General features: G+C 38.4%; 2 protein-coding genes across 3 annotated transcripts in view; one reads left to right on the forward strand and one right to left on the reverse strand.

Annotated features, from left to right (window-relative positions):
- Positions 1-2057: 2057 nt before the first annotated feature.
- Positions 2058-58102, reverse strand: ntn1b (netrin 1b). Of its 2 annotated transcripts, XM_028455897.1 has the most exons (6): positions 57074-58102; positions 29561-29749; positions 21674-21823; positions 19458-19511; positions 11347-11421; positions 2058-2913 (listed from the first exon to the last, which is right to left on the reverse strand). In XM_028455897.1, exons 1-6 carry the CDS (start codon positions 58083-58085, stop codon positions 2594-2596), a joined length of 1800 nt encoding a protein of 599 aa, XP_028311698.1. In that variant the 5' UTR covers positions 58086-58102; the 3' UTR covers positions 2058-2593. The 2 variants fall into 2 exon arrangements, with proteins under 2 accessions (XP_028311698.1, XP_028311699.1); XM_028455898.1 differs by lacking the exon at positions 29561-29749.
- Positions 58103-59848: 1746 nt separating this feature from the next.
- The window catches only part of LOC114468806 (phosphoinositide 3-kinase regulatory subunit 5-like), a 15627-nt gene continuing 3386 nt past the window's right edge, over positions 59849-72089 (forward strand). Inside the window, exons 1-17 of the mRNA XM_028455896.1 lie at positions 59849-59968; positions 61601-61715; positions 62884-62984; positions 63064-63132; positions 63212-63350; positions 63604-63673; positions 63756-63933; positions 64018-64168; positions 64889-64957; positions 65031-65857; positions 67629-67754; positions 69807-69932; positions 70042-70135; positions 71342-71418; positions 71500-71590; positions 71693-71775; positions 71856-71971. Coding sequence (XP_028311697.1) covers positions 61604-61715; positions 62884-62984; positions 63064-63132; positions 63212-63350; positions 63604-63673; positions 63756-63933; positions 64018-64168; positions 64889-64957; positions 65031-65857; positions 67629-67754; positions 69807-69932; positions 70042-70135; positions 71342-71418; positions 71500-71590; positions 71693-71775; positions 71856-71971 — 2429 coding nt within the window. The 5' untranslated portion in view covers positions 59849-59968; positions 61601-61603. The remainder of the gene's footprint in view (positions 59969-61600; positions 61716-62883; positions 62985-63063; positions 63133-63211; positions 63351-63603; positions 63674-63755; positions 63934-64017; positions 64169-64888; positions 64958-65030; positions 65858-67628; positions 67755-69806; positions 69933-70041; positions 70136-71341; positions 71419-71499; positions 71591-71692; positions 71776-71855; positions 71972-72089) is intronic.

The raw sequence follows: 72089 nt of genomic DNA on the forward strand, positions 1-72089 counted from the left end.
TAATTTGTTTTAGCCAATCACACGGCAGAGCTACAACAACAACAAGGCTCCGCTGGTGAAAAACATACGTCTTTACCGTCCAAGAATGCACAAAGCATCTCTCGCTGTTGATCTTTCAAAAAGGAAATGCTGGATTATTCTAAAACTGAGTTTATAGCATCTTCCACACGTTCATCCTCCTGCGTCGACATCGTCAAATCCGGATATCCCGCCCTAAACCACAACACTGCCTCATGATTGGTTTGAACTGGTTCGGTTCGCTTCTGAAGGGTAAGGGCTGGAGCAGCACAAGATGAATTCTGGTGTTTGTGAACACCAGGAGAATCCATCTTGCAGGCAAGGTTAGCATAGAAGTATTTTTACTTCATTTTTACTGTCATTTCTTGTGTTTCTTCACCAGAAGAGGACAGTGGTTCGCTTGACACCATTTTTGTTCTGGTTTGTTCCCAGTATTCCCTATATAATCACCTCAGTCCGTGACATATTCAATTACAATTCCGCCCAGAAATTGAGCATTGCGTCAGTTGAGGCAGGCATGGAAGTCAAGCTAGCCAGCCCCATCAGCTGTCAGTAGCCATCCACTAATTCAGTTAATCATCCAACTGGCAATGTTCATTGCTTCCCATTGGTTAGAGTTAGTCATGACGCTGTATTTAAACCACTGCAACACACCTACTTCCGCATGCTTCATTCGCAAAGGCCTCGCAACCCACCCCCACCCTTGCTCCTCCTCTTCTGTCTATTTAACTGACCGCTCTCTCTGCTTATGCCTTTCCATGTAGTTAATGGAAGAGCGAGGGGGCGCTCCCTTCACTTCGGGCTTTCCATGCAGCTGCTGGAATGGCAGAGAGGTCCCAGAACAGAGCCTTATCACCAAATCTAAACTGCATGCTGATAAACAATTTTACTAAAGTCATCCTGACTGAATTAGATATTTCTGTGTTACCCCAAAAATATACATCTGCCATTGTTTTGCTCCAACATGCTGGAAAGTCACATTGGCAGAGTTTTGCGGGGGCAATCACAATGACAATGAACTAAAAACACTTCTATGCGTTGGTCTACAGGACTTTACATCCCACAATGCAATGCGCAAAACATTCTCGACAACGTCAAAAAGACAGTGTTCACATTGAAGGTCAAAACAAACTTTTGAGCGACAATTTCAAACTTTCACATCTTTTTTCAAGCAAATTATCCTTAATTTATTGATTTACGAAGCCTGAACCTTTTCTGTATCTGATTTAAAAAAACACTTAGCGTCTCCATAAACTTTAAGTGATGACAATGAAAAAAAAAGCAACAACAATCTCTGAGAATAAAGTGTTTCATCCAATCAGTACGGCAGACAAATAAACCCTATATTTCAGTCAGTTCTGCACAGGGATATCATAGGGTTTCTGATAGTTAATGAGACTATACGTGCTAAATATTTTTCACATAAACAATGTTTGTCAACATATCTCATATGTTTCATCAAAATGTCTGACCAGGAGAAAATAAGTGCATGGTTGACAAGTCTACTATTCTCGATGCTACAGCATCATCTATTAAAGAACTATGCACATATGGTTACATCACATTGCAGAGGTCACATCCACAACATACATAGAAATGAATAAAGTTTGGCTGTAATGGGATTGTTAGACTGAGGAGAAGATAATGACGTAACTCCAAGGCAGGATCTGGGAGCAGATTTATTTAAAAATAAATCTCCAAAGGTGTCAGCAGGTTGCAAAGAACAACTTGTCTTATGTGTGTAGAATCCCTCAATGCCATGCAGTAACTCAGGGGCCAAACATACTGCTGTTTGATCTCTAGTGGGCCACAGATTTTAATTGGCAAAACGAGTAATTTCAACATTATTGTGTCCTAGTTTATGCTTCTACGTTTACATAAAATACAAAATATGTAAAAAAAAAAAAAAAAAAACAAAACCTGGCAATATTCAAGCAATAAGTGACAGATATCTTCACTTTACGTTTTCTATATTTTGTGACCAATTTCTATGTAATTAAGGGACATATGTCATAATTTGAGAAAAATGTAAGGTTTGGTAAGAATTTTGAGTTTTTTCAACAGTTTAAGATTAAAAATGACTTAAGTCATGCAATATATGCACTGGAGTGGGTCCCTCCAAATATTGTTGAGTTTAACTTACACAATGATTCCTGTTTTCTCTGTGGGCCGAACTGGATGCTCCAAAAGGCCGCATTTGGCCACCGGGCCACGAGTTTGACAAGTGTGCACTAAGTGATGAATGAATTGATGTGTAATGAATGATTTTTTTTTAACACATACTATAATGGGAACTTGTTTGAATGAGACCTACTGGATCGGTAGCATTAGGTGCAAACTCTGCAATTATACAACAATATAAACCTGGAACAAAACACAGAACAAATGCAGAATGAGCTCCTTCACAAAAGTTCCTAAATCACTAAAATCTCTTCGCTCCAGCACAGAGCAGCAGCACTCAAGTCATTCCCATCATCCTCCTACTTTTCATTGTTGTCTCTCTATGTGTTCTTCTCTTCCTGAAACCATTCTACCAGAGGTGGTACAACCTCCCTTTCACCCTCTGCGGCTGTTTTTAGCACTTTCCTCTCTTGTCACGCTGCTGGAACTTCCTCAGCCGGCGGCCCCACAGGTCCTTCCACGGGATGAGCAGACTTCCCTTGTCGGCGACGACGCCGCTCTGTCCGGGGGAATCGTCGTCTGTGCCCAGGAGCAGGTACTTCCTCCCAGGCTTGATCTTGGGGCACTTGCAGGCCACATCCTTGGCGCGCACCCACAACAGCTGATCCCCACGGCGGATGCGGTTCTCGCCTTGTTTGTAGACAGAGATGATGTTGACGGTGAACTTCCACCATTCGCCCGCTTTGTCGCCCTTGAGAACGTGGGCTTGGACAGCTGATGGAAAAGGAAAAGCAGAGGGTAAAGAGCAGTCAGAGAGCGCAATCCTCCACCACGAGATACAGACAGTTATCTGGATCAATGATCCTGATCATGGTGTAATGATCATTCACACTTTAAAGGTGTGTAAGAAATGTCTATTCCCTTAATAACAACATAGTGGATCCATGTATGGACACCAGAGGTGAAAGTAATGGATTACATGTACTCATGTTACTGTAATTAATTGGTGTAAATTAATAATAATCTGCCATTTGTTGTTAGCACTATGTAGTTTAATGACTTTTTATAGGCAAATTCCATTCCTTTACAAACATTTTCTAGTACAGTATATACGGTAGTTATCAGAGGTGAAAGTAATGGATTACAAGTTCTCACGATAATGTAATTGAGTTGCTTATATGGGTACTTTCTTGAGTATATTTATGAATCAGTATTTTTTCTTGTACTTAAGTACGTTTTAAAAGAAGTAAAGTCATTCATTACATTTCTATACCCAACATTTACTGAGTAAATTATTGTTTTTTTGTTTTAAAATGATCAACGGACATTGTGAAACTACAAAAAATGAAATGACCAGACAACAATCAAATGCATCACATCATAGACGACCAATCAGATTAAAAGTAATGCACGGTGTCAAAACAGCATTGAATGCTGTTGATTTTCTCAGTTTTAGAGTTCATAAATGTAGGTATATTGAGAAATTTTTTTTTTATTTTGAATTGAATTCATTGGTGTTATTTTATTTAAAAAAAGATTAGTACATTTTGACAAACCTTTTGTTTTATCCAGATGCCTTTGTGGAAAATAAATGAAGTTCAAATTGTGCACGATTTGGTCTCTTCCTTTTTAAATGTATACATGAGATGTTTACTGTATGCAAAGGAACCGTATCACTTTGAGTACTATTTAATTGAGCTACTTTTTACTTGTACTTGAGTATTTTATGGATGACTTACTTGTACTTGAGTATAATTTCCTTCATGATGCAGTACTTCTACTTGAGTAGGATACTGTATATCAGTACTCTTTACACCTTTGAGGGGACCCTCATTTATCTTTGAAAAATCACAATGAAATGCACAATCTGGATCCAATCCAGATGAAACTTAGTGGGGTAATAAAAAAATAAACATAGAGTCAGATTTCATTAAGAATCGTCAATTATGAACCAATATATGAATTTTTGAACTTTCCAATGATGAGAAATAGGGATTTCTACAATTTCTTAAGCTGATCCCAGATAAGTATATTGATCTGGACCCTCTACAAAATTTATTAGAACCTTCAATGGCATGTGGTACATTTTTAGTCACAATTTGGTCAAAACCTGTTATGTACTTTTGACATAATCCTGCTAACAGACAAAGAAAGAAAGAAACATCGGTGAAAATATGAATAAACTCCATCACATACCAACACCAGGGTATCCCCCAGAATGAACTGCATGTAATCAATGATTTTAGAGGCTGTCTAAAAAAAAATAAATAATTACAGATCAGGACTTTCAGGGGACAGCAAAACTGCACACGCACACAAACACACATTGGACACAGAATATAAGTAGAAAAATATTGTAGAAATGCTTGACTTCAGTTTCTGAAAAGACATCTTCATAAGAAAAGAGAGTGGGGGTTGATTTGTTCTTTATATCCAAAAGAAAATCCTTGATAGAAAATGTGCACATCTGCTACCAATACATGTTTCCCTAGAGGTCCGTCAGGTATTAAGGTGACACATGAACAACTTAACCGACACCTCGCCCCCCCGAGCTAAATGGAGCTGGACCTGGTAGCCATTGGGACAACACTTGTGGCAAATATTTTCACACCAGGAAATGAGGAAAGCTTCCCTGGCAGGAGCTCTCCTGCAACCGATTCTATGTCTAGTTAAGCAGCCATTACTTCACCAGTACGATTACAACAAGAGGCAAACAGCTCGACTGCGTCAAAGCTAATCTGTGCTTCAAGTGAAGTGCTTCACTGTGTGTGTGTGTGTGTGTTAGCCAGGAATGTGCTATTCCAGTTTAAGTGTGCACAGTGGAGGGGGGGTTCATTTAGAAATGTGAGAATCTAACCTATCAGACAAACTAATCTGTAAGGATTAGTCAGTGGGACACACACCCTATGTCACACCCACATATACACATAAATACACAATGTAAAAACACATTCTCTATCTTTGAAACCAAAACATTAACCTTCAAAAACATATTATAAAAACATGTTACAAAAAATAAGTGTAGTGGTCAGGGTTTGGGTCAATTACATTTTTCAATTACAATTAAGTCCTCAATCACCAATTAACAGATTACAGCATTTTTTCCAATTACAATTAAAAAGAATTGAAAAATAAAATAAAAGAATTGTTTCCCCCTGAAAGACAATTACAATTATGCTCTCAATTACTAATGTTCAATTATAAATAATCACTGGAATAAATAATCCCCAGAAGTGCATCCTTCCTTGTGTTAGCTTTCTGTTAGCATCGCTTATGATAACGGGTCAGTTTTGACCCATGTCTTAAATCATCTGTAAAATACACTAAAAAATATGAACTATCATCAAATTTGTTTCTAATCTCTTGGTTAGACTTCCTAATCAATTAAAAATATTGATATTAATATTCTTGGTGTGGGTGTCTGAGACTGTTTTTTGTTAGTATACCCCTAGATTACAATATCTTTTAAATGATAAAATGATCCTGAAGAGAAATGACAGGTAGTGGGAAAAGTTGATATGAAACATATTTTAATAATTGTTACCTACGTATGTGTAAGCCATAGAACTGTAACATGGTTCAACAGGATTGCATTTAATTAAATCGTAATGAACAATTTTTGTAGAATTTTTGTGAAATTCCATAGAATTACAATTACAAAGTCAATTATAATAACACCATAAGTGTAATTAATTTTCAATTATGCAATTACAATTATAATTGACCCCAACCCTGGTAGTGGCAATAATATCAAACATGACAATCCAGCTAGGAGGACAGCAGCAGTTTATTCTCCCAGTTCATTGTAATCCTTTGGAGATAAAAAAAAAAAAAAATATTTAGAGAAATAAAAACTCTTCGACTTAATTTTAATATGTATTACATGAAACGCTATCTAGTTTTAGTGCGGTCAGCAAACTATAAAAGCTAACAAACCAGTCCCTCAGTGAGACTTTTCATAAGTTTTAGCCGTAGCACCATCACCACCAGGGGTGGAATGGCCATCTAGCATACCGGGCAACAGTCCAGTGGGCCAGTCAGGTCTGCTACGTTTTTAATTTTTTTGACGAGCGAGTGGAGGCAGACATGGTAACAGGTGGCCAAAAATGGTCCAAAAGTGGCAAAAACGTGGCAAGAAAACAGTGTAAAGTGTCTAAAATGGGCCAAAAGCAGTCAAGAGTGGACAAAAAATGGGTAAATAAAGAGGAACCAGGTGGTATGTAATGGCAAAAGGTAGCTTAAATGGGCAAAATGTTGGGTAAAAAGGAAAGAAGTCGTATTTATTGGGCAAATGTTATCTTATTTAGATGAAAAGTGGCCCAAAAAAATGGATGAAAATGGGATAAAAGTGTCAAAAAAAAACCTTGCAAAAATGTGTCAAAACTTTTCGAAAAGGAAGGAAGTTGCAACATGGCCAAAGGAAATAGGTAAACAGGGGTTAAAGATTTCCCCCATTTTAAGGTTTTCTGGTGGAATAATAATTCAAATTAAGGCATAAAAAGCCACATGTTGAGAGTCACTGACTTAATAACAGCTTCTACATAGTGTCCTCTGATAATGTAGTGGGCTGGTCTGAACAGAAAATGCCAGGGCTGAATATTTGTCTCAGTCCACCCCTGGTCATTACTGATGTTCATCCGTCGTCCCTCTCGCAGTCAAAGCCAAACAGGGAAGTCGGGGTGTTGAAGTATGTGTGTCAGTGCATGGTGTGAGCAAATTGCACACAATTTCAGAAGAAAGGGGGTTTGTTGAGCTGAGTGGGGCGAGCTCTCACAGCCCTGCCATTCATCGCAGCCCTCTCCTTCATCCACACACATAAAGGGTGTGTGAGGAGGGAGCGAGGGGTTGCTATTCGCCTTCACAGCCGCCAGTTAAAAAAAAGGTTTCAGGAGAGTCGGGATGTGTTTCCGACCTTCTGAACGGTCCTGGTCTGGCTCCCAGAGGCCGGTCCAACTCCACAGCGTGAGAATCCAGCAGGAGATAGCGTTCGCCTCCTCCTCCCCGGGAGTCGCCATGAGCTCAGCGGTGGAGGAGACTGGGTTACTCTCTGTCAGCGTCGGCCACTCTTTCTTTCTGCCTCAAGTATGTTTTCATGTGGTGTATTTAAACACCCACACCTCTGCGCAATCCGTCCAAGCCAAGCTGGACACCGGAAAGCGAATCAGTGCACGGTCAAGCAATCTATTAGAACAGTGGTTCCCAAACAGGGGTTCATGTACCCTTAGCGGTATAGGAGCACATTGCAGGGGGTACTCGGAAAGATTTAATAAATTAATCTAAAAATAATTGGGAAATGTTCCTAGTTACTTTTTAGGCTATTTTTTGGACAAATTCACCACAAACTAACATTACGATTGCTCAATAAAATACTATATTTTCTTGAAATTTACTCAAACGGGATTAATTTATGCTGTAGAGGCCATTTCATCACACTTCTGACAATAACAGACAATAATTAGGTATATATTACAAAGGAGAATGTATTTACTTACTATTCAAGTAATCATATAAAGTTGCATGGTATTTTTTTTTCTAAATAAATAAATTCCACTTTAAATTTCACTTATTGTTTTGAATTTGTAGATTAGGCCTTAGAGAATCAATGTTGTGAACCAATGAGACACATTTAGGGGTTTAGGAGAGCCCGCTGTTCCACAAATGAAAAAGCATATGAAACTATGGAGAAGGGGTACACATGATTTGACCAAAATGCAAAGGGGGTAGATGGGACAAAAATTGGGAAATAGAAAATATTATTATAGTATTAGAAAATAGCGCACACTGGCCATGTTTACATGAGAGCTTTAATTCCCCTTTGATTCAGAATGAAAGTTTAAATCCTCTTTAAATTGATCGTGTAAACACTAAATACCGAATTAAACTTAAATCCGAAATACAATGGCTGGTTTATTCCAATTTTAATTCTGATTTAAATGCATCCTCGATCTTGTAAACGGTTAATTCCGCTTTAAGTTAATTACGGTCATTCTGCCCATTCTCGTCCTGTCGCAATGACACGGTGGTTACAACATAATCCAAGATGGCCTCCCGGACTCATGTCAAGACTATTTTTTTTAATAAGAGCCTTAGAAGACATGGATATAATGAAAAGACGGAAGCATAAACATGTGGACATTCACACGGAAACAGACTTATTACACTCAGACATCGGCAAACGGAACAGACTACATCGGGGGACAAGCCTTGCACCAGACCCACTGAGCTTTACTAATGACGCGCGGATCATTATAGTTCTCCTTTCACTCATTGTCCTGCAGATGGAGTTAGAGCAGCTGCTGAATTAACCGCTGGCTTTGATTGACCTAATAAGGGTCGTCTGCCTTCCTTCTCTACGACTCTATCTCCTTCTCCTGCTCAGCTGACCAAAGTGAAACCGTGTGTTTTTGTAGAGCTGCTGCTTCAAAACCACAATCAAAATAAAAGTGAAAACAGTTCTTATTATGTAGTCTTCTATGCTGTAGCCGAAATGAAAAAGTTTGTTCTGTGTATTCGCCACCTGTCCAATCAGAACCCTTCCCCACCCCCGGACCTAAAGCGGAATTGAATAAAGCCAAATAAACCTGTTTTCCATGTAAACCTCAATTTGGAATTATTATTTTCATGTAAACACAAAGCAGAACACTTTATTTCAGAATATTTTATTCTGAATTCATAATTCTGAATGACCAATGTTTGATAAATGTGTAAAAGTGTGAAGTCTTTTATAGGCAGTGAAACCAAAACATCCTCTCATCCAAAGTTCTTCTTCTACCACCATTTGACACTGTGTGGCAGAAACAGGCAAAGCCTAATGAAATTAAGGTTGATTTAATTATCTAGTTGAGGCCTCTGCCCCCTCTTGTCATGTGATAAGTGAGTGATCAGGGCGATGGGTTACCCTTGGGTGAGCCCAAAGAGGTGAAGGAGGATGGCTGGGCTGCGGTGGCTTTGAGCACGATGCTGGAGCGTCAGTAAATACGCGGCCCTTTGATTCATTGTCCCCCTTTGGTTGGGGGCGAGGGAGGGTACGTGTATGTAAAGGAGGGTGTCAGACGAGAATATAATCCCTTTGTGTCCGCCGTCTCCGTAGCTACGGCCGTGATGAAAAACAAAAATTGAATAAACAAAACATATTTCTTTCTCTCCGGGGTGGCAATCCGTCACCGTCGGCTTAATTTACCACCTGTTTGCGCCCAGAGGAATGCTCAGTGCCGGCGGAGCACACCAACTGTGTTTAAACAGAGGGGCCCCTTCCCGTGACCCCAGGGGGCCTGCACCTCCACCCTGCACACGGGGTGTTGTGTTCCCCCAAAAGAACAGAGAAGAGACCACAAAAGCTCTGCAGACACGCCTGAGAAATGAATCCGACTTGGGCAAAGGAAATGCACGCTAAGCACAGACTGACAGGCTGCTGCAGTTGGACACAATCTTGGTTTTTATATGTTTTTGTTTATTTATCATTCTTCTTGATCAGGGTCACTGCATGGAGCCGATCCTTTTAACAGGTGGAGGACGCAAGAGTCTGCACATGTACACAGAGGGAGTGCAAGAACAAAAAGGCTTATCTTTCTATTTCCTGCAGGTGTTGATCTTTGGTTTCTGTAGGAGCGATTACCATTACTACGCTGCATCATTGATGATCAAAATCATTCATTTGCCTCTTTGTCCATGTTATTGCATCGTGGGACACAGCTGTGTTTGCCGTACACTGTGGGTACCAAACGTATCAGGGCTCTGTGATGTGATATTTAACTACCTGGCACTACAAAGGCAGAGGTAGATGTGCCTCAGCTGCTTCATGAGGGATAACAGGCTGACTGCGTGCTGTGCTTTCTGTTTGATTTGGCTTCTTTTAGCCTTAAATTTGAGAAGATTTGCTCTGTCACAGCCGGAATATTTCCCCACAGCATCGTCGGCTTAATGTGTGGAGACAAACCCAATGCTAATCATTAGCAGCTCCAACAGGACGGCGGTTAGCATTAAAATGCAGACAATACCGGTGCATATGCAGGAGAACAAGTTAGCAGTATACTTTAGCCCAGGGGTTACCCACCTTTCTGAAACTGTGCGCTACTTCATAGGTGCGTGTTGTCCTCTCACCATGGAGCAGACAGGGACAGAACTGAGACAGGCTTAAAGCATCCACTGTTGAATCAATCCTTATTCTGCACTAGAACATTAAATCCAATGTCTCATGTACGCACTGCACCTGTGTGATTGTTTCCCCGTGCGCTGACCTGATGTTGACATTAACAGTTTATCAGGCTTACCACTAAAACAAGCATAAATATGTCATTTTTATGAGGAAAAAAATAGGTTTTGACCGTCGGTTTTGGGTCGGGCATGGATGTAAATACCTAATGTCTGTCGGACCTGTTGGTTTCGGTTTTGCTCTGGCGGGTTCGGGTCAAAGCTTGAAGGTTCATATCATAAATGGTCTGTGTTTAAAAGCACGAAAAGCCAAAAAAATATTATTTAGCTGTCTTTTTCTTTCTCCTTGTCCTCCTCCACCTGCTCATTCATTCTCCGGCTCCACAAATACGACAATGCGCACGTGGTTCAGATTGGATCTGCATACCGTTCACACTAGAGTCTGATACAGGTCACATTTTGAATAGTAACAAGAACAGACAAACAAAAAATTGGATCTAAGCAAAAACACGGAATTGAGCATTAAGGCTTGCAGTGTGAAGGTAGCAACCATACTATGGAGATCAAAACAAATTTTGGAGCGGAAATTTCAGCCTTTTACATCTTTCTTAAAGTAAATATTCTCCGATTTATTAAGTATGATCATCCCGACCAGCTTTGAATGAAATCCAAAGATCCTTTCATTTTAGCTCATCCTTCTGGAAGATCATTTATTCACTGGATAAGATTCAAGACGAGCGATCTGACTGATTCCACTTCAGCTTCAATGGTTTGTGCACGAGTGAGATTATTGACAGGACATGGGAGACTAAAGGAGATCATTAATATGTTTAAAGAAAACTATCACATACTAAGCTTGAAGTTAAAATTATACAGTGGTCATTTGAACGCTGTGTGATATTTGTGTTCAACAAGACTTTTCGATCCGTGTTTTTGAACTTCCCTGAAAATCAAAAGTTAAATCTGATAGGTTACAGTAGGTGAGACCTCTGAGGCAGTACAAAATAAAAAGTCAGATTAAGAAGTTTGACTTCATTTCTCTTGAGTGGGACTCACCGTAGTCTTTTTTGCAGTACTTCTTCATGGTGATCTTCATCTTCCCCTTTGAGGCTTTACAGTAAGATTCACAATCTGAAAGTTTAAAAAGGTGTAAAGAAGTAAGAAACTTTTATTTTACAATGAACACAAAAAAGGGTCTCAGTATCAGCTTAGTGCACGTTATATTTGACCTCTTACGTCACACTTTTCTGACCCCCGGGGCCCTAAAGTTGCTACTTTGAAAGTGATTAAAGCTTCTACACATACTCCTATGTCTGACTGCACACTCCTAATATACGCCTGTCAGTGTTTTCCATCCTAGCCTGCTCCCTCGTCAGTGTCCTGGCATGCATTGTGCGTGTTCTGAGGGCTGCACGAGGTCAGTCCTGCACAAAAGAGGGTCACGGGGGGAAAATTAGTCGGAGACCAACGCAAAATTAGCCTGAACTCAGCTCCCACTATATGAATACTACAGCTCCAGTAAAGACCCAGGCCTACAACACACATGCTTTTTGAAAAAGTCACATTTCAATCACTAATAATAAAGACAAAGAAGAGCATGTGCTCGGTTCAAAATAATATAAACAACATTGTAAGTTATGTACACTTTTTTTTTTGCCTGGAAACTATACAAGTCTTCTTGTAATAATATATAAGCTTTCTTTTTTTCTTCACAATATCCTAATGACTCCATATCCATTGCTTGTACTGTTCTACTCAATTTTAGTGGTTTATTAAATAATAAAATAAAAAAAATATAAAGCAAACGTGTACAAAGAAGGTATATCACAAGTGTATTAACATGCATGAAAACAACCAATTGATCACTATGGGCTTGAAAATGTTGCTAATGGATCCTATACTTTTACTGTGCGGCTAGTAAAAGTATATTAATCATATTGCTAATTTTATCTGGTTAATAAAAGGTAAATATTAGAAAAATAAGAATCATGGGTACACTCTGGCCACCTACTTAAGTAGGTGGCAAGAGTGCAAAAGGAACATTCCAGCATTAAAATGCGCGAGTGTGCATGTAATTAATATGATATAGTGCAAAACTGTGCTTAACAGCTTATCACAAAGGGCCCTTTTTATTCCAACATAAATAATCTAAAACTGTTTAAAATGCATTTTCGTACATATATATAAAACAGACTTCTGAAGGCCCTCCCACCTTGGGTCCTGGGTACTGAGTACCCTTTACCCCCCCCAGTCCGACGCCCATGCAAAACATTTGGAGGAGGAGATGCAAATAAATGTAATTTATCAAACCCTGGACTAAATATTCATGAACTTGTGCAGTTATTTAGCATGTTTGACAAGCAGGGGATGAACTTTTACTGCTTTATGCACTAATAACTGCAGTTATTGTTTTAAGGACAAGACGTAAGTAAAATTAACGGATGGAACAGATCTTTTCTGTTCAATCAACACTTTTCTTATTATCTTTACTTGACTTCATCTGCTGTATTTCTTGTTTTCCCCACAGCATTCCCATTCCCACAGATATCCAACCATATTGTGCCTATACTCACACATAAGAATATGTTTAGTGGTCTTTTACACTAACACCTCCAATATTTCATTCTGCGCTTGCGGCCACTTTGCTCTCCCACATCAAGGTCTGCGAGTGGAAAATGCAGCAACACTTTACTTGAAGTGTTATACATAAGGCTGACATTATCTGTCACTAGCATTAATGAGGTGTCATGAAGGCTGACATTAAGTGTTGTTTGCTAAATTATGACACCTTTGGAGCTATGTTGGCATTTTCTGGGTTAGGTGGAGGGTTCTAGTGTGGTTAAGTAGGGTTAGTAGGGGCGTAATATCAGCCCTTATGTATAAAAGGACTATTCAAGTAAAGGGTTACCCAAAACACTCATTTAAATAGGTTGTCTCCCCCACTTTTTTTGCATATTGTCATCTGCGTGTACAATCATGGTAGATCACAACTTAATACTTGCATTTACACCCAATTTAGTGCCACACACGAAAGCTTCTTGTTGGTTCAAATGGCTGTATACATTAAAGATATAGAGAACATGAACATTTTTTATGTTTTGGGAGCTCTCGCAGCTTATTCTCACCACATCATCACAGAGTAACTTTGCTCTGCAGCAGTACAGTATGAGCTGTGTGTTCTTTTTACAGCCCACAGCTCCTGGGCAGAGGAAGATCAATATACTGTGAGGCTGACGTCCAAGAATACAATGGTTACAATACATCTCATCGTGGATCTTCTATATTTGTTGGGCGAGAAGCATCCCTACATTTGGTCTTATGATTCCACTGGTGGTGCAATTATATTTATTGATAAATGTGATACATTGCACCTGGTGTAAATTAATAATCAATTGCCCTTTGTTGTTAGCACTATGTAGTTGAATGACTTTTTGTAGTACTCTTGTTACTGTAATTGAGTTGCTTTTATGGGTACTTGTACTTTTTAAGTATATTTCTAAATCAGTAACTTTACTTGTGCTTAAGTACATTTTAAAAAAGGTAATTTGTTACATTTCTACATCCAACAGTTACTGAGTAAATTGTAGTTTTTTGTTTTAAAATGATCAACGGACATTGTAAAACTAAGACAACACTCAAATGATCACATCATAGCCGACCAATCAGATTAAACGTAATGCATGGCACAAAAACATTTAGCTACACTTAGAGCATAAACATATTTTTAAAATTTTAAAATTTATTTCATCTGTATTATTTTTTTTTAATTGTAAAATTTGACAAACCTTTTATTTGTTCTAATTGTGCAAGATTTGGTCTTTTATAAGTTTATACATGAGATGTTTACTGTATGTAAGGGAAACGTGGCAAGATTTATTACCAAAAATCTACGTTAGGGGTTGAAATTAACTAGTAACTTTTACTCTATGTATTAATTGAGCTACTTTTTACTTGTACTTGAGTACAATTTAAATCAAGTAACAGTACTTCTACTTCAGTAGGATATATCAGTACTCTTCACACATCTGCATACTGTATACTACTGTAATCACCAGTGGTACTGTTAAACCTAATGTGAATTAAGAATGAGGGATTATACCTAGAGATGGGCAATGTTATTCATTATCGGCCAATATTGGCCATAAAATGTGATATTGAATGACAACAGTACCTGTTTTTCCACTGATATTGAAAAAACAATATGTGCTGTTATTTGAGACATGTTAAAAACAATTATGGCCCTTTTTTCTACAAATGAATTGAATAAGGAGGTTGTATTTTGCACGGATAATGTGTATTTGTGGGATACATCAAGTGACGCATCACAATAAAAGTAGGCTGAACCTATTATTTCCATTGAAATATGTATTCTGTGAGGTTGGTGGGGCTTATGATGGATGATCCATCAGAACTTTATCGATGGCCGCTCAGTCCTGCTGCCATGGCTCCAGCTACCCTTTAGAATGAGGAAGAGGATGTTGATACCAGGGGCCAAACTGAAAATTGAAATCATTTGTTCCCTCCACTTTCCACTGACTGGCACAAAGTAGAGCCAGACTATCTCCAAGTGTACCCCCCACAATCCGCCCCCTCGTCAGCCTCTCCTAAAGCAATAAGCCTTGTGCTTTTTTCTGAGGTGGGGGTGGGAAAACTAGGCTGGGCAGTCTGAAAAGAAAGGAGGGGGCAGTTGAGAGTAAGGGGACCTTTCAGCTTGCCTGAATATGGACAAACTTCATTATTTCTTCCAGCCCTCTGTCCAGTCTTCCCTTTTCTTCCCTATTATACTCCATGTGAATGAGGTTGCCCGGGTAATGATGGAGAAAGAAAAAAACGCCCCTCTCCTCCCTCTCTAGAAAGAGAGAGAGGGGGGGGGAAAGAGAGGTTTAGTACATTGGTTGAGGATCGAATTCATGTATGTAGAGAAAACATCGGTGCTGGAATGCCTGGCTGCTTTTCTGCAATGGCGGGAAAAGTAAGAAAAGAGGAAATCCGAAAGTAAATGAATTTGATGCGTTCATATCGAGCGCGGCTGATTTCCATGTAAATGAAGTGGTGACGGCAGGAGGCCTTTTTATCTCCTGCTGCTCCCAGGAGCCTTTTTCATACCTTCCTTTGATAGCTGGCGTTACCAATTAGCCCTTTAGCCCAAACGCTGCAGCGGGGCCATTACACCCGCGGCTCTCATTAAGGTCCAATCTCCCGCTGCGAGGACAAACGCCGCCTTTATGCATCTCTGCGGCAGCGGCGCGTTCACTCTGCGGAGGTCTCCGGGGTCCACACAGCTCTTAATTTGGAGGGTGGTGTCTATTAGGAGTTTCTGACATGAATCCAAACTCTGCTCTGAATCTGAATTGGCAGTCACCGGGACAGGAAGCATGAAAAAAAAAAAAAACCTGAGTGAAATCAGCGGCGCCGCTTTGGCCTGACGCTGACTGATTATTGGACGAGTCCCTATACTCACAAAAACCTGTATCATGGTAGAAAAGACTCAAGGTAAAGTTATCAAATACACTAGTGAGGTAATGTTCTCTTCTCTCATCTCTAAAATATGCTATATTTATATTTAGGTATAAGTTAATGAGTCACTTTTGCACTCTTTTAAATGTACATACACTTGTACACCTTGTGTACACAAATGGCCTGTCTCACTACTTCAGACCTATCCATAGATATAACATTTATTATCATTTTCACATTTTGTGTTGACTTTTTATCATGAGAACCTCCTTCTTTTTTTTTAGCACGAAAAACACAATATATGCAGTATTTTAAAAAATGAAATTTTTTTGTTGAAAATTTTACAGCCTAGACCGTGTCATTATTTGACAGTGAAATTAAATTTAATGCATTATTTTTGGCACAAGGACATTTTATATTTTGCAAGATTAAGAAATCCAGGCCTTTACAGAAAAGTACCAATACTTAATGCAAATGTCTCTGGTTGGTAGTCATTACAGTGTCAAATATGTTTCAGGTGTAATGATTACACCTAAAACATATTTTCCTTTTATTTTGAAGGTAGAGGCTTTGATCTATTAGGTATTAATTGAAAAAACATTATGATATGTCATGATTTCACTCTATGAAAAATATGTGGTTACAATGGGAGTCAATGGGGCAAATGTGGTCACAAGGTTACTTAGTGTCAGTATAATGCATATCTCCTTTTCTATACATTTTCAATTCACAGGAATTAAGCAAATAAACATGAAAAAAACAAGAGTGGCAAATTTTTGTGCAGCTAACCTTAAAAATGACTGGAATATTAAGAGGAAAACAAACAAAAACACCTAAAATGTCACTTTTGGTTACAAAGATGCTTCAAGGGTTAATAACAAAATAAAAAAAATTGTTAAAATTCCTTTGAGATAAATAACGACGCACTGTAAACCCGAACATTCAAAGTAAGTAAATAGATTAACTAGTTTATAATCAAAATTATAGAAAAAGTTCTCTTAATTATGTCAAGTTGGTGTTCTTCCTTTTTTTAAACTAATAACTTATGTAAGCATAACTTAAAAACACAACTTAATAGAATTAAAATTACATGCAAAGAATGACAAAGTCCTGTTGTTTCAAATTCATACAACACTTTGATTCAACTGTTATCAAAAAATTATTAAAATTTTGAATTTTAAGTTAATAAATTTCTGGTACTTTATTCAGGTTTACAGTGTGCAAGTTAGACTATATTATGTGGGTTTTATATTTCTTGAATATAGAAGTGTTACTGTGATTTGGACAAACATTTTTCAGGAATAGTTTCTGATGTTTTCTCTTATCTTAGTACGAGTGCTCTCGATAACCAGAATATTTGGGCAGTAATAGTGGTTAAGGAGGCGGGCTTGTAATCGGAGGGTCACTGGTTCGATTCTCACCCGGGCCATCACTGTGGGATGTTGAACAAGCCCTTTAACCCTAACTGTTCCCCAGGCGCTACACTGTGGCTGCTCACTGCTCCTCGTGAATGACTGACGGCTCAAATGCAGAGAACACATTTTGTGTATGTACCTGTACATACTGTATATGACGAAAAAGCTTTATTAGTTATTTATTATTATTATTTTATTTAAGAGAACTCGTAAGATAAGAAAATATTGGTGAATCCTACAAATTAACAGCAACTAATCTGATTTTTTTGTCTTATTTTCATTCTACTGACTTGTTGCTACTGTCATAGGGGGGTACATGAATAAAAAATAAAAATTGGAAACTAGAATATAAATGAGCAGAAGTCAGGAGCCTCCATGCATTGCCACAAATTACACAGTAGCCGCTGTGTAACCCACGGTTACAGATTATTATTCTTGTTTTTTTAATAATATTATAAATTGCTCCTCAACAGGATATGGTAAAATTCAGAAACACATTTCACTGTAGGGCTACATTGTATGTGACCTTACATCAGTGGTTCCCAACTTTTTTGGTGACCCCATTTTTTTAATATCACAAATTTTTGGCATCTCCAGACTTTTTTTCTTTCTTTCTGGAATTAGCTTTTGATAATGTTTGTTGTTTCCAGGATTAGTGCACAAAGTGACAAGATATTTGTATACTGCGTTTTATTTGAACTAGATTTATATTTGAGAAAGTGAAAGGATAGAATGTATGGAAGCCCAAAAGAGTCAGAATTAAATAAATAAAAACAAAGGCCATTGTGGAAAACGACACTATGAATGTAGAAATAGATATTTAAGAATAATAAAACATATTTCATAATAATATTACCTTATTTAACAAATGAATGGCCATATTATATATTTGTCTGTTATTTATCAAAATAGTATTTATTTTAAAATGTTGTTTTTACTTATTTAATTCTACTTATTTAATAACTCTTTTGGGCTTCCATAATAATGTGGTTGTTAAAGATGGTTTTAAAAACACATTTTTAATCAGTATCTTTTTTTTAATTAATATAATAACTTATTAGACATCTCAGGGGAATTTGAATTCCAGGTGACCACACATGGGGTCACAATACCAAGGTTGAAAAACAATGCATTACATTATTATGCTATGTATAAGTGTGCAGCGGTAGGGGGTACATGGCTTCAGGTTAAATGTCTGAAGGGGTACGGGACTGTAAAAAGTTTGGGAACCACTGTTCTAATATTTATCTGATCTTTTTTTTTTTTTTTTAATATAATTCTGTCTGGGAACTTGTTTTAGCGTAAATCACAAGCCAAACAATGGGTGGGCTCCACGTGCACGTTTCTGTACTATTCTGTGTGAAGTAGCAGCAGCTGATATCAGTGGCTGACCTGGACACAGGAATAATGTGTTCAGGCAAAGCTTCACTGCTGGCACGGTCAGCCTTGATTGAAATACAAACTGGTGCAAATGAAGCATGTAATCAGATTAGAGGTGAAACCCTGGGGAGGCTGCTGGGCAGGCTGGGAATATGGGCAACGAGGCCACTGGGAGCACTGGCAACATATCTGGAGTTCACATCAGCACCACTGTGACGTGGTGTGTGGGGCGTGGAAAAACACGCCCCACAATAAATCTTTATTTAACAAAGAAAAGCAAACATCTGTCCTGGAAACTTACATGTAACAACAAATAACAGTAAATTGGACCCGCTAACATATATTTTCACTTATTTTTCCCATGTGACTTCAAAATATATTCATATTTGGAAAATTAAAGGAAATGAAGATTCATGTCAGGCAATTAGAGTAAGTGGATGTCAATTACATTGACATGCACTGTTTCCTTGATTTATTTTATCAATTAAATTAGATTTTCTGTTTTTTTCTTGTATTTTCTGTTTTTTTCTTGTATTTTACTGTATTATGTTCTTCTTAGTATTTTTTCATGTATTCCTGCTTTTGTTTTGTAGATTTTTCTGTCATTTTGTACATTTACTTTGGGGGCCGCATAACATTACACAGAGGGCCGCATGTGGAATATGTCTGCTTTATAACAATACATGTGAATAAATAAGAATTTACAAGTACAATAGCAGCTTAATGTGCTTTGGTTAGATTGTGATTGAGTTTCTAAATACAATGTTTATCTATTACAAAAGTTATGAACTTTTTTTCCCCAAATGTATATGGATAGCATTGGTTTGTAATAAAATACAAACAATAACCTAAACTCATTACTGAATGAGGGTGCACAAAAAAAACCCAATGTAAAATGTAATCTGCGTTACACACCTGATGGCTCCTCGTAGGTGTTGTAGCTTGTAGTTGGTGATGCGACAGGGATCTCTGCAACACAGACACAAACAGATCAATGCATTACATTGCATTGGATACGAAATAAAACCCAGACCGGTCCACTGTCCGAGGTGTACCGTGCCTCGTCCTTTAACATCAGTAGGAATGGGCTACAGCGCATCATGTCCGAGAAAAGGATCAGTGGATTACGAATATTTGCGTATGACGTAAAGGTGACAATTCATACTTTTTCCTTGTTAGTAAGCCCCAAACATTTACTGGTTTTAATGAATGCAACAGAAAAAAAAAACGTGTGTTACTGTAAATAAAAATAGGGCTGTCACTTTAAAGGGTTAATTACAGGAAAAAATAACGCAGTTGAGTTAATCGTTTGTTTTTTTTTGCACCCCAAACCTCGCAGAACCTTTTTCATTTCAAGAGTTCCTGGTATACCCATATTTCTGATGCACAGACTACAAAACAACAAGGGAGTTTCTCAGCTTCGTTTGTGTTCATTTTGGCTTATAAAAACACCGGATGGTTGTGTGCAAATTGTGCAAGAAAAAGTTTGTGGATCACTGGAGCTTTTGCAGCCTCAGCTAGCACCTCAATGCTAAACAGGTAGCAGCTAGCACGGACAGCTAGCACGGATGAAATGATTCAGAACCAAAATGAACAAGTCCATAATGAACAAAGTCAGTGAATAAATATTATTATCTGAAGGACAGAAAAAGCAATAAATTCAGTGTTCAATAACTGTATTGCTCAGAAAAGTGTTCTCACTGTTTAATATGTGTTAACTTTATAGCCCAACATATGGACCTGATGTTTTATTTCATTTGTATTTTCTATTATTAGGAGATTGACAAAAGCACACATCAGTATTCCCCCTAAAGGTGGCTGACAGAATGTACTGTAAATGTCTACACCTGCATCTGTTCAAGTCTGTTAAAATCAATAAATGACTTTATAAAGCAATAATGTAATTCATTTAAATGAAAATACCTCAAGTCGTGTTCTTTTCTCAGCAAGTTTTAGGTGAGGTCAATGAAATTAATTGATTACAGATCATAAGTAATAAATCACAGTTTGTTTGTTTTTTTATCTCGACAGCACTGATTAAATTTGAATGTTTTTGTACATTTCTGATTGTGACAAAGGGCCTGGTTGGCAGGTATTCGGCACAATTACTCAAAAACGTTAACTTTCTTCAGCGCTTTCACGACGTTTGTTCAAATTGAAGAGCCTCCCAGGTGTAAATCGTGGTCAAACATGTCACCTGAATCTCACTTTGCAAATAGCATGTCTGCGGACATTGTATGAAATGTCAACGTGTGGGACACAGTGGATCATGGTGATGTGTCCACATTCACACGGACCCTGCACTCATCTTATCTGCTCTCACCAGCAGCTACTACTGACCTATCTATCTCCTCCTGTGTAAAGAGCTGCATGGCTGTTATGGCCCAGGGCCAGGAATCTGCCAGGGCTGATATGCCTAATAAACACATCACACATCATTGTGGGGATTCACTGTAACACTTGCCGTATTAACTGTATTTAAAGGCAAACTTGGCTGTGTTTGTCAAAACAGATCAGCCTCTGGATTTAAAATGTCTAAAAAAACATCTAGAATAAGTGAAAGGGGATGTGATAACAACTCAACATGAGCATAAGCATGAAAATGTAAGTAGCCCTAGCCATGGTTGGGATCAATTACATTTTTCAGTTACAATTACATTTTCAATTATCCATGTTCAAATACAATTCAGTTACGATTACAGTGACTGGCATTTTTCCCTTTTTATCACCTGATTACATTGATATCCAATTACAATTACGTCCTCAATTACTAAAGTTCAATTACAATTCATCACAATTACGTATGAAATAAATTACCCCATAACACCTACTGTAACCATCCTCTTGTGTTAGCTTTCCATTAGCATTTCTTGTAATAACTGGTCAGTTTTGACCCATGTCTTAAATCAAAATAAAAAATACACTAAAAAATATTATCTATCATCTAAGTTTTGCACTCAATTAAGTAATAATTCACAGATTTTACAGAATTTTCATGCCAATTACAATTCCAAAGTCAATTATCTAAACTCAATTACTGATCAACAGCAACAGATTCATAATTGTGTCTTTTAAAATTGTAATTAATCACCAATTACAGGATTCAAATTGTAATTGATAGTAACACTTACTGATGCAAGGAGCGATGGGGGAGCGGCTCTGCTGGTAGCCCTTAGCGCAGCGGTTGCAGGTGATTCCAGTCACTCCGTCCTTACAGGGACACTGGCCTGTGGTCTGGTTGCACGTCTTTCCTGCTGCTCCAACTGGGTGGCAATCACAAGCTGTGGGCCAAGACAAAGTATTTTTACTTTTCACACTGCAATCAGTGCTTACAAAAGAAAGGGAAAACAGGTGTTCATATAATCTCCCAGATTTACTGTAGTGACAAAAAAATGGTTGAAAAAAAAAAACATTCAACAGTTTTATTTGAAAAAAAAAAACAACAAAAAACGATTTGTCCTCTTTTATCAAAATGTAAAAGGCTACCTGGAATGTATTCAAAGAGGCTCTTCCAGTGGTCGAAAGTTTGGGGTTGGGCGGGGCAAAGGGGACGCAGAGCAAGTGCATAAACTTCCAATCAAATCAAAGTTCATCTCCAACCCATTTGGTCTCAACGATTGTTTGTAAAAAACGAACCAGATGTGTGATCGTCCCAACAGTTTTCGAACTTCAAACCAGTAATGTGAAAAGTTTTCTCAAACTGTAAACACTTTTTTTTGTCAATAACAGAATGAAAATAATAATAACTGTTCACCGTCTCTACCAGATTTAATTCTTTGATAAAGGGGGGGGGGCGTCACATCATGAATGAAAGCAAACAAATCTAGTCAAGAAGGAATTGCAGTCCAATAAGAGGGAGAACAAAAAAATACAATAAATACCGTATTTTTTGGACTATAAGGCGCACTTAAAATCCTTTAATTTTGCGCCTCATAATCAGGTGAGCCTTATGTTTGAAATGATATGTCAAAATGTTTTAGTCCAACTTTGGTAAACTATGAAGCTGCATCACTTGATGGATTTTTGGCGCTTCAGGGCTACCGTAGTCAGACGACTAATGGAGTGATATGTACTGTACTGTGCTTCAACATACTGAACTAAAAAAGTGAGTGTAATGTTCTATATTTTATGTGTTAAACCTGAACAATATTGAGAATTATTGTTAATGAGTTGAATAAAGTTTGACTTATCTGACTATTTTGTTGTTTCGCTTAATAATAATAATAATAATAATAATAATAATAACAAAAACAACAAACCGGTGCGCCTTATAGTCCGAAAAATACGGTAATAAAAACGCAAAACGTTTTTTTTTTTTGCTTTAAATAAAGTTTAATTATTTAAAGAAAGAGTTGCTGCAGAACAAAAGCCATTGAAGGACAATTCAAAGAAACGTGATTGTAGTCAAACCATGAGTAAACAAATATAGTTCAGGAACTCTGTGCAACACAAATGGAAATGGTACACTTTTGGTTTTCTGCTGACTATATAATAAGTTAATATGAAATAAAATACAACATACAAGTGGAAGATTATTTAAATTAAGGGTCGAAATAATGAGGGTGCCTCTCTCAACCCACGTTTTTCATCGGGGTTGCTTTGTGAGGCAAATACATGAGCAAATAATTTAATATGCAGCACCTTAAATGTTCAAGGGCCTGTGAAACTTACACATGCATCGCGAGAGCTGGTTTTGTTTCGTCCATGGGATGCTCTGTGTGCTCTTCAGATTGAGTTTAATGCAAAGACTGACTGAGACGGGTTTCTAAATAATGGACAAGTGGAACACATTTAACGAGTTGGGGTATTTTACAACAGCTTTTGAAAAAAACAGTCTGCTTTTTGAGGATGTGTACGATCTTAATAAGGTAGTCATTCAGTGTAATTTGAATTCTTAAAACTATGGCTAAAAGCATTATTTAGAAAAGAAACAGGAACAAATCCCTTTTTTCATTTTTTTTCTTTGGATCAAAGATATATAGATAGATAGATAGATAGATGGATAGATAGAGCGATAGATAGAGAGATAGATAGATAGAGTTTGTCATTCATAAATACACACCATAGGCACATACAGAACAAAATTTTCCACACAAGGCTCGACTTTAGTCTTTAAAAATAAAAGCATAAAAACACACAATAAAATGGTATAAAAAAGTGATAAAGTGTTGACAGGATTAATGTTAGGAAAAAACACACATTTAAAGTCATAGTTAACAAATCAATCTAGAATGAAAAGAAGTAAATTACAAATACATCAACTACATTAATCTCTAATGTTCATGTCACTTGTTGCTTTATTCCTCTTAGACTCTTTACAGCAGGGAAATCTGCTTATGCCATAAAGGAGTTCCTGCAAACTGGAAGCAATAATTAATTTCATCCTGCCCTGGAGGGCCCTGAGGAGCTGAATGGTTGCTGGGGGGCTGTGGGAAGGTGTGGTGCAGTGAACCGTGTGCTCGCTTCATCTCTGTGGACTCACGGCGTCTGGTTAAAGGCTTAAACCACAAACGGCCGATGGGGCGCGCTCCACGCTTCTCTGAGAGCCGTGTTTACACTGCGCTTGATGAGGGGTGAAGTTGTTAATCTGGGAAATAAAGCATGAGGCATTCCACATTGCCACTGGAGATCTAGATGCACTTTGGAGCAGAGGAGGTTCTTTTTTTTCTTCCTTCGAAGCTATCATGTGAATTGTGTCGATGTGGAGCTCAGCGATGAGGTAGAAGAGGAAAGACTGGGGTCTGAACACAGACCTCCTGGTCCTGCGCTGCTTCTCCTCATCCAACAACAGCAGAGCTGGATGGTTGGCTGATTTGAACAATAAATAAGGTTGATTTTTAACTGATGTCATATCACCCAGTTGTGTCACCTGAGGAGTAAGTAATCAGGCTGTTTGGGTTTGGTCCCAGAGCAATGAGGGAACACCCACTTTATGTTACTGATCCTGCTGCTTGGAACAACTGTGCAGTGACTGATGGATGTTGCTTTTCTGACCTCAACTCAACACTCGTGATTTCAAAAAAAAAAAAAAAAAAAAACTCTAAACACAGGTTGGAAAATGTTTAAGACGACAGAATACAAGACAGCAAAGACACACTTTAAACCAGGGGTCACAACACGGTGCCCGTGGGCACCATGTTGCCCGCATGGACCATGTGAGGAGCCCTCAGTAGCTCTAGTCACCAATGAGCTCCATATAATATCTGATTTACTTTCCAAGATTCAAACTCAAAAAGATAAATACATCTGAGAGATGCAGTTTGCAGTAAAGTTAAACACTGCGGATAAAGTTTTACCATCTTTAAATGTTTATTTTCACTGAAACTTTGTGACAAATGTTTCTTCTAAACACATTAAATAGGTCATAAAGTATTCATTAAAACATATAAAAAGCCATTCAACCATTTAGAATGTAATTGTAGAGCTAGGCTTCACAAACTGTGGTTCAAATTCATGTGTTCAGGATTTAATGAGCGGGTCAGAAATCACAGCCGTGTTACGTAACGTGACCCTCATCAGCATAAACCCGACCCTGATGCTGAAGCAAACCAAACTTTCAAAAACAAAGCACATATTCAGACTCGAGGGAATAAAATGTGTCCGCTGGTGCCACATTTTCAATGAAATTAGCAATTTTGTTTTTCGCCTCTAGAGGGCGCAGTTCTGACTCTACCCGGGAGAAATGCACATATTCGGACATGGGCGGAGCAGACCTTTCCACTGACACCTCGTTTGGTCCGATCCAAGCATTGGATTGGATTTTTCCTAAGTTTTTCACTTTCACACTGCTCTTTCCCATAGGGTTAGGGTGGTTCCAGCGCCTCTAACTGACACGCCCCCAGCATCTCAGAGCAGAGAGAAGTGCTTGTTTTTCCATGATTTTGAGACCTAATTTTCTATACTTAGCTCATTTAGCTCGTCTAAACTCTTTCCTGTGTCTCGTCAAACATTAACCTTGAATTTAGGCCTTTTTATTCATTTATTTCTGATGTTTTGCTCGTTTTAGATTTTTACATTCCCCTTTTGGTGTATTTTAAAGAGTTGTGCCACAAATTATTATTAATGGATGAGAAAAAAAAGTCTGTGCATGTAAAAAATAGAAAAAAATTGACAAATGTCCCTTTTTAAAAATGTTTATATATATCATAACAGTTATGATATATTTTTAAAAATGCAAGGTGGATTTTATATAAAATGTTTTGAAAATGAAACAATTGAATAAAAGAAAAGAAATAAAGTGTTTCATGTTGAAACCTCAACATTTCCTCCCTTTTCAAGTTACCGCTCGCCTTCCTTATTATCTTACTCTCTAATTAAAGTGAAATAAATGTGGTATTTAAAAAGTGCTTTTCTAACTGGTAGCCCTTCAGACTATACAGTAAATATGACGTAGCTCAGACCCCTGCTTTAAACTAACGATGAGCTGTCAGAGCACACATAGATCAATATCGGTGGAAAAACTGATTTTTATTGGCCGATAATATCGTCCATCTCTAATTTACTGGCTTTGATGATCTGAAGGCTAGATGAGTGATTCTCATGCCATACTTTTCTTTTATGTGAGCATTTTTACAAGATTTTCAACGTTTTAAACGTGCGGTTCAATGTGTTTTGGAAGACATGAACAAACTGACTAATATGTAGCATAGTTTTAAATCTTACACTACGAAATCTTGCAAAATTTCATTCGAGGGGACGGTTTGATTTCGGAAACATCGAAAAACACAATCATTTTAATCGATTTAATTTAATCAGGAACATCATGAAACCTAGTTGTCCCAAAGCTGAAAAGTGAATGTATGAAAAGAACTGTTATCTACTGTATAGAGGAGCTGCTGCTTGGAATTCATGTCCGACTACCATCATTACAACAAGAAGAAAACAAAACTGTTTTTTTTTTTTTTTTTAAAGTGAATTCTCATCAAGATAAACTACACGTTTAATATTTTTATTGTTTGTACTGTGTTTTGTAATGTGTATAATACTGTATACAATATATATTAAGACAAACTGGTAATTCATTACAAATGTGAATATTTTTGAGATATGAATTGTATTTTTGACTTTTTTTTTAAAATGTCCTGAAATGTAAATTGTACTTTTTATGGACCCTAGGAAGACTAGCAACCACCTTGTGGAAGCTAATGGGGATCCAAATATAGAATAAAGAATCAATCCCTATTGGGCATTTTTGTCATGATTTTGTAACTTTAAGAATGTCAGTAATTACGTCCAACTAATTAAGGAAAGCCGATGAAATGGAAATTAAAGTGAAATAAAACAGAAATTGGTACAAGCAGGAAGTTGAAGCTGTTGCATTACATAACGGTGTTTGTGATTTGCAGAGGGAAACATTGTTGTTTCTCTGTGTTTAGACGAGATTGCCAAGGAGAAGCAACAGAACTTACTCGGTAGCCAAATGCAGCTTAGTGCTGAAAGTCCTCATTTTTCTTTGCTAGTGGTGCAAGACACAGTGTTCGATGGTGGTTCACCATAATATTCCACAAGTTTTAAACTCTCCTCTACGGACAATGCAGCAAATTAGGTGATGACAAGCTCCAGCTACAGGCTACAGGATTTAAAAAGAACATAATAATGTGTTGGTCTTGAAAACAGTGTTTGGTAACATTTCGCAAAAGAGTCCAATGAAGGTTTTCATGGCATGCACAGACTTTTTCTGGCTTCCCACAGCTCTCAAACTAGTAGTAATTCATTTTGACTATTTTCAGAATGACGAAGGGCTGAACACGATGAAGAAGGATAGTGGTGCTATTGTTTATACCCCTGTGTTTGGTTGTAGTCAGTCAGGAGCCAGTTACAGGTCACTCCTAAAGAATTACCATTAGAAAACTGAAGCAGAAGCAGAAACAGATCGTGTCCAGTTGACCGATGCTGCAGGAATCAAGGTGATGCTAACTCAGGTTGGAACTTTGGGAATATAGTTTAGAAAACCTGAATACAACACACAGGTTGTACTCTTGTTGATTCACAGGCATCTAATTTGTCTGTGTGTGTTTAGCTGTAGTGACTGAGTGACAGCCGTTTGTTTAGGATTTCCAGCATTTCTTCCAAGACGGAGAAAGCTCATCTTTTGTCTCCCTCTGCGTTAATCCTTTGCAGCCTCGTCTCAAACCTGACATATGTCTTCACACCTGTGTGTGTGTGTTGTTTTTATACATGTGGATGTGAGCATGAATAGAAGTGAAGGACGATTAGCGAGTTGTTTCCATCGCTCTGTTCTCACCTCTGCTCTGTTTGGTATGTGTGTGTGTCTCATCTGGGATCCACAAAGAAGCTGAAATAGCTGAGGAGCAGCACGGCTCAGTTCACTCAGATCAAGGCAGGTGGGCGGTGTGCTCTACTCTTTGTAAACAAGCACTAACTTTGCAAATCCACACTGTTAAAGCTATAAAACAACAGCTTTAACATTACCTCAACATAAACACAAGCTGATCTTAACGGGATCATCCACCGTTTTCACAAATGTGGCCTAAAACCTTTGAAATGTACTTAATAGAAGATCTATGCCAAACAAAATACATTATTATGCACCATATACATTTTATTCATTTTTAAAAATGGGACTACTTTAAAAGTTTTAGAGCCTGTGTTCTGCCATCTTGAAATAACGTGCGGCTGCTTGATTATAGAAAAAATAATAATCACGATTATTTTAGTCATAATTGAAACCATGATTATTCAAACGATTATTTGTCAACCAAAAACGCATTTATTTTTTTGTACAAAAAAACTATAATAAAATATAATCTTTAAACAAATAAAATCCTTCAAACACTAAAATCAAGTATGTTCACTTTTGCCCAAAACAAAACACTTCTTGCACGTGATGTGTGTAAACTGTGTTTGTTCTAGGTCTTCATCATCAAACCCAAAGTGTTCCCATATAAGGGAATTTAACTTGTCTTGCTTATTAACCAAGTGTTTTTGCTGCGTTTCTTCTGACATGTTTCAAAACCACTAGCAACAACTTTCCTCGTGTTGGCCTGCAGGCTAGCTTTAGCTTTGAGAGGGGCGGGGAGAAGGGGAGGAGCTTGCATGTGCGTGGATTAAACAACTCAAAATTAGTATTAATAATATGTGTGTGTGGGTATATTTTATTTTGTGAATAAAACATATGTAAAAAAAATATGTATATTATTATTTTTTTTTTTATCGTTTTTTCTCAATTATGTTATTTTTGTAATCGTTGGGTGTGGTATTTGAAATTGTAAATCAAATTTTGATTAATTGAGGAGCCTTAAGTGATTGATGATGTCACATGGCCCCATTTGCCTCTAAACAGATGTAATAAAAATTAAAGATGCAGATGTAACACTTTTGTTCACTGAAAGAGAATAAAAATTGCTGTGATTCAAAAATATCTGTGACCGCAGGGGCCAACAGTTCCAAATCTGTTGTTTCATTGTAGGCAGTGAAGCAGAGAAGAAGAGTTCTTCTAAGGGGCCTTAACTTTTCATTAAACAGCTCTGGTAGCTGAAGTTAGGGAGTAATCACGGACTGTTGAAGACACACAAACCCTGATGATAGTAGTTCTTTTGGGTGGGAGTCCATTAACAGTCCGTGATTATTCGTTAACTTCAGCCACCAGAGCATCAGCCGAGCATTGTTACTTAGAGCGACCAAAAGCAGCACAAACTGTCATTTTGCCCAAAAAAGCTGCTAAATGATCTAAAAAGCAGGCTGAATGCTTCACTCTAATAGAAAACAATGTGATGTTTAGAGGCAAATGGGGCCGTGTGATGTCATCAATCACGTAATTTCAAGATGGCTGAACACAGGCTCTCAAATTGTAAAGTAATTCCATTTTTAAAAGTTAATAAAACAAATATGGTGCAAAATAATGCATTTTGATAGACATAGATCTTCTATTAAGTACATTTCAAAGTGTTTATGCCACATTTGTAAAAAACAGTGGAGGATCCCTTTAACAAAACCCGTTGAAGACCCATATTTTGAGGATAAGTGGAGAGTCCTGGTGTGGAGTTGAGTCTTCTTACCTCTGCAAGCCCTGCGGTGAGAGATGGACTTGGTCATGTCTCTGTAGTAACCTTCCTTGCAGTAATGGCAGTGGCGTCCTGCTGTGTTGTGACGACAGTTGAGGCAGACGCCACCGCTTCTGCGGCCGGACAGCTTGTACAGCTCCATGTTAAAGCGACAGCGACGAGCATGAAGGTTGCAGTGGCAGGCTGCAGAGGGAGGAAGACATGTTTTACACAAATGGTTCCATTTGTCACATTATTGTGTGTTTACGTTCTTTTTTTCTTTATAGAAAAACTAGTTCTGAGATTATAAAACCAAAGAGTGTGTGTTATTGAAACATTTGGCAGTGCTGCTTCAGTTCTGGCTTTGAGAATAATATAAAAGGAACATTCCTGGTTCCCTTGGCCACTTGCTTGAGAATTTAACCTTTAAACTTGGATGGAGTCGGACTGGAAAAGATGATCCGCTCCTTAAAACATAAAACAGACTGGTTTTATATCACATTTTTTATGTTTTTTGACTCCTTATCACCCTGAAGCTTAGAGTCTTCACACGCAGAGGTGTTAAATATGCAGCTGTCCAGTTCATATGGGACGTATAACCTATTTTAAAACGAGAAGATTTTATTTATCAATATATTATATATTATAAAACTTGTTTTTTTGCTAAGGCACTAGTAAAAGACAGCAACAACATATTTCTAGTAACTATGACGGTTTAGAAATGAACAAAATAAATTTACAATTGCTACATTTGATTTTAGGACATTTTAGTGAGGTTTCAAATATGATAAGTCAGGTTTGACATGGTTCATGATGATTTAAGATCAGGCCGACCCTTTTGGAGAGTGTAAGTTGATTTAAAATTACGTAGTATAGTTTATCCCAACCACACCCCTGGCTTCGCTCCAAAACCAATTTACTTAAAGTCACAATTGTGCAATATAATAGTGTATTTTTTGTGTGAGAATAAAACATGCATTGGCATCGCAAATGGGTTGCACTACATGTAGACGACAAATGCAGACATGGTAAAAAAAAAAAAAAAAACTCATAATAACTAGAATATTTGCATTTCCTGAAGAAAATGCAAGTGAGGATGCGAGTGCTGGCCTACATCGCACTGCATTAGCTTAGCATTAGCATTACCTAGCATTAGATAATGTTAGCAATAGTATTAGCTTGCATTAGCATTAACTTTAGCAATAGCATACCATTAGCATTAGCTTAGCAGTGACATTAGCACTAACCTAGCATTAGCTAAGCATTAACCAAGCAATAACATTGAAAAAGTTTGAAATTATTTGAAGAAAGTTGAAATGAGATGCCTCCTACATCCTCACTAGTAATGAAGTGAGTCTTCTGTGAAATATTTGGTATTTTTTATTTGGAGATCAGGAAGACCTTTTGAGAATCTTACTGTAAAGATGTGTTAGCAGCTCTCTGTTAGCCTCTAAGGTGACTCAGTTAGATTCTAGTCCATGTGTTTATCTGTCACTGAAGCGTCCCTCATCGTTTCTCACATTTCGCTAATCTCTCCATCCTAATGACATTATAGAGAAATGCGGACGGTAAGACCGTCACATATGCTCCACGCTCACCAGCACCTGAACCACGTACCAACTGACACACTCCTGCTGTCAGAGACCAGAGCAGACAGGTGTATGGCATCTGCTCGTGGCTTACTTTCCTCACTTTCTTCTATCTAACATGCACTTCACTACATGCAAACATTGAAAAACATCCCTCACTACCATCTGCTCTCTACATTAAAATGATTTATTAGTTCAAAAGCTAAAGCTTGTATTTCTATTTACATCAATATTCAGAGATGGATAAAGCTGCTCTGGACGATCATTTATTATCAGACAAAGACATAGTGTAGACCTCATAGATCAATAGATCCAAGGTCCTTTCTGCTTGAAAGTTGACAGTTTTTCACTTATTGACATTGTTAGAAAAGATTCACACATTGCATTGTGGGATGTGGAGTCCTGTAGATAGATTCATAGAAGTGTTTTTCCTTTAATCTGACAGTGATTTCTTGTGTTTCTTCACCAGACAAGGAAGTCAGTGATTTTCTTGACATTGTTTTTGCAGTAGTTTGTTATTCCCGGTATTTCCCGTGATATCACCTCACTCCACGAGACATTCAATTATGGCTAGATTCTGATCTTTCCGTGTAAACCCCAAAATATACATTCGCCATTGTTTTGACACAACTTTCAGTCAGTGAAAACACCAGAAATGTGTTGGGAAGTCTTTGTCATGAAGTAAAAACACTTCTATGCAGCAATCTGTGGGACTCCACATCCCACAATGCAATGCGCGTGGAGTGGAGATCAAAACAAACTGGAAATTTCAACCTTTGACATCTTTTCTTTTCGACCAAACAATTTAAATTTATCTATCTATGAGGCCTATACTATGTTTTTATCTGAAATATGTCGAGATTCAAGATATATCAAGTTTTCTATTTTGGCGATATAGAAAATTACAATATCGCCTATATCGAGATATATATATATATATATATATATATATATATAGCTCATTTTCTATTAAAATACTCGTTTTAGTAGTAGCTGCTTTCGCTACTTCTCAGAAAAGCATAGTTAGAAGGAATACTGAGTGCGTCTTAACCCAGACCTTCCCCTAAACAAGCCACACTACAGAATTCACTCACACATGCTGTCCCTTATAGGAGAAAAAGCCAAAAGTGGCTCATATTGTGCAGTTGCTTATTAGTAATTGAGCCCAGCGGTATGATAACTCATAAAATGCATTGCACATACAAGAAAAACACTACAGATAATAATTTGTTGTTTGGGCAAACGATTGCTTCCGAGTTTAAAAAAAAAAGAAAGCCAAAAAGTGTAGCCGTTAATCGGTTTCTGTCTTCAGTCACATTTTATGTGAAACAGCTAAATGGATCGGTATATCAGCAGGAAGGTTCTCATCAGACTCAAAAAGGTAAATATGGTCTTGTGTTTGTGTGAAACACTAGTAGATTTATAGCTGCTATCTCCCAAGCTGTCCCCAAACCCTTCTATTGAGCACTGTGCTATCTCACACACACATCCCCACACTCACAGGCTGCTGATAAAAGACAAGGCTGGAGCTTACAAATGCATTTATCAGCCAATGCTTTCTTAAATGCTCACCCTGACATTGGAAAACAGCTCAACTTAAATCAATGTATTACAGTATTTAATGTCTGAGAGATTGATACGCGATATCCTTTAGTCTTTCTATCCTTACTTCCTTCCCTTTCTAATGAGGGTTAGGATTGCTGGAGTAATTCCCTGCTTCCTCAGGCCACAGGAGAGGGAAAAGCTTGACAAGTCGCCAGTCCATCGTAAGTTTAACATAAAGTGACAGACAATTACAAGCCTACATTCAGTCCTCCAGCAAATTAGAAGACTTCAATTAACCCAAGATACGTTTTAAATGACGGAAACAGGAGAAGACTGAGAAAGTCAATGAATTATTGTGCTGTATCCACATACCAAGCTTTGCTTTGAATCCTAAAGTGTGGGAAACTGTACTTGGACTATCACATTGGTTACAAATTGAGCATAGCGTTAGAAAATTAGTAGAGTTGTGGGGTGTACCATGGGGCACAGGTGGAGAAGGAGACTGTGACTGTTTTGAGACGGGCAATCTGGTTTAGGCAAGAGGAGAGGGTGTGGTTGCACAGTAGGATCAGTACAGTAGGATCTGTGGCAAGTGGAGAGTTTGGTGATGGGAGTGGGGGTAATATTTTCCAGGGTAATGGCCAGTTGGTCAGACAAGGTGAGGTCTATTTTTGTTTTTAATGGGGCCCATATATGTGTACCTACTGTGTTGTTATTATTGGGCAGAGAAATGTCTTACAAGCCTATAAAGTGTGAATGATCATGGTACCATGATCAGAATCACTGATCCATAATTTGGCACTTGGTGGAGGTTTCTTTTTAAACCTATTGATAAGAATTAGTTTTGCCAGTGTCGTCTCTGGACAAAGATTTTGATGTTAATTTTGCACGATCTTCACACACAAGAACTCTGTGGTTAAAAGGCAGTTATTAAAGAAAATAGGAGTCAAAAGAGTTCAAAACCCTTAGCCAATCAGAAAACCAAAAGTAACGCTTCCCGAAAAACGCTCATCTCTAATGTCACTGCAGAGAAGCTGCTTGATGTGATTAAACATCCAGAATCCCAACGTGCCTGTTCTCATCTGCTTTCAAGAGCCTTCTCGGAGCGTTGCAATCTCAGTCTATTTGTGTTCAAGTGCCATCTACCAAGCATTGGTAAAGGAAGCGCTCTGGGTGGGTGACTGGGTGTGCATATTGCATGAACATTTGCGTCCCACATTTCTGTGGAGGCGTTTGTTCGCCTCGTCTTCTGCAACGAGAGCTCTTCAGAATCAATCAGTCTGTACGTGATCTTCTCTGATGAAATTTAGTTATGGGTAGTTTGAAGAAGTTGGCGCCACCGCTGCAGGGATTTAACAATTCTCTCAACAGGTGTCAGACGATCAACTCCACACCATGCACTGTACGTGTGTGTGTGTGTGTAGGAGACACAAGTGTGTGATCTGATTGGAAAAGAATGCAGCAGTTTTTCAAGTGATGGATAACAACACAATGGATGTTTATCTAGGACCAATTATTCTCTCATTGCATGTAATGCAGCGCACTCACTCGTAACGCGAGCTGATGATGAGCGCCAAATCAAACAGCGCTCATGTCTCGTCAGATTTAATGCCCATATTTTCATGTCACTTCATTGACGTTGGCTTCCTTACAGAAACTACTTATACTAGCTGTAAATGTGTCCTGCATTCTCAATATCTTCACAGTATTATGCGTAGAGCATATTATATGCTTGCATAACAACATTTTTGTGAATATATATGTGGGCGATGAGTACATTGACTCCTTATGATGTAGCTTTTACCATACACACACACACACACACACACACACACACACACACACACACACACACACACAATTAATTATTAATTATTTTGCCACAGCCACACACAGAGTATACACAACACATGAAAATTGTTCTTTTTTCATATTCTGATTTTTTTTAATTTATTTTTTTTTACAACAAATAATTGCATGATACCAACATGGCTAGCAGGCAGAGAGAATCAGTGGGGAGGGGATTCAGGGAGGGACTCTGTGTCCCAAATCAATCACAAAGGTGGTGCAGGTGAAAAGGACAACCAACAACCCGGCAATCTGTCTGTGTACCTGTGTCCTCGAAGCCTCACTTTATTCTAAAACTGTAAAACAGTGATTTAATTATGATATATATGGCCAACACATATAAAGGTAGAGGTAAATAAATAGGTAGGAAGGTATGCCTGAGGTTATTTACTTGATGATAATATTTTAACATAGTCTGGAATAATTGTTCCAGGTAAATCTTAACACAATACATATTTTTAAAAAAATCAAATAATCAAACTTGCAGGAGAGGAAACCCTAGTCAACCATTGGTCAGTGACCTATTCCCATAGCCAACCTAGCGGATGGCTGTGGTTTAATTATGAGACGTCCTGTGATCAACGTTACACACAATCTGAACTAATTGAAGGAACACATACAATGCAGGGAGCAACGTGATGAACGGGAGGTTTTTCTGAGCAGTATTTTGTACGTCATCGCTGGGTGTGCATGGGTGATCTTAAAGTAATGCAGATTTAATGCATTTTTTAAAAACAGGAAGTAAAGGAAAATCAAATTGTGTACACCCGCGACCCTGAAAAACAGGAACAAGCGGGTCTGAAAATGGATGGATGGAATTTGTGTACAATAACTTATTATTTGTTATCCCAAATAATACAGTTATGGAAGCTTTTATTAATGCATTTTGTCATACCATTTTTCTTAAGAAAGGCAATATATAGCGAGTATGGATGTAAGTTTATACTAATTAATTTTACTGGTGGTTAAAAAAAGATTACTACTAGGTGTTACTATTTTTGGGGAAAATGGGTAACACTATAGTCAGGTTGTCACGATACTAGAATTTCAAACTCGATACCAATACTCGGAAGAAAAAAAAACTTGATACTCAATACCATTTTCGATACCATGGGGCAAAAAATTCAGAAGCATAATTACCTTTAAATAAAGTTGAGAATACAAACTATGAACAGTTTACAAAGTACAAATTCTGTTTGCCGCTTGAATTTTTTAAAATTCCATTTTTAAACAAAAATGTATGTCAAAAACAAAGTAAGATACAATTAAAAGGTAGATTTAAATTGTAGTGACATGGATTATTCTGACTACTCCCTTTTTAATGATTTATGTCATATAAAAATGTATGGGAACAGCATTTATTTATGTCACAGTCACCCAATCCCTCAGGGATCAATGGTTTATTGAATCTGAGCAGGTTTACAGATTAACTTTTGATAAACTTCAATTAAATTAACCTAATTCAAATGATCCTAATGACATAATTCCAGACCTAATGAGCGCTCCACGGAACATTTCAACACAAAAAAACGTTCCTTGCCTCACGGTGACGTCGTTTTATGTTGATTCTGTCCATTTCCACGTTTAACCGTTTTCATTGGTCGATTCCGTGGTTCCGTCCGCGATTCCATTAACGTGGGTTTCATAGGGCCTTAGTAGTGTGTTCAGCTGCAGCTGAGGGGAGGGGCTACACGTGTGTCTGCAGCAGCGAATAAAGTTGCGTCAATTGAAACAGGCAAGGAAAAGGAAAACCATAGATATATTAGAGATGAACACGGAGCTGTTAGTATCGATACCTTTGCAAGTGAGTATCATATCAATACTTTATTCAGCATTGAGTTTTTTGACAACACTACAGTATAGTAACACAAAACAGATGAAGCATGTCTGCTTTAGGCACCAGAAATCATGCAGTTAATAAAAAAAGTGGATAGTTACAGAAATTGACAACAAAACCCTCAAAACTCTATTTTTACTGACCACATGAAGACAGTGTACCCTGTGTTTATCTGAATATATCATATTAGTGTGAAAAGATGGTGAAACGTACATGAGGTAAGCTCAGGTTGCTCAAACATCTGGGCACATGTGGATGACTGTATCTGCATTAATATGAGCCGAGCCAATACTCTGAAAACAAGAGTCTCGGTCACACACGAGGAAGCATTGCCCCTCAGCCCACAACCCCACCCTCCATCTTATTACTCTGCATGAGGGCAAAGACAAAAAAACCAATGCAACCAAGTCTCCAGATGATAAAACCTCTTCATAAGTGTCTAATCTGGAAAATTTAAAAATCTTTTTTTGTTTTTTTTTTTAAGAAAACATTATATTCACACAGTGCCCTCCACAGAGTCACCATAGCGTTATATAACCAAACAAAGAGAATGTTGAAATTGATTTTGTAATGGAAAAAAACATCACTGAAATCCAACACAACGATTTTAGCGTAAGATGCAACAGTTTTAATGGGACGGACGTTAAGGGTGAGAGGAAGTTTGAACAAGTGTCTAAGATCTCACAGATTTACTGTATCATATGATACAGGGACTGTATCATATAAACATTTAGAAGAACCCCATCAAATGTCATGTGTCAAAAGTCTGGAACGATTTCATCCTAAATGAGGCAAAGCAGTGTTAATTTACTATTTGAAACGCCAAAGCTGATTTAATGGAAAATGTCTGTGGATGTCACAGGGTTAAGGAAAAGTGTTAGGAGACACCATATACTGACAGTGAATGTGTCAGTTTGTGTATTTTGTTGATTTTTATTATTATTCATTATATTTTTCTCTGTTGTTTTCGTGTGTTGTTGGTATTATTTAAATTATTCTCTCAGTGCGTGTGTTTTTGGTGTTGTCTTAAGTCGCTTTGTATGTTTCTCTGTTATTTTTGTGTATTTTGTAATGATCTTGTGTATTTTTCTCTCATTTAGTGTGTCTTCGTTGCCGTGTTGTTGGTCATTTTTAGTACAATTATCATTCTTAACCAAAAATAAACATTTTTAATGCTTCCATTTGGAATTTTCTACACTCTCTCAAGTACCTCCTGGATTGTCATCACGTACCCGTAGGGGTACGCATGCAGTCAGAAAGTTCGGTGCAGCTGCTGAAGCCTGGTAAGGACTTCGTCTCAGAGTCATGTCTAACATGACTTTAGCTATACGGATTATTTCCAGCTAATCTTAAACTACACCAGCTTAAGGTGTGTTGTTTGATTTGATGTCAGGTTGCATTAATTCACGACATATGCTACAGAAGCTGGAGCGCTGCCTGGGTGGATGTTTATGTTGAAGGGATCCATTCCCCTTTCTGCCAGGCAACCAAACGCTTTACGAGCAGTTGCTCACACAAAAGAACGGGGCGGCCTGATTGCTTAACTAATTGATCTCCACCAGAGATCAGAGGGCTGCGCTCATAAAAGAACAGAAACGCCTCCCATGACATCAGTGAAGGCTGCACAGTGAGACGAGGCCTGCAGCTCAGAGCGGAGACTGATTCCCACACAGAGAGACGCGACACTTAAACACACATGAGCTATTACTCAACAGGAGAGCACCAAAGCAGTGTAAAAATGCATGGGAAATTGTTTACAGTGGGTTTTTTTAATAAACCTGCAACGCAGTGAATCACATGCTGATGAAAGAGTTTTCAGTGTTGCGATAATGGTCTGCTGTATTTTGTACTTTTCGATAGAAATTGTTCTTATTGCTGAAATTGTCGTGCTTCGCTGAGCTCCGCAACATCAACACGATGAACATGTGACTTTTTCGCAATAGTGGCAGTTATAAGCTTGGACCTATTGTCAGAAACGGTGGTTCTGATGATTGTGGAAGATCCAAAAGTAAAAGGCAGGAGGAGTGCTGAGCAGGGGCAAATCATTTATTCTAACCAAAAGCCAAATTACAAAAAATTGATGATGAGAAAAACCAGTAGCCAGGGGACAAACGCAGCAGCACACATGGAGGATTACGTAGACAATGAACCAGCAATCATTCTGGGTCCAAGCAATCAGTAGGGAAGCCTGATTGGGAATGAGCCACACCTGGGTGCCAAACATGAGGCATCTAATCACTCACAGCCCAAACACTCTAGGTGCGTCCAAATAGTCCCTCCTATCTCTTTTCCTAGGCTCAATGCTTCTTTTATAATCTCCTTTAGCCTAGGAAACACTGATGCATCCTTTACCAAAGGAGACCAGATAATGCTGACCCACAATTTAAAGGGGCGTACTCATCTGAGCATTCACGGAAACTCACAATGACTGTTCTATTAAAAGGCATCGGAGACATTTTTAGCCACATTATGTTGTATTTACATATTTTATTCACATAGGAATGCTTTGTGTGGTTGTACATGTGTATTCCTACAACGTTATGTAGGCCTATATCTTGCATAAATGTAAAATTTCATTAAATCACACTTATTTTGGATTTAAGTTGATTTCTGAGTGGAAGGTGATTGTGAGCAAGCAAATGTGACGTTCTTTTAGTTTCACTTTTGTTCCTTTTGAGCCTCTTTTCCTTTGATTTACATTCAAACCTTGTGATCTTTGAGATAAAATTAAAATTAAATTAAATTAAACTGGGGCTTTAAGCCTTTATTTGTCATGTTGTTACACATATACTGTATATATATTCAAATTTGTCCTCTGCAATATAACCCATCCCTGGGGAGCAGTTGGCAGCCATTTTTCGGCACCTGGGGAGCTGTTCGGGGTTAAGGGACTTGCTCAACATCCCACAGCGATGGCCCATGTGAGGCTTGAACCGGGAACCTTCTGATTACAAGGCCTTGTAATCATACATACTTTTATTACTTACTTTGTAGTGTGGAATGTGACAAAAGGCTTGATCAAGTGATGTTACTCAAACAGAGAACATTAGTCAACAATTCAAGTTCACTTCAGTTATTTTTTACTGTCAGTATATAGTAGGAACAATAAATGCAGTCCAATAAAATCCGATATTCGCTTTCCAGCTGATATCGGACCGATATCCGATATCAATGTTGGATCGGGACATCCCTACTTTTAGTAGTCCATTTTTCATAGTGGTCACTAACCTACACCGTCGTCGGATTATTACATCACCCAGCAAAAGTGCGTCTGATTGTTCCTCTTTATTTGTCCACTCTTGACTGCTTTTGGCCCATTTTAGTCACTTTTCCCTCTTTTTTTCCATGTTTTTGCCACTTTTGGACCATTTTTGGCTACCTGATACCATGTCTGCCTCCATTCAAAAGTCAAAAAAAAAAAAAAACGTACCGGACCGGCCCACTTTGGCCCGGTATGCCAGATGGCCAGACCACCCCTGCACCTGCTTATATAAAGTGTGACTTGCATGCTATCTGCGTCTGTGTGCATGTATCAAAGTCTCAGTGAACACGTGCATTCTGTCTGTTGTTATCTATAACCCGTTTAATCCACGTTTGGAGCTGCACAGTCAGTAACGAGCAGTTATTCACTCCCTTCCCTGAACAGACACTGCTCGATGCGGCCAATGATAACACACTGACTCCTTTGAATAATAATGCCAGCATATCTCAGCCCATTTTTCCCCATGTTTCTTGTCTGGGAGCAGTACAAGGGCAGGCAGGAGTGAGTGTACTGCTGGTTAACTTTGATGGAAAGTAACGCAACAATTCCTGGAAGCCTTGTTTCCATTACTTGTTCTGTATTACACTACACTATCTTTGAAGCAGTACAACTAAAGCAAAAAGATCTTTAAAAACACCATATATGACGAACGCCCATGAAGAAAGTGGGAAAGTCTTTAAATGCTGCCTCCATTTCATTGATCTTTTCATGCGTCTAATCTGTTTTTAAAGTGTTTAAACTTAAAAATAAATTAGTATTCTATTATATTTCCAATGATGAGCGATCAAGCATTTTGGCGTGTGATGCCACTCACTGACAAACCTGCTTGGCCTCCATGTAGTTCAATATATATCGACATTATTGTGGCTTGGAAAAACATAAATATTTTATCCACAGAGAAGCTGCTGGTAATAAACATGATCATTATGGTTTCATTTAGATGAGATACTTTTCACATCCGCGCAAGTGCGTGTAGAATGATACGAGGCGAGTTTTCTTTAATAACTCTTAGCTTTTATTTACAGTTTCTGGTTCAACCTCATCTGCATATGACAGCTTGTTTCACTCTGTAATGGATCAAACTTTACGTTGGACATAGTATGAAAATAGTTGAATCACTGTGACCAACGTGGACAGAAATCTGCGTCTGTTAAGAGTTTTAATTAATCGTGCAGCAGCAGCTGAGTGATCACAGCTGCTGCTGCGTGACGCACGAGTCCGTGTGGCTTCAAATGTAACTCAGTCCATATTTCTAGTGCAATATAATGTTTCACCTTATTGGGGCGCTGCACTTATTTCAGGGTTAGAAGCGAGTAAGAGGAAAAGGACTTACGTACACCGGAGAATGCACGCAAGGACAGATTTGAATAGGAACACCCACATATTAGGGCTGCTCCACCCACAGTGCGTAACTGGGATGAAGGCGCGCAGCAACTGACTTAAGTACAGGGGGACAATAGCACACAGCCAAAAACAGCGCAGCTTCGTGGCTTTTTGGACTTCTGCACATGGGAAAATAGAGCCCTATGTGACAGCACACAACTCCAGAACGAGTCAGCATCCATTTCTCGAGTCTTAATCAAAACAAGTCAACTGACCATTCATTTACCGTTGGGTCCCGACGGCTCGGGTCAGTTTTGAGCAAACAATTCAACCTCTACTATGGATCTCCAATGCAGGTGGCCCAGTAGGTTCCATTGTGAAAGATTGATACGTAAAGGTGCGACAAATTGTCAACATAGTCAACTATAATTGACGGAAATAGTCCTCAATAAATTTAGTAGACACTAGAGGTCATTCTGTTTTAATGCTGGCAGCCGCACATACACAGTACCATCATGCGTCATGTTGGTCAACAGAATGGCAACTACTAGTGCCACAACATCAAGGAATAAGGAATGAGTTCTCTAAACTCTTAATGATAATTTTATTTCCATTAACAATTGTAATCCAGAACAGCAACTCTTAAACCATGGCAACCTCTTTAAAGTTTGTAAATGTGTAAACAACACAAATGCATCTAGATTTCAGTTTTTAATGGTGGTTGTAAAACATATAAAGTAGCTACCTTTGAGATGGGAATGTGGCCAGTAATTAATAGGCCTGCTGAGAAAAATGAGGAAAAGCACAATAAACATGCCACAAGAAGAATGGATGGTCAGCTTGGCGTTATGATTTACAGCCTTGTGGCTTCCTGCCTTGTTCTCCTTTATTCCCTCCACACGGGAGAGCCCAGTGAAGCGGCCGTGTGCCTGAGTGTTGAAATAACCTCCCTGCGCTGTGGGGAGGATTTGGACAGCCTAACACCACAGTCCTGAAGCAACCTGGTCCTGTTTAGATGTTTAGAGAAGGGTTAGTCTGGAGACTCACAGAGGTTTACACTAAATATCTAGAGCTTGATGTATGAAAGTACTCAGGTCAACTTCAAACTGCTAAACATGGTCTAGTGAGGGATTCTTTTAGTTATTAAAAAATTAGCAGAATGAATATGAAACACATATGAACACAGCCCTGGTCCCCCACTAAAGGAAGTACACAGGACACAGAAGTTGCACAACAAAAGGTCATTCTGGCTCAGGAGTGTGTGGTTGAATAGCAGCAGAGAAGTATTGAATGCCGGTCTATCACAAGGCTTACAGTGACATTATTTTAACCTGTTTTGGAAAAATATTTCATTGGTGAATAGAGTGATATCTGACGTATATCAGCGCTGCGTGAGGTGTCAAAGCTGAACCAGTGTCAGGTCAGCCTCCACTGAGGTGTTAAAAGGATTTGTTCATTTCTTTTAATATCTTATTTATTGCTTCCAGCGTGCAGATAACTGAGGCCAATAAACGTCATATTCCTGTGTGTCTCTTAAGGTTCTCTGCCCTGAAATGTGGTTTGATCGGTGCGCTGCGTACACACGACAGGGAGAGGAGGGGGGACGGGGGGTCCACAAGCTAACACCAACTATGTAAATAATTATTTTGATCAAATAGCAGGAATTTATGCTTTTAGGCTGTGGATGAGTAACATTTCATTTAAACTATCATTTTCAGTTATTGATCATTTAATTCAAACCTCAGCCTGAGTCCGCTCCAATACGGAAACGCTGTTCAGTGCCTCCGTTATTTTCTTTCACAGAGCGTTTAAATGAGCTCCTTAATTTCCACTTTTCACTCTACCGAAAAGCACATGTTTGTTTTTCTTCAGCTCAGCTGTGAGAATGCTGATTTTCATCTCGGAAACGTTTATTTTTTCCCAAATGTTTGTTTGACCTCAGTGGGCGGGGCCACCGAACCAGGAGTATTTAAGGGCGTAACGAGTTAATGACAGTCAAATTCAACACCCGATCGTTGGTGTGCTTGGATTGGTCAGGTATGAATGTTTCATAAGTCCAACGTTAGTCCTGTCGTACGACACAATGTGCACACCCGTTTTCACGCAAGGTTAATAAATGAGGGCTAAGATCTGTTCACTGACAGGGAGAGATGCTGACCAGTGAGCCAACAAGCTGACCTCCCAGTCGATGACACATTTCATCACATCATGTCTCTCAGCCCGCATGCCATCAGCTCCATGTCCACGAGTCCTGGGACTCACCAAATGAAAGTCACTCTTTTTTTACCAGCAGTCTGAGTGGGAAACAGATACATGATGAGAAACTGTGCCTCACTGTCTATGGAAATAAACCCAATGGCATACATGTGTTGCACAAGTGTAAATCAGTGCACAGATACGGGAAGAGACACCATTAGTGGAACGCAATATAGGAGTGGAAAATAACTTTTTAGACCAAACTGTGAATTCAGAGCACAGTAGAGCAGGGTGGGAACAGTCCACATGTTCAAAAAGACTTAATCCCAGACTCTGAGTCTGAGCTGATCAGCCTGAATCACACTCGCTGACAATGTGCTGGGAGAGAGAGTGGGGGTTTCCCAAGGTTTGGATATTTATAGTCTTTTGGGATCAAGAAGTGGTAGCTTCTGTGCTTTCCTCCTCTGCATCAATCCTGCTGGACATCCACTCAAATCCAATAAGTGGTTCCTAACTCTCTCACGGAGAAGAATCGGTCACTTGGGTGCATAAAAGATGGAGATAGAGCAGAGGAGGATATAGGAACCTTCTTCTTTAGAGATACGCCCTTGCACATTTATATGAAATGAGAACCAACAGGTCATTTTCTTCTTTAAGGCAGGCTTATCATGCTCACACACTGAGCGCTGCATAGGCTTTCAAATCAGTAGGAAACTTGAAATGTAACTAGATTTGAATCTTTATTAGAAATGACTGCATAGCCCTTTTTAATACACCTATAAAGTGCTTCACATGGCTGATCACATTCAATATGACACATAAATGTCAAAACATCTTGGCTTTATTTTTCGGAGGTGCAACAAACTTTTGAAAAGCTTCGATGTTTGCTCTGTGCGTCATCCTCCCTGAGAATAACTTTGCCCTCTTCTTCTCACACATAGTCTAGCACCAGGTGTTTCCATGCAGGCAGACCTGCTAATACTGCATCACTGCTTTTATGCAGACTGTGCCTTCTCTCTCTTTTCTGTTTCAGGTGTCTTGGTGCTGGAGATGGTAGTTAATGATCTGTGGTTCACAGCTCAACCACTCTGGAACACGCTGATGTTCTTTCTCTTTCTCCTGTTGTGTTCTTGATGCATGTTCATGTGGATTTGTTGGGTTTTTTTCTTAAGAAATTGATATTTTCATAAGCGCTACGATATGACTATTGTTGTAATTTGTGCTACATGAATAAAATTGAATTGAATTGAAAGTTGAATCATTTATAGGAAAGCTTTATTATGTCCTGACATAAGACACTGTCTAAATATTATCTTGGGTTAAATAGTGTATTGGATCGTAACTTGTGCAATAGACAGTTATATGGCTAAGTGACTTATATGAGTAGAAAGCACAAACGCATTACATTTCATTCCACTCTTACTTGCTTGTCTTTGTCTTCCAGTTTAAAGACCACAGTGTCGACAGCGCAGCAGGAAAGACAGAGCAGCCAAAGGAGCTTAGCCACGCCTCCACCACAGAGCCGTCTAATGCTAAATTAGAGGAGAAGTGGGTACACTGGGGGTGGCTGACATAAGACGTGTGTTACATGTGGGCGTACATGTAGAGTTGTCACTGTGTCGGGTGGCAGCGCGGCGGGGGAGCTGGCAGGAGGTCTGAGGCTGAGCTGCGGAGCGTGTCACTCTGCCGGCCAATTAATCATTCCCAGGCTGCCTTGCTTCAGTGCCTTAAAGGGGATTGATGTGCACACACTTGGTGGTCCTGATGCCACCAGGAAAGCCTCCGTCAGCAGGAAGACAGGGGACACGAAGAAGAGCGCATCGGCATGTTTTCTGCAAACGGGCATTTCTACTTCTCCCTGACTGAATGAAGAGTGACGACTAAAACCAGCAAACAAAAAACAAACAGTAGAGTAAACAAACAGCTTGTTTCTATTGTACACAACGACCCTGTTACACAACAGACTGTCTTATCCAATAAATATGGGGATGAAAACAGTAACTTGGAGTAAATCTAGCAGGGATCACAACAGACTTCTGAATCACTGTAAAATAAGTGTGTGATGCAATCAATATATACAATCTAAGAGATAATGATAAACAGCATAGATGAATAGCAAAACAGCCCTTACATGTGTTAGTATGTGATAGAAATAGCATATTTTTGTATATTTTTATTGTTGCAGCTTTAAGTTGGACATCCAGATATGACACAGTCAAAATAATCTTAATTATGGCCACAAACAGCTCATTTGTGGCCATAATTAAGATTATTTTGACTGTGTCATTTAATAAGTATATAATGTACGTCAAACCCCTGCCAGTAAAGCAACGTGGTTCTAAATATTCTGTTTGCATCCCTCTACCAAATATTTTTTTCTTGCAAGACCAGGTTTTTAAAAATGTCTTTGTATTCTAGGGCTGCACGATTATGGCCAAAAGGATAATCGTGATTATTTGGATCAATACTGTAATCACAATTATTCATCATGTCTGTATTTTTAATGAACTACTTTTTAACAAACAATATGTGACCAGTTGAGAGTTCAAAATAAAAGCTCTAACCAAGAATAATGATAAAAACTAAAAAGAAAAAATACAAATGTACCCAAGAATTTAACATCTAAGTCGACAACTGCTTAGAAAAAATTTCAGCGTGTAATGAAAAGGCAAGAACATTAAGGTGCGTTTTGATATCTTTTGATATCTTCCAAGTGCTTTTGAGTCACCCACAAACAAAGACACACTAAAACAAAAAGCCGTACAAAAACCGGGGACCCCTGTACAACATCTGTCAAGCCTTTAGATCTGCATTGTAGAACAAATCTGTGCGACTGCACATGACAGTTTTCCTCTTCTGCAACATAGCAACATGTTGTTGCAAACTTCTACTGCTTCTCAGCCTTTAGGAAGGTCAGTGAACTGTCAATGTCCTGCATGTTTCATACTGGTCAATTGTCACACGGCGATTGGAACATTTAATCAATTACATCACTTGTGTTAAAACTGTCTGCCACCTCTCAACCCACAAAAACATGCGGTACTTCGGCATCAGCATTCTCTGAAAAGCTTTAGTGAAAAGTCTCATGGCTCAACCTAACATGTCTGTCTTGAATTATGAGCTTGAAAAAAAAAAAATAATCCTCTAAACATGCAGCTTTTACCCAGAGGACAGTGGCTTGTAGCAGAGCAAGACCTTCTTTGAGCTCCTCTAAATACATCTCTCTTTGTTTTATGGTCCGCTTGTATACAGAAAAACCTCTCAGGAAAGTTGCATCGGCTTATGTTGCAAGAGCTGCTGGAGGCAACAGAGCGACGGCCAATTTCAGCAGAGAGGTGTTCTCAATTTATGTTTGTGACAATGGTAAAGAACTAGAATCATTTGTGGAGTCACCACGAGCCTTCCTATGGTTGTTTACATGTGAACATGACTATTGGAGATGTACTGTAAACCTCAATCATATGCAGAAAGTTTAGATTTTCTTAAAGAGGAATATAAAAGTAGGTGATCAGGTCTAAATTGCTGAAAGGTTTCAGGAATCCCTTTAGAGGCTGATAACAGCAATAAGGGGAAGGCTCTGTTTCAAGTCTTCTTTGTTTCCCTACCCATCAACTGGAAATATCTGAAACCTATCAAAGTATCGTCCTCTATCACAAGAGCGCGCACGTAGCCAGGCTGAGATCAACTCGCTTAACTTAGCGAGTTGTAATCGCGATTCGTAGGACAGCTTCTCTCTGACTGAGAATGTTTGGTTAGATGAAGCCCAGAAAGGGAGATAAATCCAGGATATAATTATCTAGTATAGGCCCCAAAAGTGCATTGTGAACGCAAGGTGTTAAAGCTGCTGCATTATGGGATTTGGAGTTCCGGAAACAGGTGTTTCTGAAATTGAATAAGCGATGGCACTAAAGGGGGTACTAGAGAGAGAGAGAGAGAAGGGAAAATGAACAAATGAAATCATTGAAAATATGTGGTTTTATTTCTGTTAATATTTTAGTTAAAACTAGGGGTGTCCCGATCCGATATTGATAGTGGATATCGGTCCGATATCAGAAATCATTAAATATCAGATTTTATCGGACTGCATCTAAAATCTCCGATATCATAACCGACACAATAATTTATTTTTTTATTTATTTTATTCAATTGCAGAATACTGTAGATATTATGTTGAAGGTTAAAATGTATGTAACCAATTGGTTAATAATAAATGGGTCAGTTTTTCTCAGGCCTACTGTTGCTGACTATTGTTCTCTGTTTGAGTGACATCACTTGATCAAGCCTTTTCTAACATTACACATTACAAAATATGTAATAAAAGTGTGTATGATTTGTGCTGATATTGTATCGGATCCATATCGGTATCGGCCAATATTCAAGGCTGCAATATTGGTATCGGATCAGAAGTGGAAAAGTTGTGTCGGGACATCCCTAGTTAAAAATGATAATCATACTAAATAATACTAGCAACTCACAAAAACGACAACAAAAAAACACAAAATAAGAGAAAATTTTACTGAATAATAAAAAGGACAGACAAACAACAACAAACTACACAACGTGTTTCTTCACCAGACGAGGACAGTAATTCGCTTTAACCATTTTTCTTCTAGTTTGTTCCCGGTATTTCCTGTGATCATCACCTCACTTCGCGAGGTGATGATCACAGGATTAATTTCTGATCTTTCTGTGTAAACCCCAAAATAAACACCTGCCATTGTTTGGCTGTAACTTTCAGTGAAAATGTTAGAAATGTGTTGAGAAGTCATTTTGTCAGAGTTTTTGGGGGGTAAACACAATAAATCACAGTAAGAATTGAGTAAAAACACATCTATGCATCCATCTATAGGACTTCATGTCCCACAATGGTTTGCGTAAAGCCCTATTTCAACCTTTAACATCTTTTTTTGAGCAAACGATCTTTGATTTATTGATCTATGAGGCCTAAACTATAGGTAAATCTGGTAAAAAAAAAAAAAAAAAAAAAAAGTGCATCGCTTCCAGCAGCTTTAACATTATGAGCTTATCTTTGCCCATTCAAGTCGAGTTCTCATCTATCCCTTTGTAAAAAAAAAAAAAAAAGCAGCCTTAGTTTATATACTACCGTGGACTTCTTTATAGTCATTGAACTGAATCAGATTATCAGCGAGAGTCCATTTTAAAATAAATAAAAGTCTCCACAACAAACAAGCTGAAAAAGCCTCAGGGCAACATTTATTTACTTTTGCTTTTCTTTGGTGATTATCCTTCCAAAGAAAAAAGTCCCTTGTAGGTATTTCACTTATTTTCAGGAGTAAACTGAGTCTCTGTTGTTAAACAAAAACCATCCAATCATTTGCAAACACAGCATGTTTCCATTACAGCCTCATGGACTGTATTAAAGTGATGTGTTTAAACTCATCAAAACAGGAGTCAGGAAAACAATGTCCTCTGGCTGTTGTTGGCTACAATTGAGTTTAAAAAATGAAACTGGAAACAAAAGAATTAATCTCAGCTGACAAATTAAAGTGAAATGGCTGACTGTGCCCCCCACCACACCACACCCCCCCTCGGGCGCTGGCACGGTGCGCTGGTTCACACACTGACGGGACAGAAGGAAAGAGAGCGAGGAACTACAGAGGAAGAGGAAACAGAAGGAGAGGACGGGAGAGTCAAACTTTTCCTACGAGAAAATCAATGACATCATGGGCTACAGAAATTCCTCTGCCCTGTCGCATGGACCGCTGTATAAATGAGATCCAGATGGTGAGACCGGCCTGGTCTAACCGGGTTGGTGAACCCTTAGGGGGCAGCGGTGGGTGGCATCATTACAGTCACGTAGGAATACTATCAGTGGTACTACTAAAGGTCACAGCAGTAGAATTCAGAGTAACTTCACCTGACTCACACGTTACTTACACTTCAAAGTGAAGAAGCAAAGCTGTATAAAACAGCAGTGTGAAAACTTTAATACATTAGCATGACGCAGCTAGCTCCGATAACTTTTCATTAGATAAAATCATAGTGGCCACGTTTACATGGCAGCTTTAATTCCTCTTTAAAGCAGAATAAAAGTTAATTCCTCTTTAACCTGACCTTGTAAACACATAATTCCTAATGCTAATTTCATTCCAAATTAAAGTTAATTCCAAATTAGGTGGCTGGTTTGTTCCGTTTTTAATTCTGAATTAGATAATTCCTCTTTCTTGTAAGCACTTCACTTGCCTAATTCCGCTTTAAGTTCATTCGGATTGGTTTGCACTTGCGCGATGACGCACGAGTGATGAAATAATCCAAGATGGCCCGGACTCCAGCCTAGACTATTTAATAAGAGCCTTCAAAGACATGAATATAATGAAAAAAGTCATACACATGCAGACACACAGACTTATGGAACACACACGGACCTCGGTAAACACGGTAAACAGAACAGGCTTCACTGGACCGGCTGGCACTAGGACCCAGAGGCGGAGAAAATACGTCCCCGTACTGCATTCACAGGCTGTATATATATATATATATATATATATATATATATATATATTCCTATAGCCGACAATAAAAGGTTTGTTGTGTGTTTTTCCTGATAGACGTGATACATCACGTTCTCCCCTGTCCAATCAGAGCCTTCCCAACCCCCAGACCTAAAGCGGAATTAACTAAAGCCGAATAAACCTGTTTTCCATGTAAACCTTGTTCGGGAATTACCATTTCCATGTAAACACGAAGCAGAACACTTTAATTCCGAGTGATTTAATTCGGAATAAATAATTCAGAATTAAAAAAACATCATGTAACCGTGTCCAGTGTATGCCTCACAGATCAATGAATCGAACATCATTTACACTAAGGCTGCAGAATTAATTACATTTTAATCATGATCATGATTTTGGTCTCCACAATTAAATTAACCTGATCGTTGGTGATTTTTACATTTAAAATGCACCTCTGCTGCATATCAAACCAGGCACTTTTCAACCCCGGTAGTCAGCCAACCACCAGGGGGCGAACACAGGATTAAGGCTTTATGAAGCTACCTTAATAACAAGCGAGCAACACTGTAACCGCTCTGCAACTGTGTTTCACTAGGTGAACTAGAATCATGTGGAGCGACCAACCTGCAGCGCTGCTTTTATATTGGTTTTTATTAGGGATGTCCTGGTATAACTTTTTCACTTACGATACGATATGCATATTGGCCAATACCGAGAGCGATTCGATACGATATCAGCACAAATCATACATACTTTTATTACTTATATTGTAGTGTGGAATGTTAGAAAAGGCTTTGATGTCACTCAAACAGAGAACAATAGTCAGCAACAGTAGGTATGAGAAAAACTGACCCATTTATTATTATTAGCATTTTAACCTTCAACATAATATCTACAGTATTCTACAATTGAATAAATATAATATCATGTATATCGATGATTTTAGATGCAGTCCGATAAAATCCAATATTCGTTTTCTGGCTGATATCGAACCGATATCAATACTAGATCGGGACAGCCCATGTTTTTATACAGAAAAAGCAACATGTTGACATGCTCTGTGGTTAGCCAGGTCTCTTAACCATAAGCCCCGCCCCTCTCTGCTTCAGCTGTGGCGTGGGATGAAGCCAGTTAGAAATAAAACATCGATTCGTCATCCAGATGTCAGTCTTTACCTCACACAGGATAGATATTATATTATACCTGACCGAGCCCAACAGAACCAAATGGGTCGGGCCTGGTTTCGTACACACGCGCTTGTGCCCCGTGAGCGTTGGCGCACACACCCTGTGTGACTCTCAAGTTGACATGATAATACTCTGTTAACGTAACGTGGAAATGCGCAGCAGTCGAGAAAACTGTAGCGTTTTAAGGTTTTTTTTTAAGGTGGGGAGGACGCTCGTGTTGCACATGTCAACACGCCACCATGAGTTTATTGACATAAGTACCAAATTAGTTAGTATTAATGAATGAATCCAGTGGACACTCAAGACAGAACATGTTGACAGGCTGTTGTTTCTGGCTTAAAACCTGTAGGCTTGAGTCTAATGTTCTTAACTTTTCTTTATATTGTTTTCAAAGAGTTGAAATGTGTAATAGTGTATTTATAGTAAGCCCACTGTAAATTTAAAAAGTTGGGGTAAATTTGATAGTATTTATCATTATTCTTGTTTAAAGCTTGTTTTTTGCACTCTAAACTATTCATATATTGTTTGATAAAAAGTAGTTAAATAAAAATACAGATGTTTTTCCTAACATGATGAATAATTGTGATTAATAATGGTGATTAACATTTTTATCCAAATAATCGGATTATCATTTTGGTCATAATCATGCAGCCCTAATTTATACCAAAAAGAGAGAAAAAGGTTGAAATTCCCACTCAAAGGTTTGTTTTCCTCTCCAAATGTAAAACACTTTATTTTTGACATTTTCACGTATTGCATTGTGGGATGTGGAGACAGATGCATAAAAGTGTTTTTTCTTCATTGTTGTGTCACGGGGGAATAAACGGGAATGAAAACACTGTCCTCTTTGTCTGGTGAAGAGAAATTGCCACTCGAAGGTTCGTTTTCATCTCGTAAACGTAATTTGTTGACATTTTGCGCATTGCATTGTGGGATGTGTAGTCCCATACAAGGATGCAAAGAAGTGTTTTTACTTCATTATTTCTTTGCCAGTAATTTTTTTGATACCATTTTATTTGTAGATTGTTGCTGGTATTCTCTGTGATATCAGAATGAAGTAAAAACACTTTTATGCATCCGTCTCCATGACTCCATATCCCATAACGCAATGGTTGAGCAGCAATTTCTACGTTTCTCCTTTTCTTTTGGAGTAAATAATGTTTGATTCATTGAGCTATGAGGGATACACTATACTTTATTTATAGTAGAAAATGATTGCTGAGTAGGCTGTAGGGTCAAGTCCAACCCAAACATGTTTAAAACCACTGTTACAAATTGGTACCTGAATTACACTGATGATATACTGATTAGATTTGCAGAGACAAAAGATAAAAACGTTATTTTTGCACTGGTTTTTCTATTTGATTGTTTTTAAATTATAGTTTTGTAGATTTGACATTTTAAACATCCAGAGTTACAAATTGTAATTCATGCACAGTGTTCCGTGGCTTGACTCTCTGCTGTGAAGACTAAACGTCTGTGCAGTTGAGTCTGGGAGCATAACCAGCAGGTAATTGATATAATCACATCCTATTCCAGCTGCCTCGTGGGAGGCAAATGTGTTGGCCCGCTTTCACAGAGAGATTCATGTAGGTCTAATAAATCCCAGAATACTACTTTTTTTTTTACAAGAACAGTTCCCGATCAAAGGTGCAATACAAGACGGCTGACGAAAAAGAACCCAAAACATTCCTTAAACATGAATTTCACGTAAAGCCACATAAAAGCCCCGTCGAGCGTTACGAGAAGGTCCTGTAGACAGACGGGAGGGTCGGCAGCTGAAAGCACATCAAACCCAAGCGGGTGATTGAAGCTCCAGCTGACTTGAAGTCATTATAAAGCAGAACACTGCATGGCAGGATGACAGAGAAAACAAGCCCGAGTAGGAACAAGTGCAAGAGATTGCATGTATGAGCAAAACGAGCGAGGCTACCATTTCCATCTCGCTTCCAAACCCACCTGGCAGGCCCACTTTCCCACAGTTCCCTTCACAGTCCATCAGTCAGGCCGGAGAGGAGCGGGGGGCCGGACTGTCAGGGGTCAGAGCTGCGGCGAACATGCGGAGAATATGAAGCAGCTGCCTGGGACAAGAGAGTCTGACGTGTCACTGTGTGTGTCCCAGCACTATTCATTCCCTCACAGACATTATGAGGGGTCATGCTCAAACATTATCGTGCATTAATGAATCCAACAAGCGTGAAACTTTTTATTGGAACGTTTAATGTGCTGCGGCTGGAAAGTTTTGCCTATGGATGGTGTGGGTCTTAGGCTTTCTTTGTAGCACTTTGAGATTTCTTTTATGTAAAGTGCAATACAAATAAAATGCATTATTATTATTATAATTATTATTTGCACCATCACTAGAAACAAGGTAGGACTCAGCTCTGAAGCAAAAGCTCCAAAAATATCGAGACTCCTTTCTCAATTTTTTTCAGTCAAAATGGCAATAAATGATATAAATCTTCATCATTTTAATTCAAATAAAGTCTTACCAGAAAGACAATTCTGGGTTACATTTCCTGATAGAAAATGCCACACAGGATAAAATAACATCACGGTGCTTTAAGATTGGTAAAAAAAAAAACAAAAAAATTGAATAGAATATATTTGTCATTTATGTGTTTATGGATTTTGTCTTTCTTTACAATACGTTGAATGACAGCATTTCTGTCAAATTATGCATATTTTGTTTCCCTTATTTGGCGTTTTGTGATGTTTGCCTTTACATTTTTAGCTGTCGCTGCAATTCTGTCTCTCTGAGAAAGTTTTTGCACCATTTCCACTGCATTTTTGCATAAGTGTGACTCATTTGTCTGTCCTTCCTGCCATCTTTCTCTGTCTTTAGCTGCGTTTCATTACCACATTGAAATGTGCAAAATCTAAATAGCACAATAAAAACTGCTAATGAAAACACCAGAATTTAAAAAAACACTCAAATATTGGTAAAAAGTTTTTTACGCTTTCATGAAGAGGAATTTCAGACGTTTCGATATTGAAATGTGTCGCAAAAGCGCCGTGTAAACGCTTTTACTGCAAATACACGTCACATGACCACTTCTCTCTGAGAAAACGTTGTGCGATACGTGTAGACAGAAAGGGAGACCGGGATATTTCCGAGCATTAGACTTTAAAATTATTGCTGCTGTCACATTAGACATGAAAACAACAAAGGAATACAGAGTAATATAAGGAGGTTTGAGCGTGTCTTCCTGCAGCAAAGTCTCACAGAATGAGATTTCATGGGAGTTACGAGGCTCAAGCCCAAAACAATGTTCAATGGAAACACGTTGAAAGTGCAATTATACTTTGTCGACATTTAGAAATATCACTTTGAATTGGGAAAATCTGTCACGTAAACCCAGCTTTTGATATCTTTCAAGTTTCTTTTCCTGCCTCTAATATAGGAGAACAGCTCTCACTCTACCTTCAGTCTCCTACAACAGGAGGGAGGGATTATTAGCACCGACCCCTCTGCATCCTCGCTGTCAGACCATATGGTTGAATAGAACCAACCCCTCCCCTCCCCCTGGGTCTTCTTCTTTCATGCAAAAGGTGTCAGGGCCACCCTTATTATTTCCTCCTTTAGATGAAACACGCTCAGTCTGACTTTCTCTGTGCTGCCTTTATCTGATGACACCCCTCACACACAAACAGTGGGATGCTGAAAGGCAGACTGGGGCCTCCCACTGACAGCGAGATGGATGCCACGAGTGACAAGCGTTTGTTTTAGTAAAATACGCTCACATGCTGGCGAAAGGCGGAGGCCAAAGGGAACAACTTGTTCACTTGTTCCGTTTGGTTGAGCAAACCATGACAGTGTCAGAACTTTTTCCAGGTTCGCTAATTCCCGGGGGTGTTTAAGCTGTTGATACAAACCCTTCTGCTCTGTAGGAAATGAACATCGTGGCAAATTCACTATAATAACTTAGACTTGGCTTTCGAAGTCTCATATAACCCATCAAAGTGTATTTATTATGGTTTTCTTATGTAAAAACACCAACTACTGTCATGGCTATGACCTAATACAGGAGTATCAAACTCATTTTAGTTCAGGGGCCAAATACGCACCAGTTTGAGCTTGAGTGGGCCACAGATTTTGGGTGCAAAAGAGCAAACTCAACTTTCAAGTAATCCCATTTAAATTTCCATGTATGAATGATATATAAATGATAAACTATATAAGTATATCAGGCCCCATAGGATCTTTACTTAAATGCACCTGATTTTGGGAATTTTCATGAAATAATTTGAAGAAAATTTGCCAGGTTTTGGGAAACTTGAGAGTTATTTTAACAATTTGAGATTAAAAAAATAAAATAAAAAATCTGCCATCATGTGATATATAACTGGACAATTGAGCTCTGTAAATATTATTGATAATTAGTTGTTAATTTGTTAATTTACCAAATGATTCATGTTTTTTCTATCATTTTTAGTTTTTCGAGCGGGCCGAATCTCTAAAGTGACGGATTTGGCCCCCTGGCCTTGAGTTTGACACATGTGACCTAAGAGCTCCTCATGGTAACGACCAAGGCGCTAAAGTCTGTATACGTTTGCATTACTAAATGGATTTTGCATGTTTGCTTAATACTCCCAAAACAACTTGTTAACATTGCTGGTTAAAGTAAGAGTAAGATATGACAGCGTTGCAGATGTTATTACAAAGAAGGAGAAAAAAAAGGCTCTAACATAGTTTGACATTGTAGCAAATGACATAAATGTGATTTTACCTCTGCCTAAATGTGGTTTAAGAGCAAAGTAATCTGCAGGTGTACAGCAAGGCATTATGGGAACTCACAGTGCGCAGCTCATCTGCTATGTTCAGTCAATGTGGGTGTTTGGTGTTTGTAGCTCTGATTAATGCAGCTTCAGTCATTTCAAATCAGTCTAGGGTCTGCATCACCTAAACAGGGGCTTTAATGTGTATTTTGAATAAAGGTGAACGCTGTCTTCTGTCTGACTAAATGTTTTTTAATATAAGGCCTGTGTGGAAAAGCCAAAACACCCCAGAGCAGGTCTAGGAGCTGCTCCTCAAAAAAGGTATACTGTAATCAGAAATAAGCTCTGAAATAGAAGATACCTGGACAAATAATGTGGATGTAGCCTGAATTTATAGGTTTTATTCATGATTTTTGCAACTTTTTTTCTGATTCAAGTGTTTATTAGACAATAAAAAATGTTTGACAGCACTGTTTGCTGTCGCCATGTGAGCAGAGAAAAAAAGAAGGGTAGAGAAAAGCATTTTTTGTGGAATCTTTACCCATTTGCTGCTCTTGTAACTCACAGTCTGTTTAGTAGAAATAATGCATCAAGATAAATAAGAAAAAAGAAAAGAAAAAGAAAACAGATCTGGTATTAAAGGTTTCCGGGCTTTGTCCTCCTTTTTGAAAACCTGCAATTTATACACTTTGTGCCAAAACTGTGAATAAAAGTGCCCTAATGTCCCACCCGATAAGCAGAAGCACCTGCTTGTGGAAACACAGCACGGCCCTGCAACCGAGACGTTTCCTTCCTGCTCAAATCTGAAGGGACGAAAGTCGGAAACCGCGCGTCAATGCGTAATTACGCATTTGGGTGGAAAAAGACGTGGAGTGAAAATTGCTTCCGGGACTTTTTCCTGGAACATTCAGGATTTTTTTTTTTTTTTTTAATATAGATACAAATCTAACTCCATAAAATACACACAGTCTAAGAGACAGGAAAAAACACTTGAGGGTTTTGTGTTCAGGATATTTGAAGTCTTGCACATTGTTTTTTATTAGGTTGCTCCTTGTAAAATCTACTGTTATGGACAATTGGAAATAACTCGGAAAATAATAATAAATTTGTTGACATTTTGTCGTGCTGTTTAGATTTAATCTGCAGAACATCAAATTGTTCAATTTCACAAATGTAAAATTAATTTTTTTTTTTTACTAAACCCATTTCTTTGATTTGAGCATTATTTATTTTGTTTCCATGCTTAAAGATATTGCTTGACATTTTAAGCATTTTTTCCAAATTTGAACCCATTAGTAAATTATATTCCCAACAATTTAAAACGACATTTTTTAGCCAATCATTCCATGTTGCTTTGCGTAAAATGCGCATTGGAGCAAGTATTTACCACTGTTTTTGTGTAGTATAGGCCGCCTTTGGCCTATTTGTAAAAGAATTTGGTTATTTTATGTGTTTTTTCGCCTTGTGTGGCATGAATCAGATGTTTTACATGAGTTAGAAGAATTTCATGCTCAGATGTTTAATTATAAAAAAAGAGGAGACTGCTTACCCACGCACTCGTTGGCCTCCCTGGCCGTGGCGCGCTGCCAGGGCCGGTCATAGTGGAAAGGTTTGCACCTGTCGCATTCCGGCCCCGCCGTGTTGTGCTTGCACTCGCACACCAGGTTCCCCTCCCGGTCTTTGACGCACTTTGACGCGTGCCCGTTGCACTTGCACCGTCCCCCGACCTGCAGGTCCGACACTGCGTAAAAGTAGGAGTCCCGCGCCAGCTCCGAGTCATCCTCGTTCTCGTCCCCGAAGGTGTGCAGCCGACTGAAGATCACCTTGATGTCCGTGGCCGTCACCCAGTCCTGCAGCACCGGGGAGTTGTCAAAGTCGTGCGCGGACGGCCTGCCGTCCAGGGTGCTGAAGGCGATGAGGCCGCCGGTCAGCGGGTGCATGTCCGTGTGGGAGTCGGTGCAGATCGCCTCCTGCTCGTTCTGCTTGGTGATGGACGCTTTGTTCTGCCTGTTGAACATCTTCTTACACTGGGTGGAGTAGAACTGGAAGGGCACCCAGGTTTTACCGTAGTCCATGGACTTGAGGATGGCCATGGACTCGGGTCTGGGGGAGCAGAACTGCAGGCTCACGTAGGTCACCTCGAACTTCTTCCCCAGGGACAGCGTGAGGGTGACGTTCTGCGGGAACTGCGCGTAGTTCTCGGACTGCCAGCACGTGAGGTTGTGCGGGTTGTTGAGGTCGGTGAGGAACGCGGGCGGATGGGACTTCTTTGGATCAGCGGCGTCGCACGTGTGGCAGTCCCGCGTGCGCTCCTCTCCCTTCTCGGTCACCACGCAGTAGCGCGCCGCGGGGCTGCCGCACGTGCTGGACACGCGCACATCTTTCCCGAAGGCAGAGTTGACAAAGTCCGGGATGCACCTCCGCGGGTTGCCGTTCTCATCGTAGCACGGGTCCGGAGGAGAGGACTGAGCTGCAAACATGCTGAGCCCGTACCCACCGAGGACCCCATGAGCCAGGGCACAGAGGACCACCGAGGTGAGCCAGACCTCCGACACCCGCATTGTAATCCGAACACCACAGGGGACCTCTGCGCAAAAAAAAAAAAAAAAAAAAAAAAAAAAAAGTGTCAGTTTGTTGCAGATGAGAAGGAAGATGAAGACATGAGCAGTTAACAGTTATCTGATGCTCATGGAAACATCAGCAGCAACATCTAACAGGACATCTAGAAGTATATCAAAAATAATCTTACAAGGCAAAGAAAACTCCACCCAGACCTCCACCTCCAAACACACTGCCAAGTGTAGAAAATAAAGATAAAAATAACAAAACAAAACAAAAAAAAAAAACAGATTATCTTTTCTTGCCAAAAGGAATAAGTAAAATAAGTCCAACTTTCCTTATTCAAAAAAGGAAAACAAACTAAAAAATGGCAAAAAGCCCAAATATGTCTTTGCTCTTTCTCAGCCTGTGTTCACAGTCACACCTCTGCTCTACCCACCTCTATCTCAGACTGTCCTGTTCTCCCTCATCACACAAGAAAAAAGGTCCAGAAAACACACAGAGCTGCAGGAAGAAGGCCTTTAATGTTCCACAGATAACAGCGACCTCTAGCGATCATTAGATATATAGATAGATACAGTAGATAGATAGATAGATGCTGTAGATATAGATAGATAGATAGATACAGTAGATAGATAGATAGATAGATAGATAGATAGATAGATAGATAGATAGATAGATAGATAGATAGATAGATAGATGCTGTAGATAGATGCTGTAGATAGATAGATAGATAGATAGATAGATGCTGTAGATAGATACAGTAGATAGATAGATAGATAGATAGATGCTATAGATAGATAGATAGATAGATGTTGTAGATAGATAGATAGATGCTGTAGATAGATAGATAGATAGATAGATAGATAGATGCTGTAGATAGATAGATAGATAGATAGATAGATGCTGTAGATAGATAGATAGATAGATAGATGCTATAGATAGATAGAGTAGTGTAGAGTAGCTTTATTAATCGCTCAGTGGGGAAAATGTACTATATACTACATACTATATAAATAGTGCAATGAAGGAGATAAAATAAACAATACAAAAAGGATATAAATAGAAAATATGAATAAGAAAAAATAAAGAATGTAGATATATACATATTTACAGACTGTGCAAGGAGAAATGCCTCATAGATAGATAGATAGAGGTGTTCTTTTTTCACCCTACTTGAGAGTTCCTGAGCGTTATCTTTTTAGGATTATTTAATGTTTTTTTTTTTTGTGCTGGTATTCCAATTTGTTCCCACTGCACAAAAATATAATTGTGTTTTGTTACTTTGGGGTTAAGTTTTTTGACAGTAGAAATGTCATTCCCTGATCATTGGGAGCTGAATAAAACCTGCCCGTTGCTCATGTGTTTGGTTTAGTGATTCCACAGGTGAAAATATTAATGTGTTCCATTTAGAAACTTGATGGTTGGCATGCAATGTTTGCAAAGACTTTTGATGTAAGTCAAAAGTCTTTGACTTACATCAAAAGTCAAAGTCAAAATATTCTGTGCAGTTGAAGGAGGTGATGGTGCTAATGATGCTGTTCTTATTCATGTTCTTTAATTTCAGAAACCACTAAATTCCTGCTTTTTAAGCTAAATTAAGTGTATTTCTTTAATCCTGTAACGTCCGAGGCTGCAAACACTGACTCCTCCTACACTGTCAGCATTTTTATCAAGTCCTCGTCAGCATTCAGACTTGGTTCAGTTCCTGTTTTTTTTTTTGTTTTTTTTTGCTTGTGTTTGCTTCTCCTGAACAGCTGAGGGTCTATTTTTGAAAAGCACCACAGAAGAGGATGTGGTGGGTTCGTATAATGTTTGTGTTCACTGGTCCGTCTCTGCTGTGGTCGATCTGCCAAGATTAAGAAGATGAATACTGCGTTCACTGGTAAGAGTTTTGTTTCAGTGTTGGTTAGGCATGATTGTATGTTTACAGTGAACAATGTATACACTTCTCCAATTTTTTTGTTTTATGCAGCCATTGAGCAGGATCTGAATGGTTTCCAATTACCAAATGATGTATTTTCAGTATTGTTGTGTATATTAGGAAGATAAAATAAATGATTTAATGTCTTTATGTGAGAGAAAATGCATTGTATTTGTTTGCTTTGTGGAAGTTTGAGTTTGCGTGACTAATTTCCTGTTTCCTCAGGATACAATATGGCTGCATGAGTGTCCATTAAAAAGCCTATTTATTCTTATTACTTGCCAACAAAAGTCAAATTTAAAAAAAATAGCATGGATGAGGTCTAACATTCACATTTAAAATCACCTGCTGTTCTTAAACACACAGCCCCAACAATAAATATAATAATGCAAATTTATGTGATTGTAATGGACTTAAAAACTAATGTCACGCGTTATTGTGTATGTAAGCTACCTTTATTTATTTTTTTAAGCATATTAAAGCTACTAAGGAGATGGTACAGTATGTCCCTGTTGTTCATTTTCAGCATATAGTCAAAAGAAGAATATTAAAAATAAAAAAAGCAAAGTCACACACTGCACGGTCAAGTGTTTTCCATTGGCAGAAATTCCTTTGCTGGACGAAGGTATTTTATTTGTATTTTTGTCTATTAATTTTATTATATTTGATAATATATTGAATATTATATACATATTTATTAAATTTTTTATGATTATTGTATTTAATAATATAATAAATTTTATGTATATATTTATTTCTCAATTCCCTCCGTTTTAAAATTTAAGATAAAATATATTATACTGCATAGCAGCATCGCTTTTTGATCCTTCAATATCTGCTCTTCCCATGTACATGTGTCAAACTCATGGCCCGGGGGCCAAATCCGGCCCTTTGGAGCATCCAGTAAAAAGGAAAAAGAACAGAGAAAACATGAATCATTGTGTTAATTAAACTCAAAAATATTTGCAGGTGCTCACAGTTTTACCGGTGCTTATGATTGAAGTAATTTTTAGATGATGGATATTTGTTTTAAGTGTATTTTAAAGCTGATTTAGAACCCGTTATCATAAGAGATGCTAACAGAAAGCTAACACAAGAGGAGGGTAGCTTTCATTAGGTTATTTCTTTCAGGCTCAGTAATTGTGATTAATTGTAATTTAACTTTAGTAATTAGGAATGTTATTGTAATTGACTTTCTGAGGATAACAAATAATTGTAATTGAACATGGGTAATTGAAAATGTAATTGTAACTGAAAAATGGCAAAAAGCAATCTGGCAAAATTTGGTGTAAACTAATTTTGTGAACCACTCTAATGTTTGACAATAAAAGTGTAAATAATTGTAGTTTTACACTGGAATCAAATTAAGGAGTGAAAGAGGAAATTGTCCTTTGGTGAGATTCATTTCCCTTCTTGTTCTTCTGACTCATCTGAAATAGTGTGTCAGTAGCTGATTTTTAAGAATAAAAAAGTAGAAGTGGATGATGTTGGGTTGGCTCACACAGTCTGTGACTCAATGCTGTTCCAGAGGAAGTGTTGGACCACTGCTTTTGGAAGCTTTTTCATTTCTTTGTTCATTTGCTCTCTGTGCAGGAGATGACTGACACCATGGAGCAGACCTCGTGCACTGAGGATCGAATCCAGCATGTCCTGGAGCGCTGCCTCTGTGACCTCGGTGGGAACACTCTGGACAAGCAGCTCTGGAATGGTAGGACCCAAAACCAGTATCATCATACAGGTCAAACACCAAGAATACAGTTTATCTTAGAAAACACAGTAGAAAGCATCTGACAGCACAAAAACATTCTGTCCATCCTATAGAAACAAGCAGGAATTGAAAGTAGTGACATGCAGTTTAAAGGGAAATACTTATCACGTATGTAAATCACATTCGATGGCATCTGGCACGTTGGAGAGGTGTTCTCTTCATGAATGAATCCCGGTTTTTACTGTTCAGGGCAGATGGTGGACAGCGTGTGGCGTTGTGTGGGTCAGCGGTTTGCTGATGTTAACATTGTGGATGGAGTGGCCCATGGTAGTGGTGGTGGGGTTATGGTTTGGGCAGGCAAATGTTATGGTCAACAAACACAGGTGCATTTTATTGATGGCATTTTGAATGCACAGAGATACCATGATGAGACCCTGAGGCCCATTGTTGTTCCATTCATCCGCGACCATCAACATGTTGCAGCATGCTAATGCTGCAACATGTTGCAAGGATCTGTACACAATTCCTGGAAGCTGAAAACATCCCAGTTGTTGAATGGCCAGCATACTCACTGGACATGTCACTCATTGAGCATGTTTGGGATGCTCTGGATCAGCGTATACGACAGCATGTTCCACTTCCTGCCAGTATCGAGCAACTTCACACAGCCATTGAAGAGGAGTGGACCAACATTCCACAATCAAAAACTTGATCAACTCTATGAGAAGGAAATGTGATGCACTGCATGAGGCAGATGGTGACTGGTCCCCCTCCACCAAATAAAGCAAAACTGCACATTTTTTAGAGTGGCCTTTTATTGTGGCCACCCTGAGGCACACCTGAGCAATAATCATGCTGTCTAATCGGCTTCTTGATATGTCACACCTGTGAGGTGGGATGGATTATCTCTGCACAGGAGAAGTGCTCACTAACACAGATTTCGACACATTTGTGAGCAATATTTGAGAGAAATAGATCTTTTGTGTTTACAGAAAATGTTTTAGATCTTTGAGTTCAGCTCATGAAAAATGGGGAAACCAAAGTGTTGCGTTTATATTTTTTTTCAGTGTATGTTAGTCAAAGTATAAAGTGTTCTTTGTTAAATGTTGTATATAAAGGAAAGTATATATATATGTGTGTGTGTGTGTGTGTGTGTGTTTTTCTCTAGCTGGACTGTGCATAAATCGCTGGTGTTTGGAGGAACTAGTGACCAGAGATTGGCAAAACTTTGTCACCCTTCTCCAGAAAATAGTGAAAAAAGCAGAAGAGGTTTGACACCAACACTGTCGTCAGAGCCGCTCAGTGCACGCAGATGCTTAGACGGAGAGTTTTCCTGTGTGGTTTTCAGGTGTTGGAGCAGAGTCAGTATGAGCTGGTGGTGCCTCTCACTCTTTTGTTCTCCTCCACCCTCCTGAAGGTGAGTCCATACACAGAAACAAAGTGAACACTGTGAAAAAGTTTCCATCACAGTCTAATGTCTGCTCCTACTATTGTAGGCTCCCTACGTAGATCCAGAATGTGGAGTGCTACAGGAGGCCTGTCGATTGTTCCACAGCTTCCTGTCCTGGCCCGAGCCTTGTAGTTCTGCCTCCAAACGCCTGCTGAACGTCATCCAACAAGAGCTGCGAGCACCAGGTTTGACTGAATAATCTAGCATATTATAGTAAGTATAGAAATATAGAAAAATAAGTAAATCAATCAACAATAGTCAGATAATAGTGAATTATTCGCTGTCATATTTAGTTTAAACTTTCCCCAGGCTGATTTGGATGTTGCATGAGTGCATTGTGGGTTATTCCAAACAGGATAAACCTGAACTACAGGTTAATCAGTGTATTCATGTAGCCATAAGGGGGCAGTGTTACACTAAACTATATTTCATCTCCAGGTTCCTCTTTTCAGAAACTGGTACGAGCTGAACAAGGTCTTTCCCACCAAAGTCCCTGCTCTAAAACAATGTGAGTGATGCAGACAGTGATACAGTAAATTAAAAAAAAAACATACGTAAAGAGACCTAACTGATACATGTGTGTCTGTTAGTGTGGTGCTGCTGGTGAGCCCTGATGATGACGTCCTACCAGAGGTCCAGTTTATGTCCCAGCACCTGTGTGGCCCCCATCACTCCAGCAGAGACCCCACCCTCACCCTCATCCTGCACAGTTTTCAGGCTGCTTTGGGTCCCACGCCTGACCTGATGGAGCTTTGCTCTGCCATGCAGGTGCACCCCCCACTAACTGGTTCCCATGATTTATTCTAACCATTACCTCCAATCCTAAATCATAGTCCTTGTGTTTTGCTTCAGAGGATTCAGCCTGAGGAACAGGAACAGCTTCTGGAGGCGGTGACTGACCTGTTGGACTCTGCAACATCAGCAGCAGATCTCAGGAGCTCCATGGAGAGACTTAAAGAAAGCCTCAACCTTCCTGCTCCTGCTGATGGATGTGAAAACACATGTGAGACAGAGATTTTTAGAAACTGCCCAAACAGCATATATTTTCACTTTTTTTTTTAAAATTTCAGAACTCAATCTGTGTCCCTGTATTAGCACAAGTTGTGTAAAACCTTCACGTGTGCCACTGTATCATATTTATGGCCTGTGGGATTTCTCAGAGTTCTAGCTGTTTAACCTTAAAACAAAATTATACCAAGTAAAACGTCCAAAAAGCTTATCAAAGCTCTACACGAATGTGAATTTCGCTGTTCTTCTCTGTACAAGTCATAGATAAATGTATAGAAAACCTAATCGAAGGACAGCGATTATAATAAAAACATGTCTAGATACATTCTAAGGACATCTCTTCCAAGCATTAGTAAATACCTGCATATCCTGGAAAAGTTTCCAGTCATCATTGACCTACTATAGATTTATTTAAGTCAATTTTGTGACTGAAATGTAGCTAATATGAGTTTGTTTAAAGTGAATAATAGTACATGTGCAGTGTGCAGGGATGACATGCAAACTCTGCTTATAAAATCATATAACGGGTTTGTGTTTGAGATTTGTTTTTTTTTTTACCTAAAACCTTGATTATTTTCTTAATTGTTTGCTGTCCCTGCACCTTAAAAGAAAAATATTAAAGAAAGTGTGATATTCTGTGAGAAATGCCTTTAATAAAGAGAGTGAGTGTGTAGTTTGTTGTTGCATTATTAGACCTGTTCCCTGTTCTCATCAGGTACTACTGAGGTTTTCCCACTGCCTGTTCCCAAATGTCACACACGCTCATGGGAATCCGACAACTTTGGTAAATCGTTTTAAAACTCTAATCCTACCAGCTGTCAAAACATCTAACCTCTGTATTTTTGGTCTCCCTGTAGAGGTCCTCAAAGAAATTCTTGCAGCCGAATCTGCTCTTGGTTCTCCTGCAGACTGTTTCTTTAACGCAGAACTGGATGAAGAGGACATCAATGACACCAGCATAGATGAGGAGATAACAAAGAGCTGGCTGGAGGAAACAAACAAGGACCTGGATGAAAACCAAGTGGACCTCGTGAATAATAGCCACCGCATCTCTGATGCATCACTCTCCTCAAGAGATTCCATGTTTTCCAGCTACTCCCTTTCCTCCAGCTGGTCAGCTCCATCCAGCTCCTCAGGAGTGGAGAGCGACTTCAGTGAGGACACAGCTCATGACAACCAAGAGGAAGGACAAGACGGTCAATCAAAATCCAGAAAGAAACACAAAAAGAAGTCGAAATCCCTCCTCGGCATCGAGCGCTTCTCCATCCTCTTCAAGAGTCCCAGTCTGTGCAGACGAGCAGAAAGCATGGGTCACCCTGGGGATTCCCTGAAAAGATCTCACACTACTGGCTCATTACTGAAGCAGGACAGATCCCAGTCCAGGCAGGTGTGTCTTCAACGGCAGTCCTCTGGTCCTGCAGATCCTGTTCAGCCGCAGAAACACGTTTGCGTCCGCAGGAGGCCCATTCTCAGCTGCGATGAAGAAGTGACCACCCTGATTAAAGTGGTGGTTTTTGGAGGGGACAGAGAGGTTGGAAGGCTTGCAAGGGCTTACGGTGACCTTCAGAGGAAAGAAAGCAACTGTCCCAGACTCACCAAGATATGCAAGCTGCAGTTTTTCTTTGTTCCCACCAGGAGACGAACTTTAAGTCTGGGACAAAGACAAGCGACAAATGTAGGACAGGTAAGAGGTGTGAAGAGTACTGATCTATCAAGTAGCACTTTGAGTTACCAAAATAAGGCCTTATATACAGTAAATCCAATGCAATATTAAGTAAGTCTTACATAAAATACTCATGTCGGAGCTCAATTAAATAGTACTCAAAGTTTATTTTTGGTAACAAATCTTGCCACGGTTCATTTGCATACAGTAAACATCTCATGTATAAACTTAAAAAGTAAGAGACCAAATCTTGCACCATTGGAACTTAATTTATTTTATACAGAGGCATCTGTATAGAATAAAAGGTTTGTCAAAATGTATCATTATTCAAAAAAAAATCAAAATCAAATTTGTAAACGTCTCAGGCTCTAAGTATAGCTACATTTATAAACTCTAAAATTGAGAAAATAACCTCCATTCAATGCTGTTTTGGCGCCGTGCATTACGTTTAATCTGATTGGTCGGCTATGACGTGATGCATTTGATTGTTGTCTGGTTATTTAATTTTTTTTGAAGTTTCACAATGTCCGTAGATCATTTTAACACAAAACAATAATAATTTACTCAGTAACGGTTGGGTGTAGAAATGTATTGAATTACTTCTTTTAAAACATACTTAAGTACAAGTGAAATTACTGATTTAGAAATGTACTCCAAAAATTACAAGTGCCCATAAAAATAACTCAGTTATATTAACGTGAGTATTTTTAATCAGTTACTTTAACCTCTGGGAGGTTGAGATGAAACAGTAGGACCAACTCCCAGTTTAACCTTTCATAAACCAGACCATTCACGTATGAAAAGACTTCTAAGATGTCTGATATCAGCTTTTTAATACTATTTACGTTACTTCACCTTTGTTTGCAAGGTTCCATTTTTCATCCACACACTCTCCTTCCATTATTCAATGGATTAGTTTTACTGCTGCATTGTTTATAACCTAATAAATGCCATTTTTTATTAGCATAGTTGGCTCCGTTCATGCTCTGCAACAGAATTTCTTTAATTAATTAACAGTGATACGGTAAAGCACAGAGAAAGTCCCGCATACCAAACAACTAAAGGGGAAATCTTTTGCTTAATTGTCCTGGCATCCTGCCACCATTAAGAGTTATTTATTAGCTTGACTTATGACAGTGAGTTATTGCAATGATAGATTCAGTATCTTTGGATCAGTTTTTCATGTCTGTATGATGACACGGGGGTTGAAAAACCAATAGAAAAGCTAATAATTTAAACCGTCTAATATCTTAGTTTTTTTTGGGGATGTAAACCAATGATGATTTTGTCGACAAAACTGTTTTTGTCGTAGTTTTTGTCAATTATGATACATTTCTTTGAGTGACAATAACTAGACTGACTACTTTAAAAAAAAATTTTTATAAAAGTATATCAAAATATGTTTTTTTTCATTAAAAATGAAACTACAATTTTGTCACATGGGAGAAAATCTAATCAGAACTCGTGTGGTCTTGTGCATTGATCACATTAAATCTGTTTGTGTGTATTTACATGAATACCCATATCAGGTTGATCAATGGTATTTAAATGGACTATATGTAACTGATTTAGTTCCTTGGTTTATTTAAATTAGTTGACAAAAACTAGACAATAATTGAGAAAGTCCCAATGGCTTAATTTGGACTAAAACTACATTGCATTTTAGTTTAAAAACTATGACTGAAACTAAATTTTTTAAAAAAGTGTCACAATTAACACTCGTGTAAACAATGTTCTAATAGAAAAAAAAATAAATCTTGACATTTATTTGGATTTTTCTTTATTTTGACAGGAGTCCAGTGGCTTTAGACTGGAGGAGAGTTCCACAGATATCGCCCACATGTTAGGAACAATGGATCCTTGGTACGAGCGCAACGTCCTCAGTTTGCTCAGTTTGTCCTCGGACGTGCTATGTCAGGTAAAAAAAAACAAACATGTACTTTATCACCTCTGTACAAGAAAACTATTTAAGTCTAAATAAAATAAAACTATTTAAGTCTAAATATAAAACATGTATTTTATGTACAAGACCAGAACGCATCAAGAACTGACGAACTGAGAGAACGCTATCATCACTTCTGTAACACATTCATTGTTATATATCGTGTGTGTGTTTGTATCTGATATTTGAAGGTAATAGAGTTTAAGGTAAAATGATTAGCAATGTAATGTAACTAGTAAATATGAACACACATTGAAAACAACAACAAATATTGTTAATTGTTGATAACACGGCATGCTAAAACAGGAAGACACAACAAGACAATTACACCACGCAAGATATATTTTAATATGTCAGCTTTAGCTACCGTCATAATCTCACTGACACGAAAAGAAGGAATATTTACGACACAATTTCTGCATTATTTTAGTGCCACGGACACAAATTTCCAACTCACTTGTTTTAATTGGAAGTTATTTTGTGTATTTACACCTTATCAGAACATTAATTCAGGGTGAGAAGAGTTATGTTTAAGGTGACGTACTGTACATTGGATTGCAATTCGTTCCACACAAATTTGTACCAAGCAGCACGAAAAATATGAGGAAATACTGTAGTTTTGCCACGCACACAAAAAATGACATAATAATTTTCGTGACAGTTTCACAAACTCCCTGAGACTGTGCTGAAACTACCAAGGAGAGTTAAACTTGAACCTGGAATACATAATTATAAACTAACCAAAGATTTTCATATTGGGAACCAAATGTATTATGCACCGCTCAAATAATGATGTTTTCATTACAGTTTTGCTCAATTGATAAAACACTGTTTCTGAAAAATAGCACACTTTTCCCAAAACACTGCACCCTCTATTCTTTATTAAGACACAATTCACAAAGCACTGCACACTGGAGTCAAACGTGCACTTTATTGTCAAAATTGGAATTTTGTTTTCAAAATTAGCACACTGCACTGATAAATACAAAACACACTCTGTGTTTTCACAAGGATTATAAAGAAATGATATAGTCCTAAAAAATGACAACTTACAATAAACAAAAATGCATCCTATAAATGAAACATAGGGAATCATTGCAGTGCCTGACTGTACATTACTAAATAAAAATAATCTTACACAAAATTAGTAGGAGTGTCCCGATCCGATATTGATATCGGATATCGGTCCGATATCAGCCAGAAAACGAATATCGGATTTTATCGGACTGCATCTAAGATCTCCGATATAAGCGCTCAGATATAAATATGAATATAATAAATAAATAACTGAAGTGAACTTGAATTGTTTGCACTTTAAAAGTATAGTTTGTTTTTATTGGATTTATTTAGGTTATTTTTCTGGATCTTATCATTTATTTTTTTATTTATTTTATTCAACTGTAGATATTATGTTGGAGGTTATAATGTATGTAACCAGATGGTTAATAATAAATGGGTCAGTTTTTCTCATCCCTACTGTTGCTGACTATTGTTCTCTGTTTGAGTGACATCACCTGATAAAGCCTTTTCTAACATTACACACTACAAATTAGGAAATAAAAGTATGTATGATTCGTGCTGGTGTTGTATCGGATCGATATCGGTATCAGCCAATACTCAAGGCTGCAATATCGGTATCGTATCAGAAGTGCAAAAGTTGTATCGAGACATCCCTAAATTAAATTAGAATGCTGTAAAAGACTGAACACGTTTTTTAATCATTCCATTGTTGTCTTATTAAAAGCTAAATACTGTATGTGTTGCCAATCCTTGGATTAGACCTGACCTACCAAAGAGCACCAGTGTCACTATATTGTTCACTCCATTAAGTCTGAGAAGCATTAATTAGTCTAGTGGCACTTTGAATAAATAACATGCAGAGGTAATGTCACAAAGTTTGTTTCACGGCCTGTTACAGTGAGCAGATTCAGGTTATGATTGGACACCAGTGCTTTTTTAATAGTGTATGTGTATGTTGTTCACATAATGGATGAATATTATTGATACAATCTCCTCTGTTGCATTCAGTCTGCTTCAAAGGATGATGACGCCTCTGCAAGCCCTGAGTGTCGTCTTCCTTTGCTGGCCGACCTTGTTTTCTATTACTGCAGACATGCAGATCAGGCTGTGCTAATGCAGCTCTACCAGGTGGAGGTCAGCACAACATCACACACACACACACACACACACACACGTAAAATAAAAAAAACACACAATGGCTCACTTATTCACTGCTTTATGTGTGTTTCCTTCCTCGTCACAGCTGACCCTGGCTGGAGGTGAGAGGAGAAAGGAAGTGTTCATTCATTCTCTGGAGCTGGGACACTCTGCAGGAACCAGAGCTGTTAAAGCCATGGGTGAGATGGAAAATGCTCCTGGTGTCCTACAGAGACCCCTGAGCATTACATCTAATACATCTAACAATACATCATTCTCTTAATTTTGAATCCAACTACCCCCTTATGTCTGACTGCAATATTTTGCTTAGAATTCTGTGAAAAACCATCTATAGAGCATAATGTTGGAATGAATGAGTGATAACACACATTCTAAAGAATCTTATTTTGTAAATAAGAGGAATGAAACAGTATATATTTATTGTTTCCTAATTAGATTTATTTCTATAGTGTTTATTTTCAGTTCATATTCTAATCAACATAAGTTCTATTATCATATTGTGTGTTTTTGGTGTCATTTTGTGTGTTTTCTGGTTATTGTTCTGGTTTTTTCTTTTTTTTTTTAAATTATTATTCAGTATATTTTTCTATTATTTTGTGTGTTTTTGGTATTTTTTAAATCATTCTCTCTCACTGTGTGTGTTTTTGGTGTCATTTAGTTGTTTCTTATGTCATTTTCTAAGTAAGCTGGGCAAAAAATTGATTTAATAAATGTATCAAATTTGTATACAAAAACTATTTTTATTTAGCAAATTCGAGTAAAAAAAAAAAAAATGAAATATATATATATATATTTTTTTTTTCCAACCACAGTTTTTTTCGGACTTTTTCGCTTTCTGTCCTTGTGGGTTACCGTAGCGCGATGTGAGCCCGCCCCCTCTTTGTTTACATTTGTTTACCCTTTGAGTAGACTATATGTTTGATTTTTTTATTCGCACTAACTATGCTTTTTTAATTGTAATGTTATACGTTATAAAATATCTTAATCAGAAAAATTGATCTACTGTGAATTTTCTGTTGCACTTTTGCTTAAACCTGAGGTTAAAGCTTGAAATAGTTGAATGACAGAGCCTCATTTACTGTTTATTTTGTGATTGTTCTATGCATTTTAACTCTTGAGAACAATCACAGCAATAAAGTGGCACTTTTGACAATATATCTGATGTCTGTAGTCATTTTTAAGTGCATTGAAAAAAAATCGAAAATTGAATGGAAACTCGAATTGTTCTTCAAAAAAAAACATAGATTTAGCCCTCGTTTCTCTGTTATTTTTGTGTATTTTGTAGTGATCTTGTGTATTTTTTCTCATTTAGTGTGTTTTTGGTGTCTGATCTAGTGTGTTCGCGTGCCTGCGTGTGTGTGTGTGTGTGTGTGTGTGTGTTTTAGGCGCTGCCAGCAAAAGGTTTGGCATTGACGAAGAACGGGAAGCCGTGCCTTTATCTTTAAGCGTGACCTACAATCAGGTATTGTTCCCGTACAGAGACTTCCTCCAAGGAGTGTTGTTTTGATGCTCAATCAAAGCTGTTTTTCACTGTGAATTACAGGTGGTTCTTAGTGGGAGGGGTCAGTTGATCAAGACTGAAGTTGTTTGCACATCAGTTAATCTTCACAAATCCTGGAGGAAGCCAGAGTCAGGTGACCATAGCTCAGATTTTTTATGTATTTCAGCAAATGACGTCAAATATTTATGGATTTTATTTCTAAAAAAAATTAAAAAGTCAATAATTGTGTGTTTAGAGCAAACAGAGAGCTTACAGATGACTATGACAGAAGTCCTGAAGAGGCAGTGCCCTAAGTCTAAAAGGGGCTTCAATCATCAGGTAGAGAGATTAAAACAGTAAGTATTTCTTAAAGTACCCCAGACTCACACAGCTTCCCCCTCCCCCCCCACCCCCAACAGCATATCTCAGTGTCCGAGACGCAGGTGGACATGGTTCACGTGAACAGTGGAGATGACTCAACTTTTGCCGTGTGTCTCGATCAAGATGAGAAGAAGTTCATCCAAAGGGTCACCAGGTACACCAAGAGAAAATAAAGAGTGTGTTTTGTTATTTCAGGATATTTGATCACCTTCTTTTTAGGGGAGAAATAACAAAAAATGTAATTATTTTTAAGTACATATTAAGTGCATAGG

The sequence above is a fragment of the Gouania willdenowi genome, chromosome 8 (genome assembly GCF_900634775.1).
Source record: "Gouania willdenowi chromosome 8, fGouWil2.1, whole genome shotgun sequence".
In the NCBI taxonomy this organism is placed as follows: Eukaryota; Metazoa; Chordata; class Actinopteri; order Blenniiformes; family Gobiesocidae; genus Gouania; species Gouania willdenowi.

Excerpts from the sequence above, each read along its gene's own strand:
- ntn1b (XM_028455897.1), bottom strand. The coding sequence starts at position 58,085 with ATGCGGGTGTCGGAGGTCTGGCTCACCTCGGTGGTCCTCTGTGCCCTG. Across the intron at positions 21,824-29,560 it reads TCACCGCAGGGCTTGCAGAG|CTTGTGATTGCCACCCAGTT; the intron begins GTAAGAAGACTC and ends CTTGGCCCACAG. Across the intron at positions 19,512-21,673 it reads CCCCATCGCTCCTTGCATCA|AGATCCCTGTCGCATCACCA; the intron begins GTAAGTGTTACT and ends TCTGTGTTGCAG.